The 72,089-nt window shown below is 48.4% G+C and overlaps 3 non-coding genes and 1 pseudogene across 3 annotated transcripts; all 4 read left to right on the top strand.

Annotated features, from left to right (window-relative positions):
* Positions 1–45,978: 45,978 nt before the first annotated feature.
* LOC135035967 (U1 spliceosomal RNA) lies at positions 45,979–46,142 on the top strand. The gene has a single exon (XR_010230834.1). It is a non-coding gene; the product is annotated as a U1 spliceosomal RNA (small nuclear RNA).
* A 152-nt stretch (positions 46,143–46,294) lies between these two features.
* Positions 46,295–46,457, top strand: LOC135035979 (U1 spliceosomal RNA). Its single transcript, XR_010230847.1, has one exon. It is a non-coding gene; the product is annotated as a U1 spliceosomal RNA (small nuclear RNA).
* A 671-nt stretch (positions 46,458–47,128) lies between these two features.
* LOC135035972 (U1 spliceosomal RNA) lies at positions 47,129–47,292 on the top strand. Its single transcript, XR_010230840.1, has one exon. It is a non-coding gene; the product is annotated as a U1 spliceosomal RNA (small nuclear RNA).
* Positions 47,293–47,444: 152 nt separating this feature from the next.
* LOC135035988 (U1 spliceosomal RNA) lies at positions 47,445–47,579 on the top strand (annotated as a pseudogene).
* The last annotated feature ends 24,510 nt before the right edge of the window (positions 47,580–72,089 follow it).

Raw genomic sequence — 72,089 nt, 5'->3', positions numbered from 1 at the left:
CACGGCCCGCCCCCTACAGCCATGCTGGATCACGGTATAGTGTGGGCACAGAAGCCCCTTACCTCCCTTTCATCAGCGGCCTCGTGATCCCGGAGGGCGGTGTGTGTGTGACTGACCTTAGGAAGAAACCGGAGCCTCCGCTGCAGTGACCCAGCAACCAGGGCACGGGAGTATACTGCGCCGCTGGGAGTGACGGAGCTGCAGTAAAGATGTCTATTAGACCTAGCCTGCTGCAGCCCTTGTACATTCTTATAAAAAAAGTTCTTCTTTTCTTGTCAAAATTAATAGCTAAGTATAGGCTGCCTGAGGCAGCCCCCTGTTAAGTGTCCTGCTACTGAAGGCACCAACTACAAACTGAGCTCCCTGTTCATGGAAGCGAGGTTATAGAGCAGGGGGCGCTGAGCATCTTGGGAACAGTCAAAAGCTTTGAGCCTGTTGGTGCCTCAGATCAAGATCCTACTCTACACCACAATGTGAATCCTTGTGGAGTCCAGTGTACCCCACAGAAGAAATGAATGTGTCACACCCATTGGCAGCAACATTAGAATAGCTGCTGATGGGCACAATTGAGAAAGGAAGGGGGGAAAATATTTGAATCCAGCACATATATGTAATTTGAATATGTAATTTGTACCTTCCTACTTTAAAATGTAATGGATGAACCTCACCCTGTGAGAACTATCTTCATGATCAAGAGATCTCATATGCAAGATAAGTATGTGTTGGCAGAGGCGCTCACTGGGCAGAGATGCTGATCGCATCTCTGGCATGTGCCGGTGCACTGCGGCACCAGCACACACACACACACTTCAGACCTGATCTCCTGTTGTGTGAATATGCACAGCAGAGATCAGGTCTGAATACAGCTGTCAGTAAGGCAGGGATCTGCTGCTGCCAGTGAGGCAGGGATGTGCTGCTGTCAGTGAAGCAGTGATCTGCTGCTGCCAGTGAGGCAGGGATCTGCTGCTGCCAGTGAGGCAGGGATGTGCTGCTATAAGTGAGGCAGGTATGTGCTGCTGTCAGTGAAGCAGGGATGTGCTGCTGTCAGCGAGGCAGTGATCTGCTGCCCACTATCTCCCTATCACCCCTGCCTGAGTCACACACTTTCCCTGTCACCCCTGCCCCAGTTACCCACTATCTCCCAGTCACCGCTGCCTCAGTTAACCACTATACCTGCGACCCCTGCCTCAGTCACCCACTATACCAGTCACCCCTGCTTTAGTCACCCACTATCTCTGTCACCCCTGCCTCAGTCAACCACTATCTCCATATCACCCCTGGCCAAGGGGTAGATACGCCCCTGAGGGTCAGGGCCAGCAACAGAAATCTCGGGGCCCAGTACACTGATATCTCTGGGGCGGCTGTAAGAGTGCGGGGTTGTACGGATGTATGAGAGCGGGGTTGTACGGATGTATGAGAGCGGCAGTGTATGGATGTATGAGAGCAACAGTGTACAGTTGTGTGAGAGCGGCAGTGTGCGGATGTATGAGAGTGGCGGTGTACGGATGTATGAGAGCGGCAGTGTATGGATGGCAGCGTCATAGGGAGGGATGTCGGAATGCTGTTATAGGGTTCCTAATACAAAATGCCACGTTGGGCTTGATGGGCAGGTAGTGCGGCAAGCACACCCAAATTGGCATCTGACGTCGCCTGCAGTCCACACTGTTGTGAGGAGTCAGAGTTAATTTTGACTGTGTAGTGTACTCACAGAGGACCTACCGCCCGTCCCCTCCTCGCATCTGAGCAGCAGGTCAGGCTCTTATTTTCTTTTTAATCAGGAGAGGCCGAGTGAACTGTGAGCAGGGGGGCAGAGCTACATGGGACCCAGAGGGGCTGCTGTGCTGTCAGAGAGGGAGAGAAAGAGAGAGATGAAGCTACTGCAGATCCCCAGCTGATTGTGAGGTGCCGGGTTGAAGGGTGATGTGATCACCCTTCTCCCTCGCTGCCGCTGGGGACCGCATCTAGGCTTCCTCCATCGAGGGCATGCGGCGCAGCAGTGGGCAGCGTGTAATGAGTTTGTCTGACTCATTATACTGCTGCCTGTTGTGGACACCTCCGTCCGTACGGACTGGTGTACATGCCCAGCACAGAGGTGACAGTGTTGGTGGAAGTGCTGCCCAGTTCTGACCCTGCAGGCCTCCCTGATCTGACTGCGGCCGCTGCTACTGCTGCGGCCCGAAACCCCTGCCGGTCCCCTCCATAGACTTCTGCCTGTCCAGCGCTGAGGTACTAGGGGTATCCCAGCTGCGGGAAGGGTATGTCTCTGGCTTTCTCTCCGGCAGGGGAAGGTGACAGCGGCGGAGGAAGTGTTGCCCACCTCAGACACTGCAGGCCTCCCCGATCCAGCTGCGGCCACAGCTGATGCTGCCAGAACCCCCTGCTGGTCTCCTTTGTTGACTGCCGCATGGCCAGTGCTGAAGTACTGGGGGTAGGCCAGCTACGGGAAGAGTGTATCTGCCTCGGGCTCTCTCTCTCTGTCAGGGGAAGGAAGGGCTGATTCTCTGGCACAACAGGGAGGGCTAGGCTGCAGGAACACAGCACTGGAAGAAACAGGAGGCCGAACTCATGACCAAAAAGTGAGCAGTGCAGTGATCAGCCCCCTAGTCTTTCCCTCTCTCTGGGTGCAGAGCTGTATTCTACAGAGAGAGCTGGGATGGGAAGAAGGGGAACGGCACCTGACACACACATACACGCGCGGCACCTGACACACACATACACGCGCAACACCTGACACACACACATACACGTGCGGCACCTGACACACACACACGTAGCATCAGACACAATAAAATAAACATGCAGCACCTGACCCACACATACACGCGCAACACCTGACACACACACACATACACGTGCGGCACCTGACACACACACGTACCATTATACACAATAAAATAAACATGCAGCACCTGACACATGCATATACACGCAGCACCTGACACATGCATATACACGCAGCACCTGACACATGCATATACACGCAGCACCTGACACATGCATATACACGCAGCACCTGACACATGCATATACACGCAGCACCTGACACATGCATATACACGCACACCATCAGACACACACATACACACGCAGTGCCTTACTCACACACACATAGACACGTGCAGCACCTGAGGTACACACATGTACACGCGCAGCACCTGACGCACACACATGTACATGCGCAGCACCTGACGCACACTCATGTACACACGCAGCACCTGACGCACACTCATGTACACGCGCAGCACCTAATGCACACTCATGTACACGCGCAGCACCTGACGCACACTCATGTACACGCGCATCACCTGACACAGACATACGTATTCATGCACAGCACCAGACATACACTTGTACACACGCGGAGCACCTGATACTCACACACATATACACCCGCAACACCTGACACACACACACACACACACACACGCACGCGGCAGCTGACGCATACACACGCACCATCAGACACACTCATATATACACGCAGCACCTGACACACACATACACACAGGAGCTGACACACACATACACAGGCAGCACCTGACACACACACACATATACACGCGCAGCACCTGACACCACGCACTCACACGTACAAGCAATGCATTTCACGCCTACCTCCAGCCTCAGTTACAGGCTGCTGCCGCCTACCCCCCTCCCTGCATCAGCTGCAAAGGCAGCAAAATATTTTGACCAAAGTCTAAAGGCCCGTACACATTAAACGATGTCGCTCTGTGAGCTACATCGTCTAATGTTTCCCCTCCCGGGCCGGCCGGCGGCCGACTGTACACACTGAGCGATATGACCGCTCATATCGCTCAGTGACGTCACGCCCCCGCCAGCCCTGCATGAAGGTCGTGGACGACAGTCCACATCCTTCCTGCATGCCCTACCGACAGCGAAGATTGTTGCCGACCCGCGGGGCCGCGCATCGTTTGTCGCTGGCTGCATACACACTTAACGATAAAATGAGCGACGTCGCTCATTAAATCGTTAAGTGTGTACGGACCTTAAACAATTTGGTTTGGTTAATAAAATAATTTTGCACAGAACAGTGATGTTATACGAACATTTTCATTAAACATTTAAAAAATCAAATGTTTATTCTTTAAGTGAAATTTTACATTTCTGAATAAAAAAAATAAATTTAAAAAAAGCGATGAAATTCCATAGACAAAAAACCTTACGGTTTCACATGTCCCATTAAGGCTTCTTAGACATGATCGAAATTTCAGAAACCTGTTGTAACTCTTCCACTCAAACTCCAAAAAGCAATGAAATTCCAATCATTAAGGCTGACGCCTTAATGGACGTGTTCCTTGCGCAATACAGATATGGTATGCCATCACAGCCTGTGGGTAAGTGCAGATTCAGCACTCTCACAGAGTGAGATTGCTGTCACTCACACAATGGTGGAGCTGCTAATTCACAGATTTGTGTGCTCATTGGAATACACACATGCAGTCTATGCAACTGAAGGTCTGAGCGGAAGACAAAGCTGCTCAGATGAGGTAAGAGTGTTGTTGATTGGAGGGAGGAGAGCGGTGTGGATGGGGGAACAGAAGTGTGTGGATAGAGGGAACACTAAGCAGCACTAATGGGGGGGACAGAGAAACACAGGGGGTAATTCAGACCGCAGCAGCAGCAGCGATTGAAGTCTGAATTAGTTTGTGAGGTACGCACGTGCAATGGCCGCACTGCGCGTGCGTACCCCAGGAGCCCAGTGAGATGCTATCACCCTGCCTGATTGATAGGCAGAGGTGGTTGCGGGGAAGGAGGGGGGCGTGCAAACAGCGTTAGAATGCCATTGGCAGGGCATGGTCTGCACAACGGAGGCGTTTCCGGACCACTGGGGGGTGGGCTGTGGCGGTTATCCCCCTGCCAAGAGTGCAGGATCCACTAAATTTACCTTCAGGATGTCAGCTACATGAATAGGGTAAGAGTGGTGTGGATAGGGGGTAGATTAAGCAGCAAGTATGGGAAGGGAGACAGAGCGGTGCAGATGGGGGAAATGGTGCAGATGGGTTGAAAACACTGGCATGGATGGGTAGAAAACTGGTGCAGATGGGAGAGAAGACAGTGTGCCATGTACTGGAGGAGGCGGAGTGACGTTGAAGAAGGAAACACTGAGCAGCACAGAGAGAAGGAAACGGTGGTACAGACAATGCACAGGTGGGGAAAGACAGATGGTACAGATAAGTTAGTACAGACTAGCACAGATGGGAGAACACAGCAGTAGGGATTGGGGAAGACCGGGCAGCATGGTGGTGTATAGGGGAAGTAAGTGTAGATGCATAGACCGTAGATGGGGTATTATAGTTTAGCAATTAACCAAGATGTTTGAGGGAGCTAAATGTGTATACTAAGTGAGATGGATGTATGGAGTTAGAAGGATGTTGTAACAAGGTGGCTTTGTTGTGTTGACTGAATGGGATGGTTGTGGGCACTGTGTGGGATGGGAGCACCACAAAACTGCTCAGACCTTCAGTTGCATAGACTGCATGTGTGTATTCCAATGAGCACACAAATCTGTGAATTAGCAGCTCCACCATTGTGTGAGTGACAGCAATCTCACTCTGTGAGAGTGCTGAATCTGCACTTACCCACAGGCTGTGATGGCATACCATATCTGTATTGCGCAAGGAACACGTCCATTAAGGCGTCAGCCTTAATGATCGGAATTTCATTGCTTTTTGGAGTTTGAGTGGAAGAGTTACAACAGGCTTCTGAAATTTCGATCATGTCTAAGAAGCCTTAATGGGACATGTGAAACCGTAAGGTTTTTTGTCTATGGAATATATATATATATATATATATATATATCACAAACATATATGATTCATACATATATCACACACACATACATGATACATACATGAGAAAGACCTGGGATGGTGATGAGGCCAGGGCCCCCTGCTGATGTTGCGTTGAGGTTCAATCCCACCCAGGGACCTAATTGACCTTGTTATCAGATTTTGGTGATCTTTAAGTAGACAAGTCAAATTTCATACCCCCTGTTATGGTGTAGGGTACCTGGCCTTCTCTGATGTAATCAGAGTTAGATTTGATTCAGTGATTTTATAAAAACATCTAGGAAGCACAATTTAGCAGTGGGTTGCAGAGAAAAAGAAATATGCTGGCAAAAAAATCAAATTGCGTGATTAAACAGCTCTTCATTTTCTGGCTTTATTTTTATGCTAACAAATTTGTTCTCTGAAAAGTGTCCACAAAGCCAAGTCTCTGATTAACACCTTTGTAGGGATGGTTTTTCACCTATTACTAAATTAAACTTGCTTCATTGGAAAGGCAGCAAGATGCATCCTCATTTCAATGTCTACTGAAATAATACAGGTTGACACCAGGAAACATTAACGCCACTGCATCCTTGCTGCTTTCTCATGTGGAAGTCTGTTTAATGTGAAAACAAGGTGATATCTAATTAGCACACAGGTAAGGAATTAAGAAAATCTTTATTTAAGGGTGAAGATGTTTCTCACAAAATCGTTGCCCCAATGCATCATTGAAATTCAAGCTGGAAAGATGATTTTAATATATCACTTGTACATTTTGTATTGCTCTTCTGGTGACAATGTAGTTTGTTTTTGTCAATTACCATTTTAATAATAGGGTAAAGAAAATGAAGTGGATTTTTGAAAGAAAACAATACTGTCAATATACTATTAAAACAAATTAAAATGGTAAAAGTTATTGTACTTTAAGTAAAAATAAAAGAGCCAAAATATCAATCCCAGTTTTGGATTACTTTAATTAACAAAAAAAAAATGCATATAGCAGAGGATAGTTTCAATCTGCCTACCTCTGGGTTATGGGCCTAGCATGCTTCCATTGCAGTACTCTGCTGCACATGTAAGTGCAAGAGATCCTGAAGCACTCACTCATCATGGGAAAGTACCAATGTGTTTCTTCGTTGGTTGATGGAAGAAACATCTTACAAAAACTCTCCAGATTATTGACTTTTTAAAGTTTTTCTAGGAAACGTTTTAGATGAATGCTTATTAGCCTTTGTCAGTATGAACTTTTGCAAAGTGTCTCTGTGGCGCAATCAGTTAGTATGTACGGCTATTAACCAAAAGGTTGGTGGTTCAATCCCACCCAGGGACCTAATTGACCTTGTTATCAGATTTTGGTGATCTTTAAGTAGACAAGTCAAATTTCATACCCCCTGTTATGGTGTAGGGTACCTGGCCTTCTCTGATGTAATCAGAGTTAGATTTGATTCAGTGATTTTATAAAAACATCTAGGAAGCACAATTTAGCAGTGGGTTGCAGAGAAAAAGAAATATGCTGGCAAAAAAATCAAATTGCGTGATTAAACAGCTCTTCATTTTCTGGCTTTATTTTTATGCTAACAAATTTGTTCTCTGAAAAGTGTCCACAAAGCACAGCTCTGGGGGGTTTTCTCCTATATTAACTGCGTGTGTGTCAGGCGCTGCATGTGTGTCAGGCGCTGCGTGTGTGTCAGGCGCTGCGTGTGTGTCAGGCGCTGCGTGTGTGTCAGGCGCTGCGTGTCTGCGTGTGTGTCAGGCGCTGCGTGTCTGCGTGTGTGTCAGGCGCTGCGTGTCTGCGTGTGTGTCAGGCGCTGCGTGTCTGTGTGTCAGGTGCTGCGTGTGTGTGTCAGGTGCTGCGTGTGTGTGTGTCAGATGCTGCGTGTCTGCGTGTGTGTCAGGTGCTGCGTGTGAGTATGTCAGGTGCTGCGTGTGTCAGAAGCATGTGAGTGTCAGGTGCGTGTGTGTGTCAGGTGCTGCGTGTGTCAGGCGCTGCGTGTGTCAGGCGCTGCGTGTGTCAGGCGCGTGTGTGTCAGGCGCTGCCTGTGCGTCAGGCGCTGCGTGTCTGTGTGTGTCAGGCGCTGCGTGTCTGTGTGTGTCAGGCGCTGCGTGTGTGTCAGGCGCTGCCTGTGCGTGTGTGCCAGGCGCTGCCTGTGCGTGTGTGTCAGGCGCCGCGTGTCTGTCAGGCGCCGCGTGTCTGTCAGGCGCCGCGTGTGCGTCAGGCGCCGCGTGTGCGTCAGGCGCCGCGTGTGCGTCAGGCGCCGCGTGTCTATGTGCGTCAGGCACCGCGTGTGAGTGTGTGCGTGTGTGTCAGGTCCGTGTGAGTGTCAGGTGCTGCGTCTGTGTGTGCGTGTGTCAGGTGCTGCGTGTGAGTGTGTGCGCGTGTGTCAGGTCCGTGTGAGTGTCAGGTGCTGTGTGTGTGTGTGTCAGGTGCTGTGTGTGTGCGTGTGTGTCAGGTGCTGTGTGTGTGTGTGTGTCAGGTGCTGTGTGCGTGTGCGTCAGGCGCTGCATATGCGTATGCGTGTCAGGCGTTGCATGTCTGTGTGTCAGGCGCTGCGTGTCTGGGGGGGGTGGCCGGACACACAGCAGAGAGGGGGGGGGGGTGGCTGGACACACAGCAGAGAGGGGAGGGTGACCGGACACACGGCAGGGAGGGGAGGGGGTAGGGGGTGGCCGAACACAGCAGGAAGAGGGGGGAGTTGCCGAACACACAGCAGGGGAGGGGAGGGGATGGTGGCCAGACAAACAGCAGGGGATGGGAGGGGGGGGGGAGGGTAGGCCGGACACACAGCAGGTGAGGGGGGGGTGGCTGGACACACAGCAGGGAGGGGGGGTAGGCAGGACACACAGCAGGGGAGGGGAGGGTGGCCGGACAAAAAGCAGGGAGGGGGGGGTAGGCCGGACACACAGCAGGGGAGGGGGGGTGGCTGGACACACAGCAGGTGAGGGGGGGGCTGGACACACAGCAGGTGAGGGGGGGGGGGGGCTGGACACGCAGCAGGTGAGGGGGGGGGGGGCTGGACACGCAGCAGGGGAGGGGGGGGTAGGCCGGACACACAGCAGGGGAGGGGAGGGTGGCCGGACACACAGCATGGGAGGGGAGGGTGGCCGGACACACAGCAGGGGAGGGGAGGGTGGCCGGACACACAGCAGGGAAGGGGAGGGTGGCCGGACACACAGCAGGGAAGGGGAGGGTGGCCGGACAAACAGCAGGGAGGGGGGGGTAGGCCGGACACACAGCAGGGGAGGAGGGGGGGGCTGGACACACAGCAGGTGAGGGGGGGGGGGCTGGACACACAGCAGGTGAGGGGGGGGTAGGCCGGTCACACAGCAGGGAGGGGGGGGGTAGGCCGCCGGACACACAGCAGGGGAGGGGAGGGTGGCCGGACAAACAGCAGGGATGGGGGGGTAGGCCGGACACACAGCAGGTGAGGGGGGGGTGGCTGGACACACAGCAGGTGAGGGGGGGGGTCTGGACACACAGCAGGGAGGGGGGGGTAGGCCGGACAAACAGCAGGGAGGGGGGGGGGTAGGCCGGACACACAGCAGGGAGGGGGGGGGGGCTGGACACACAGCAGGGGGGGGTAGGCCAGACACACAGCAGGTGAGGGGGGGGTGGCTGGACACACAGCAGGGAGGGGGGGGGGGGGTAGGCCGGACACACAGCAGGTGAGGGGGGGGGGGGCTGGACACACAGCAGGTGAGGGGGGGGGGGGGCTGGACACACAGCAGGTGAGGGGGGGGGGTAGGCCGGACACACAGCAGGTGAGGGGGGGGTGGCTGGACACACAGCAGGGAGGGAAGGGGGTAGCCTTATTATAATAACCGTGTGGGGGAGGAGTCTACGGCGGTGGGTGAATGAGATGTGGGGGCAGGCTGCTAAGGGTGCAGGGGAGGAGGGGAAGGGAGCCGGATGGATCTGAATGTGAGCCGCACGTAAGGGACCATACTGATCCTCCCCACCTCAGCCCGCTGGTGCTGCTGCTGCTGCTGCCTGACTTCTTCCGTGCAGCACAGCTGTCTTCTCCGGCTGCCGCTGCCGCTCCCGCACCCGCTTCAGGTGTGGGGGTAAAACACCGCTCAGTAGGCAAGCGCTGTCAGTCAGGAGTCAGCGCTGCACCGGATGTCTCTTCTGGATGTCCTCTGACTTTCTCCTGCGGCGCAACTCCAGCTATTCCTCCCGCTGCGGCTCCCACTTCGGGTAAGGGGACCATATTGCTCAGTAGTGAGCACTTTCGGTAAGCCTGCGGCTGCTATGCCGCTACCCCTCTCCTCCACAGTCCTAATGGGTCGCTGCAGTCTGTAAGGGACCGCAGGTGCACACACCCAGGAACCGCTGGCTCTCCTCCCGCCGCCAGCAGCTACTTTTATAACCTCAGCCTGCACGAGACCCCTTCCCTCACTCACTCTCGCTCTCCTGGCGGCCACTGCGCAGCCGCAACAAATTGAAAAGCCTTATCTCTATAATGGGGCATATTTCTCTTAATTAAAAAAACCCTATAACTTTCTGAAAAACCACAACCCCAAAAGGCACTACACTGGGGCATACTCTATCTAGTAAAACAAACCCCAAGTCTTAATTCGTCCTCTATCCGGAGTTATGCCTTCCCAAAAAATATCTAATTCACTCTATAGGAAAACGGTGTCAAAAAGCCACAAAGGAAGTCACAGAAAAAAACTGACAGTTGGAACTTTAGGTTACTCCCAATTCCTCATTTTTTATTATTTTGCCCTGAAATTTGGCATGCAGCACCGGGTGACGATTCTACACGCCCATGCCAAATTTCAGCTCAGTACGTCCAATCAGTTTTGAGGTGTAGCCCCTCAAACACCATGCCCCCATCTCAGAAGTTCCCTATGGGAGAATTCCGTTTGTTCGATTCAGCCTTAATATAAGGGCACGACCGTGCCCTTATAATATCTATCTATCTATCTATCTATCTATCGTATGTGTGTGTATATATACATCTATACATACATGCGCTAACACCTGGACATACACTGATGTACCCACACCTAATATCCATACATACACGCCCTGACACCTGGACATACACCAACATTCCCACACCTGCATCTATACATAAACATGCTGACACCTGGACATACACCAACGTACAAGCACCTGCATCTATATATACACGCGCTGACAAATGGACATACACCGACGTACCCACACTTGCATCTATACATACATGCACTGACATCTGGACATACAAGCACCTGCATCTATACATACACGCGCTGACACCTGAACCTACACTGACCTTCCCACACCTGCATCTATACATACACATTCTGACACCTGGACATACACAGACGTACCCACACCTGCATCTATACATACACGCGTTGACACCTGGACGTACACTGACGTACACACACCTACATCTATATATGCATGGATGCAAATGTGGGTACGTCTGTATACGTCCAGGTGTTAGCATGTGTATGTATAGATGTTAGGTGTGGGTACATCAGTGTATGTCCAGGTGTCAGCACATGTATGTATAGATTCACATGTGGGTAAGCCGGTGTACGTCCACGTGTCAGCATGTGTAGGTATAGATGCAGGTGTGGGTACGTTGGTGTACGTTTAGGGGTCAGCGTGTTAATGTATAGATGTTGGTGTGTGTATGTCAGTGTACGTACAGATATAGGTGTGTGTGTGTGTATGTATGTATGTATGTATGTATGTATGTATATGTATAGAGGAAGGTGTGATACATACATATAACACATACATGATAGATACATACATATATCACACACACGATAGATAGATAGATAGATAGATAGATAGATAGATAGATAGATAGATAGAACACATACATACAAGATAGATACATACATACATACATACATACATGATAGATACATATATATACACACACATACGATAGATAGATAGATAGATAGATAGATAGATAGATAGATAGATATATCACAAACATATATGATTCATACATATATCACACACACATACATGATACATACATGAGAAAGATGAGGCCAGGGCCCCCTGCTGATGTTGCGTTGAGGAAGGCAGTGTTCCAGGGCGGATGCCAGTCGGGGAGAGCGCCGCGCAGCCCGGGAAAAATACTGCTGAGGAGCTACATCTGGAAGAGCCCCTGGGAGGGAGAGTGCCACATGCCCCATCCTGCGCGGCAGACTCTGCAGGCCTGCACATGGGAAGGGAGGTCTCTGGCCACACGTACTCACCCTTCTGCTGAAGCCCTCTCCAGCGGGGAGCGGGGCCAGGATGAACCTCAACCTGTGAGAACTATCTTCATGATCAAGAGATCTCATATGCAAGATAAGTATGTGTTGGGATAGGGCTGGGGAGGGTGGCTGCTCGGGCACACCCCCGTCAAGTTAAGGAGATTTAACTGAGGAAGCACAAGGGAACTCTCGTCTGGGGACAACAACTGCAGGGAGACCACAAGTTAGGACATGTGTCGGACATTAAACCATATGCAACAACTATTGCAAGCATTCCTGGGGGAAGGTCTGCAGCAGACGGATTTGCATACGGTGATGTCATCCAAGCAGTGGGCCAAAGTTGGCTGGAACCCTCATCTGTATATGAAAAGAGAAAAGGGGCATGCAGGGCATGGCGGCCTTTTGCGGCGCTTGGATAACCCCAAGTTTGCATTAAACACCCCCACCCTCCTTCGGTGTGGGGCTCATGTTGGCCATGCCCAAGCCCCTGAAGCATTCAAGCTGATTTCTTGCAGCAGCTGGGCACTGTAACAGCTTCAGAGCTGCTCTACAAGACAAGTAAAAGGGTGTGGGCCCTGCAGCACCACCTGTAGTTTGCATACACACATATATAGGACAGCATCTCTTATATGCCCCAGGGTCAATAAAATAGTATCCTTGTCTAGGCTATCCATCCCCTCAGATAAGGTATTTGTCCATGCCGCTACAGCACTACACACCCAGGCCGACGCAATTGCCGGTCTGAGTAAGGTACCTGAATGTGTATAAATGGACTTCAGGGTAATCTCCTGTTTGCGGTCAGCACACTCTTTGAGGGTAGCCGTATCCTGGGACGGGAGGGCTACCTTCTTGGATAAGCGTGTTAATGCTTTGTCCACCCTAGGGGAGGATTCCCATCGTAACCTATCCGTTGATGGGAAAGGATACGCCATAAGAATCCTTTTGGAAATCTGCAGTCTTTTATCTGGAGATTCCCAAGCTTTTTCACATAACTCGTTCAGCTCGTGTGAGGGGGGAAAGGTTACCTCAGGCTTCTTTCCCTTGTACATATGTACCCTCTTGTCAGCGACAGGGGGTTCCTCTGTGATGTGCAAAACATCTTTTATTGCCATAATCATAAATCGAATGGATTTTGCCAATTTTGGCTGTAACTTTGCATCATCGTAATCGACACTGGAGTCAGAATCCGTGTCGGTATCTGTGTCAACAATCTGGGATAGTGGGCGCTTATGAGACCCTGACAGTCCCTGCAACATAGGATCAGGCATGGGTTGAAACCCTGACTGTCCCAAAGCTTCTGCCTTGTCTAATCTTTTGTGCAATGAGTTTACACTAGCATTTAAAACATTCCACATATCCATCCAATCAGCTGTCGGCGGAGACACCACATTCATTTGCTCCCGCTCCTCTCTAATATAGCCTTCTTCCTCAGACATGTCGACACACGTGTACCGACACACTTCACACACAGGGAATGCTTTTTCTGAAGACAGTTTCCCCACAAGGCCCTTTGGAGAGACAGAGAGAGAGTATGCCAGCACACCCCCCAGCGCTATATAACCCAGGAATAAAACAGTAACTTAATGTTTGCCCAGTGGTGCTGCTGTATGTAATTTGCGAATTATGTGCCCCCCCCCCCCCCTCTTTTCAACCCTCTTGTCTAACGTGGTATAAGCAGGGTAGAGTCCGGGGAGCTTCCTCTCAGCGGTGCTGTGGAGAAAAAATGGCGCTGGTGAGTGCTGAGGGAGAAGCCCCGCCCCCTCGGAGGCGGGCTTCTGTCCCGCTTAAACTGTAAAATTGGTGGGGGCTTATACATATATAAAGTGCCCAGCTGTATATATGTTATATTTTTGCGAAAGAGGTTTATATTGCTGCCCAGGGCGCCCCCCCTGCGCCCTGCACCCTTACAGTGACCGGAGTATGTGAGGTGTATGGGAGAAAAGGCGCACAGCTGCAGTGCTGTGCGTTACCTCAGTGAAGATCATGAAGTCTTCTGCCGCCTCTGAAGTCTTCTTTTCTTCTCATACTCACCCGGCTTCTATCTTCCGGCTCTGCGAGGGGGACGGCGGCGCGGCTCTGGGACGGACGGCGAGGGTGAGATCCTGCGTACCAATCCCACTGGAGCTAATGGTGTCCAGTAGCCTAAGAAGCAGGACCTTGCAACTCAGAGAGTAGGGCTGCTTCTCTCCCCTCAGTCCCTCGATGAGGGAGTCTGTTGCCAGCAGTGCTCCCTGAAAATTAAAAACCTAACAAAATACTTTCTGTCAGAAAGCTCAGGAGAGCTCCTGAAAAGCACCCAGTCTCCACTGGGTACAGTATCAAACTGAGGTCTGGAGGAGGGGCATAGAGGGAGGAGCCAGTGCACACCCAGAACTAAAGTCTTTCTTAAAGTGCCCATGTCTCCTGCGGAGCCCGTCTATCCCCATGGTCCTTACGGAGTCCCCAGCATCCTCTAGGACGGTAGAGAAAATAGGATTTTAATACCTACCGGTACATCCTTTTCTCTTAGTCCGTAGAGGATGCTGGGCACCCGTCCCAGTGCGTACTGTGTCTGCAGTTATTAAATGGCCCTTAACTCCAGAACATTTATGTGGAGATGAAAACATCCAAGGAAGACTTGACCATCTTCCTTGGATGTTTTCCCCCTGTGTGACTGCTCTCCAGCCTCAGAGGGTTGCATCCGTGGTCCCTAGGATCCCGTCCTGGATCCCGAACCATCGCCCCTCTAGGTGGTGAGAACTGTGCAGCCACCAATGGAGTGAGATTCTGGTCTTGGAAGACAGGATTATCCTCCGGTGCATGTGTAGGTGGGATCCGGACCACTTGTCCAACAGGTCCCACTGGAACACTCTGGCATGGAACCTGCCAAACTGAATGGCCTCGTAGGCCGCAACCATCTTCCCCAGCAACTGAATGCATTGATGGATTAACACTCTTGCTGGTTTCAGAATTTGTTTGACCAGACTCTGGATCTCCAGAGCCTTTCCACTAGAAGAAAACCTCTTCTGTGTCCAGTATCACTCCCAAAAACAACAACCGCGTCATTGGGACCAACTGCGATTTTGGCAAGTTTAGGAGCCAACCATGTTGTTGAAGAACTGTCAGGGAGAGTAGATGTTTTGCACCAACTGGTCCCTGGATCTCGCCTTTATCAGGAGATCATCCAAGTACGGGATAATTGTGACTCCTTGCTTGCGAAGGAGAACCATCATTTCCGCCATCACCCTGGTGAAAATCCTCGGAGCCGTGGACAGACCAAACGGCAACGTCTGAAATTGGTAATGACAATCCTGAATTGCAAACCTCAGGTAGCTTGATTCAGTGGCTAAATGGGAACATATAAGTAGGCATCCTTTATGTCTACCAAAACCATGAAATCTCCTTTATCCCCCGGACTGGAGATCACTACCCTGAGAGATTCCATCTTGAAATTGAATTTCTTTAGGTAGAAATTAAGGGATTTCAGATTTAAGATTGGTCTGACTGAGCCGTCCGGCTTCGGGACCACGAAGAGGCTTGAATAAAAACCTTCTCCCTGCTGACTAAGGCTGATTTGAACAATCGGTGAGGGGGAACGTCTTGAAACCCCAGTTTGTACCCTTGGGACACTATTTGTAAAGCCCACGAGTCCAGGTCCCAATGAATCCAGAACTGACTGAAGAGTTTTAGACGTGCCCCCCACTGGTGCGGGCTCCTGCAAGAGAGCCCTAGCGTCATGCAGTGGATTTGGTAAAAGCAGAGGACGATCTCTGCTCCTGCGATCTTGAAGAGGCTACAGACCTCTTCCCTCTTTTCCTTCCTCTACCTGCAAAGAAAGGGGAATCTTAACTTCTTGCATATCTATTGGGCCGAAATGACTGCGTCAGATAATGATGCGTCTTCATCCGTTGAGAGGGAACATAGGGCAAGAAGGATGACTTACCTGCGGGAGCTGCCGAGATCAAATTAACTAGGCCGTCGCCAAACAAGGCTTCACCTTCATAGGGAAGAGACTCCCTTTCTTCTTGGAGTCAGCATCAGCATTCCCTTGGTGAATCCACAATGCCCTCCTATCCGAGACTGCCATGAAATTGGCCCGTGAGCACTTGTGCCCGGTGTAGGATTTTTAAATATGTGTAGTTTACTGTATGCAAAGGTTTAAAACCTTTTAGGAACTGAGATCTAAGGTGTATTACATGTAGTTTAAAAAAAACAAAAAAGGTTTATTTTATGGCAGTAGTTTCCAAACTGGGGTTCTTGCACTGGTAGCATAGTTTGGTGGTCCAGGACCAATTAAAATTATTTATACTTTATTAAATTGGCAAAACCATTCCCTCACAACATAACTGAACCTGAGGATGACATGCTATAAACACAATTTACTTAATTTTATATTTTTTTCTGAATTTCTCAATAAAAAAAACTTTGGCCTAGGGGTGCCGTGAAACAAATTGTGATACTCTAGGGCAGGGGTGTCAAACCCATGGGCCGCATGCCGCCCCCAATGCATCCTTTTGTGGCCCACAGGCCGGGGTCCGACAGGGGTCCTTTTGTGGCCCGATCACCTTGCTTAGAGCGAGGGCAGGAGAGTGCAGCCAGAGTCTTTGCTTTCTATGTGCGGCACCATCTTCCCGAAGAGATCACCGGGAAGATAGTGCCCCTTCCACTGGCTACAGCACAGGTATACTGGGGTGGGGTAGCAAACTGGGGGCCCCAATGGGCCCCTCCAGCAGTCCCTCTACCAAAACACGTCTTTTGGTGGTTTTGCGGTGTTGTTATAACTACATGGTGACGATACTGTAGCACAGAGATTTTCAACCATTTACAACTCACGTCACACAGAACAAGATTTAAATATTGACATGGCACACTGAAATATAATGGTGATGCATGGTGCAGTATCGTGTCCTAGGATGTCATGTCGCAGCTTCTCCATAGGTAACGCCTGAACAGGCCCGGTGACAGGGGGGACAAAGGGGACACTTGTTCAGGGCTCCAAGTATTGAGAACAGAAATAATGGGGCCACAGTGCCAATATTGCTTTTTAAAGTGTATCCACCAACTGCTCAATTTAAGCAGGAAAACAATTAACAGGCCAACTAAACCCTCCCCCCTCCTTTTACCCCATCACTTTGTCCAGTCCCTGTGGTCCATACTGTATTGCCATTATTATGCATGTTGCTGTGCTGGCCCTTTTCTGAATGTCCCTGCCACCGCCACCGAAGAGCTGGATAGCCCAGTATGAAAACCACCTGCCGGCCTCACTGACGGTCCGAGTCAAAGGCTCCATTTTTTTTTAAAGATCCCTCTGCCAAGTTAAGGGGGGGTTGAGGGGGCCCCAGAGATATCAGTGTACTGGGCCCCGAGATTTCTGTTGCTGGCCCTGACCCTCAGGGGCGTATCTACCCCTTGGCCAGGATGGCACTTGCCAGGGGCACCATCCAGCTGTGCCAACCGTGGCTAAGGGATAGAGTTCTGCAGTCTCGAAAGGGCGCTATGGCAATCAGCGTGGGACTGACCAATTAGACGGTGAGGGAAGGATACTGAAATTGTCCCAACCCTGTTACAGTTTGAAACGCCCCTCAACTGCTGTCCACTGCTTCACTCCTAGCTCTGCCCCTTTGAAATTATTAATCCCTACCCCCCGGTAGGCAGAGTTCTCCAGGCCCATACTCTGGAGTCACCACTGCTGTACATTATGTGCCGGTTGTAGAGGCAGAGCGGGGAACATCAGAGAACGCCACAAATTACACAGTGGGCAAGGAGATGGCTGGAGACAGCTGCACAGCCATGCCTTGCAAGTTCGAGAGAGCTGTTGAATTTCAGCACTTCAAGTCAGAGCCTGCCCCCTGCTGCCCAAGCAGTCCGTGACAGTTAGTGTCGAGGAGGGGGGGATTTGTGCATGTGTGCTATCAGTGTGTGTGTGGGGGGGTGGAGGATGTGTGTGACTGTGAGGGAGCTGTCAGTGTCAGTGGGGAGAGGAGCAGGAGGGAGTTGTCAGTGTGTGGAAGTGATGAGAGTTGTCAGTACTGGGGAAATGTGTGTGTGTGTACTAGATTTAGGAGTGTGTGTTTGTGAGAGGTTTCAGTTGGGGAATTAGAGTTCATACAGTAATTAAATGTTTTCATATTGAGAACTACATCTCCCAGCATATACAGTGTGCTGGGGATGCTAACAAGCTTTATTTAAAAGTTTAAAAAACATTGCTTTTATGACTGCAATGGTTAAAAAGGGAGAGATATAAATCAATTTATCAGTGAATGATCGCAGTTTGAGCTGTTACATTTTACTGAACCACCTATCCCTCCACACTCACTACCTGTCCTCAGGATACATTTACCATCCCGGCAGACGGTATACCGGCGGTCATTTGACCGATGTTGGAATCCTGACACCACTTGGGAGACTGATGCCGGCACACAGACAGCCAACATCCCGAAGGCGAGTATTGGAGGGAGGGTTAGGACCGGAGGAGGGGGTGTTAGGGAAGGCACTAGGAGGTGGGGGGGGGGGTTAGTCCTAGCTGCCACCCCCTGAGGGTTAGCCCTATCCGCCACCCCCCCCAGAGGGTTAGGATTAGGATTAGGTATCATGTGACTGCTGGAATCCCGAGCGCCGGATGCCATACCCAACCCCCTTTACTTTTTCAGGCATTTCTATCTCTCCTCTCTCTATGGTGTTCCGATTGCTCACTTTCCCTTGTGCTTTTCTCTCTCTCTCTCTCTCCTTTGGTTAGAGCATCAGTTTCTGTAGTCCACTTTATCCTTATTTTCTCTAACGTCCTAAGTGGATGCTGGGGACTCCGTAAGGACCATGGGGAATAGCGGCTCCGCAGGAGACTGGGCACATCTAAAGAAAGCTTTAGGACTAGCTGGTGTGCACTGGCTCCTCCCCCTATGACCCTCCTCCAAGCCTCAGTTAGATTTCTGTGCCCGACGAGAAGGGTGCACACTAGGGGCTCTCCTGAGCTTCTTAGTGAAAGTTTTAGTTTAGGTTTGTTATTTTCAGTGAGACCTGCTGGCAACAGGCTCACTGCATCGAGGGACTAAGGGGAGAAGAAGCGAACTCACCTGCGTGCAGAGTGGATTGGGCTTCTTGGCTACTGGACATTAGCTCCAGAGGGACGATCACAGGTCCAGCCTGGATGGGTCCCGGAGCCGCGCCGCCGGCCCCCTTACAGAGCCAGAAGAGCGAAGAGGTCCGGAAAAATCGGCGGCAGAAGACGTTCCTGTCTTCAATAAGGTAGCGCACAGCACTGCAGCTGTGCGCCATTGCTCTCAGCACACTTCATACTCCGGTCACTGAGGGTGCAGGGCGCTGGGGGGGGCGCCCTGAGACCCAATAAAACACGACAGAAATACCTTACATGGCAAAAAATACATCACATATAGCTCCTGGGCTATATGGATGCATTTAACCCCTGCCAAAATATACAAAAAACCGGGAGATAAGGCCGCCGGAAAGGGGACGGAGCCTATCTCCTCAGCACACTGGCACCATTTTCCCTCACAGCTCAGTTGGAGGGAAGCTCCCCTGGCTCTCCCCTGCAGTCACTACACTACAGAAAGGGTTAAAAAAGAGAGGGGGGCACTAATTAGGCGCAGTATTAAAACATACAGCAGCTATAAGGGGAAAAACACTTATATAAGGTTATCCCTGTATATATATAGCGCTCTGGTGTGTGCTGGCATACTCTCCCTCTGTCTCCCCAAAGGGCTAGTGGGGTCCTGTCCTCTATCAGAGCATTCCCTGTGTGTGTGCTGTGTGTCGGTACGTTTGTGTCGACATATATGAGGAGAAAAATGATGTTGAGACGGAGTGTCTGTAACAGTGATGTCACCCCCTAGGGGGTCGACACCTGAGTGGATGTACTGTTGAAAATTACGTGACAGTGTCAGCTCTATATAAAAACAGTGGTTGACATGAGACAGCCGGCTACTCAGCTTGTGCCTGTCCAGACGTCTCATAGGCCGTCAGGGGCTCTAAAGCGGCCGTTACCTCAGATGGCAGATACAGACGCCGACATGGATACTGACTCCTGTGTCGACGGTGAAGAGACAACCGTGATTTCCAGTAGGGCCACACGTTACATGATTGATACAATGGAAAATGTTTTTATACATTTCTGATAATACGAGTACCACCAAAAAGGGGTATTATGTTCGGTGGGGGAAAAACTACCTGTAGTTTTCCTAAATCTGAAAAATAAAATGAGGTGTGTGATGATGCGTGGGTTTCCCCCCGATAACACTTGATAATTTCTTAAAAAGTATTGGCTGCATACCCTTTCCCGCCAGAGGTTAGGGTGCGTTGGGAAACACCCCCTAGGGGGGATAAGGCGCTCACACGCTTGTAAGAACAAGGGCTCTACCCTCTCATGAGATGGCCGCCCTTAAGGATCCTGCTGATAGAAAGCAGGAGGGTATCCAAAAATGTATTTACACACATACTGGTGTTATACTGCGACCAGCTATCGCCTCAGCCTGGAGGTGCAGTGCTGGGTTGGCATGGTCGGATTCCCTGACTGGAAATATTGATATCCTAGATAAGGATAGTATATTATTGCCTATAGAGCATTTAAAAGATGCATTTCTATATATGCATGATGCACAGCGGAATAATTGCCGACTGGCATCAAGTATAAGTGCGTTGTCCAATTCTACCAGTAAAATGGTCAGGTGATGCGGATTCCAAACGGCATTTGGAAGTATTGCCTTTGAAAGGGGACATTTGGGGTCGGTCCTTTAGACCTGGTGGCCACGGCAACAGCTGGGAAATCCACGTTTGTACCCCAGGTCGCCTCTCAAAATAAGACGCCGTATTATCAGGCGCAGTCCTTTGTTGGCAAGCGGACAAAAGGTTCCTCTTTTCTGCTCGTGACAGACGGAGAGGAAAAAGGCTGCAGAGATCAGCCAGTTCCCAGGAACAGAAACCCTTTCCCGCCTCTGCCAAGCCCTCAGTATGACGCTAGGGCTATACAAGCTCAGGCACGGTGGGGGCCCGTTCTCAATGAATTTCAGTGCGCAGTGGGCTCACTCGCAAGTAGACCCCTGGATCCTTCAGGTAATATCTCAGGGGTACATATTGGAATTCGAGACGTCTCCCCCTCGCCGTTTCCAAAAGTTGGCTTTACCGACGTCTCCCTCTGACAGGGAGGCAGTTTTGGAAGCCATTCACAAGCTGTATTCCCAGCAGGTGATAATCAAGGTACCCCTCCTGCAACAGGGAACGGGGTATTATTCCACACTATTGTGGTACCGAAGCCAGACGGCTCGGTGAGACCGATTCTAAATCTAAAATCTAAAATCTTTGAACACTTACATACAGAGGTTCAAATTCAAGATTGAGTCACTCAGAGTAGTGATTGCGAACCTGGAAGAAGGGGACTACATGATGTCTCGGGACATCAAGGATGCTTACCTTCATGTCAAAATTTACCCTTCTCACCAAGGGTACCTCAGGTTATGGTACAGAACTGTCACTATCAGTTCAGACGCTGCCGTAGGGATGGTCCACGGCACCCCGGGTCTTTACCAAGGTAATGGACGAAATGATATCCCTTCGAAGGAAGGGAATTTTAGTTATCCCTTACTTGGACGATTCCCTGATAAGGGTAAGATCCAGGGAACAGTTGGAGGTCGGTGTAGCACTATCTCAGGTAGTGTTGCGGCAGCACGATTGGATTCTCAATATTCCAAAATCGCAGCTGGTTCCGACGACTTGTCTTCTGTTTCCTAGGGATGATCCTGGACACAGTCCAGAAAAAAGGTGTTTCTCCCGGAAGAGAAAGCCAGGGAGTTATCCGAGCTAATCAGGAACCTCCTAAAACCGAACCAAGTCTCAGTGCATCAATGCACAAGGGTTCTGGGAAAAAATGATGGCTTCATACGAAGCAATCCCATTCGTTAGATTCCACGCAAGAACTTTCCAGTGGAACCTACTGGACAAATGGTCCGGGTCGCATTTTCAGATGCATCAGCGGATAACCCTGTCACCAAGGACAAGGGTATCCATCCTGTGGTGGTTGCAGAGTGCTCATCTTCTAGAGGGCCGCAGATTCGGCATTCAGGACTGGGTCCTGGTGACCACGGATGCCAGCCTGCGAGGCTGGGGAGCAGTCACACAGGGAAGGAATATCCAGGGCTTAGGGTCAAGCCGGGATACATCACTTCACATAAATATCCTGAAGCTAAGGGCCATTTTAACACTTAGCAAGACCTCTGCTTCAAGGTCAGCCGGTGTTGATCCAGTCGGACAACATCATGGCAGTCACCCACGTAAACAGACAGGGTGGCACAAGAAGCAGGAGGGCAATGGCAGAAGCTGCAAGGATTCTTCGCTGGGCGGAAAATCATGTGATAGCACTGTCAATAGTATTCATTCCGGGAGTGGACAACTGCTAATAAGCATACATCTAGAACGTTTCCTAGAAAAACATTAAAAAATCAATAATCTGGAGAGTTTTTGTATGTATAGATGCAAGTGTGGGTACGTCGGTGTATGTCCATTTGTCAGCGCGTGTATATATAGATGCAGGTGCTTGTACGTTGGTGTATGTCCCGGTGTCAGCATGTGTATGTATAGATGCAGGTGTGGGAATGTTGGTGTATGTCCAGGTGTCAGGGCGTGTATGTATGGATATTAGGTGTGGGTACATCAGTGTATGTCCAGGTGTTAGCGCATGTATGTATAGATGTATATATACACACACATACGATAGATAGATAGATAGATATAGAGATAGATAGATAGATAGATAGATAGATAGATAGATACATATTATAAGGGCACGGTCGTGCCCTTATATTAAGGCTGAATCGAACAAACGGAATTCTCCCATAGGGAACTTCTGAGATGGGGGCATGGTGTTTGAGGGGCTACACCTCAAAACTGATTGGACGTACTGAGCTGAAATTTGGCATGGGCGTGTAGAATCGTCACCCGGTGCTGCATGCCAAATTTCAGGGCAAAATAATAAAAAATGAGGAATTGGGAGTAACCTAAAGTTCCAACTGTCAGTTTTTTTCTGTGACTTCCTTTGTGGCTTTTTGACACCGTTTTCCTATAGAGTGAATTAGATATTTTTTGGGAAGGCATAACTCCGGATAGAGGACGAATTAAGACTTGGGGTTTGTTTTACTAGATAGAGTATGCCCCAGTGTAGTGCCTTTTGGGGTTGTGGTTTTTCAGAAAGTTATAGGGTTTTTTTAATTAAGAGAAATATGCCCCATTATAGAGATAGGGCTTTTCAATTTGTTGCGGCTGCGCAGTGGCCGCCAGGAGAGCGAGAGTGAGTGAGGGAAGGGGTCTTGTGCAGGCTGAGGTTATAAAAGTAGCTGCTGGCGGCGGGAGGAGAGCCAGCGGTTCCTGGGTGTGTGCACCTGCGGTCCCTTACAGACTGCAGCGACCCATTAGGACTGTGGAGGAGAGGGGTAGCGGCATAGCAGCCGCAGGCTTACCGAAAGTGCTCACTACTGAGCAATATGGTCCCCTTACCCGAAGTGGGAGCCGCAGCGGGAGGAATAGCTGGAGTTGCGCCGCAGGAGAAAGTCAGAGGACATCCAGAAGAGACATCCGGTGCAGCGCTGACTCCTGACTGACAGCGCTTGCCTACTGAGCGGTGTTTTACCTAGAGATGAGCGCCTGAAATTTTTCGGGTTTTGTGTTTTGGTTTCGGGTTCGGTTCCGCGGCCGTGTTTTGGGTTCGAACGCGTTTTGGCAAATCTCACCAAATTATTTTTGTCGGATTCGGGTGTGTTTTGGATTCGGGTGTTTTTTTCCAAAAACACTAAAAAACAGCTTAAATCATAGAATTTGGGGGTCATTTTGATCCCAAAGTATTATTAACCTCAAAAACCATAATTTACACTCATTTTCAGTCTATTCTGAATACCTCACACCTCACAATATTATTTTTAGTCCTAAAATTTGCACCGAGGTCGCTGTGTGAGTAAGATAAGCGACCCTAGTGGCCGACACAAACACCGGGCCCATCTAGGAGTGGCACTGCAGTGTCACGCAGGATGTCCCTTCCAAAAAACCCTCCCCAAACAGCACATGACGCAAAGAAAAAAAGAGGCACAATGAGGTAGCTGTGTGAGTAAGATTAGCGACCCTAGTGGCCGACACAAACACCGGGCCCATCTAGGAGTGGCACTGCAGTGTCACGCAGGATGGCCCTTCCAAAAAACCCTCCCCAAACAGCACATGACGCAAAGAAAAAAAGAGGCGCAATGAGGTAGCTGTGTGAGTAAGATTAGCGACCCTAGTGGCCGACACAAACACCGGGCCCATCTAGGAGTGGCACTGCAGTGTCACGCAGGATGGCCCTTCCAAAAAACCCTCCCCAAACAGCACATGACGCAAAGAAAAAAAGAGGCGCAATGAGGTAGCTGACTGTGTGAGTAAGATTAGCGACCCTAGTGGCCGACACAAACACCGGGCCCATCTAGGAGTGGCACTGCAGTGTCACGCAGGATGTCCCTTCCAAAAAACCCTCCCCAATCAGCACATGATGCAAAGAAAAAGAAAAGAAAAAAGAGGTGCAAGATGGAATTGTCCTTGGGCCCTCTCACCCACCCTTATGTTGTATAAACAAAACAGAACATGCACACTTTAACCAACCCATCATTTCAGTGACAGGGTCTGCCACACGACTGTGACTGATATGACGGGTTGGTTTGGACCCCCCCAAAAAAAGAAGCAATTAATCTCTCCTTGCACAAACTGGCTCTACAGAGGCAAGATGTCCACCTCATCTTCACCCTCCGATATATCACCGTGTACATCCCCCTCCTCACAGATTATCAATTCGTCCCCACTGGAATCCACCATCTCAGCTCCCTGTGTACTTTGTGGAGGCAATTGCTGCTGGTCAATGTCTCCGCGGAGGAATTGATTATAATTCATTTTAATGAACATCATCTTCTCCACATTTTCTGGATGTAACCTCGTACGCCGATTGCTGACAAGGTGAGCGGCGGCACTAAACACTCTTTCGGAGTACACACTTGTGGGAGGGCAACTTAGGTAGAATAAAGCCAGTTTGTGCAAGGGCCTCCAAATTGCCTCTTTTTCCTGCCAGTATAAGTACGGACTGTGTGACGTGCCTACTTGGATGCGGTCACTCATATAATCCTCCACCATTCTATCAATGTTGAGAGAATCATATGCAGTGACAGTAGACGACATGTCCGTAATCGTTGTCAGGTCCTTCAGTCCGGACCAGATGTCAGCATCAGCAGTCGCTCCAGACTGCCCTGCATCACCGCCAGCGGGTGGGCTTGGAATTCTGAGCCTTTTCCTCGCACCCCCAGTTGCGGGAGAATGTGAAGGAGGAGATGTTGACAGGTCGCGTTCCGCTTGACTTGACAATTTTGTCACCAGCAGGTCTTTCAACCCCAGCAGACCTGTGTCTGCCGGAAAGAGAGATCCAAGGTAGGCTTTAAATCTAGGATCGAGCACGGTGGCCAAAATGTAGTGCTCTGATTTCAACAGATTGACCACCCGTGAATCCTTGTTAAGCGAATTAAGGGCTGCATCCACAAGTCCCACATGCCTAGCGGAATCGCTCCCTTTTAGCTCCTTCTTCAATGCCTCCAGCTTCTTCTGCAAAAGCCTGATGAGGGGAATGACCTGACTCAGGCTGGCAGTGTCTGAACTGACTTCACGTGTGGCAAGTTCAAAGGGCATCAGAACCTTGCACAACGTTGAAATCATTCTCCACTGCACTTGAGACAGGTGCATTCCACCTACTATATCGTGCTCAATTGTATAGGCTTGAATGGCCTTTTGCTGCTCCTCCAACCTCTGAAGCATATAGAGGGTTGAATTCCACCTCGTTACCACTTCTTGCTTCAGATGATGGCAGGGCAGGTTCAGTAGTTTTTGGTGGTGCTCCAGTCTTCTGTACGTGGTGCCTGTACGCCGAAAGTGTCCCGCAATTTTTCTGGCCACCGACAGCATCTCTTGCACGCCCCTGTCGTTTTTTTAAAAATTCTGCACCACCAAATTCAAGGTATGTGCAAAACATGGGACGTGCTGGAATTTGCCCATATTTAATGCACACACAATATTGCTGGCGTTGTCCGATGCCACAAATCCACAGGAGAGTCCAATTGGGGTAAGCCATTCCGCGATGATCTTCCTCAGTTGCCGTAAGAGGTTTTCAGCTGTGTGCGTATTCTGGAAAGCGGTGATACAAAGCGTAGCCTGCCTAGGAAAGAGTTGGCGTTTGCGAGATGCTGCTACTGGTGCCGCCGCTGCTGTTCTTGCGGCGGGAGTCCATACATCTACCCAGTGGGCTGTCACAGTCATATAGTCCTGACCCTGCCCTGCTCCACTTGTCCACATGTCCGTGGTTAAGTGGACATTGGGTACAACTGCATTTTTTAGGAGACTGGTGAGTCTTTTTCTGACGTCCGTGTACATTCTCGGTATCGCCTGCCTAGAGAAGTGGAACCTAGATGGTATTTGGTAACGGGGGCACACTGCCTCAATAAATTGTCTAGTTCCCTGTGAACTAACGGCGGATACCGGACGCACGTCTAACACCAACATAGTTGTCAAGGACTCAGTTATCCGCTTTGCAGTAGGATGACTGCTGTGATATTTCATCTTCCTCGCAAAGGACTGTTGAACAGTCAATTGCTTACTGGAAGTAGTACAAGTGGGCTTACGACTTCCCCTCTGGGATGACCATCGACTCCCAGCGGCAACAACAGCAGCGCCAGCAGCAGTAGGCGTTACACGCAAGGATGCATCGGAGGAATCCCAGGCAGGAGAGGACTCGTCAGACTTGCCAGTGTCATGGCCTGCAGGACTATTGGCATTCCTGGGGAAGGAGGAAATTGACACTGAGGGAGTTGGTGGGGTGGTTTGCGTGAGCTTGGTTACAAGAGGAAGGGATTTACTGGTCAGTGGACTGCTTCCGCTGTCACCCAAAGTTTTTGAACTTGTCACTGACTTATTATGAATGCGCTGCAGGTGACGTATAAGGGAGGATGTTCCGAGGTGGTTAACGTCCTTACCCCTACTTATTACAGCTTGACAAAGGGAACACACGGCTTGACACCTGTTGTCCGCATTTCTGGTGAAATACCTCCACACCGAAGAGCTGATTTTTTTGGTATTTTCACCTGGCATGTCAACGGCCATATTCCTCCCACGGACAACAGGTGTCTCCCCGGGTGCCTGACTTAAACAAACCACCTCACCATCAGAATCCTCCTTGTCAATTTCCTCCCCAGCGCCAGCAACACCCATATCCTCCTCATCCTGGTGTACTTCAACACTGACATCTTCAATCTGACTATCAGGAACTGGACTGCGGGTGCTCCTTCCAGCACTTGCAGGGAGCGTGCAAATGGTGGAAGGCGCATGCTCTTCACGTCCAGTGTTGGGAAGGTCAGGCATCGCAACCGACACAATTGGACTCTCCTTGTGGATTTGGGATTTCAAAGAACGCACAGTTCTTTGCGGTGCTTTTGCCAGCTTGAGTCTTTTCAGTTTTCTAGCGAGAGGCTGAGTGCTTCCATCCTCATGTGAAGCTGAACCACTAGCCATGAACATAGGCCAGGGCCTCAGCCGTTCCTTGCCACTCCGTGTGGTAAATGGCATATTGGCAAGTTTACGCTTCTCCTCCGACAATTTTATTTTAGGTTTTGGAGTCCTTTTTTTACTGATATTTGGTGTTTTGGTTTTGACATGCTCTGTACTATGCCATTGGGCATCGGCCTTGGCAGACGACGTTGCTGGCATTTCATCGTCTCGGCCATGACTAGTGGCAGCAGCTTCAGCACGAGGTGGAAGTGGATCTTGATCTTTCCCTAATTTTGGAACCTCAACATTTTTGTTCTCCATATTTTAATAGGCACAACTAAAAGGCACCTCAGGTAAACAATGGAGATGGATGGATTGGATACTAGTATACAATTATGGACGGGCTGCCGAGTGCCGACACAGAGGTAGCCACAGCCGTGAACTACCGCACTGTACTGTGTCTGCTGCTAATATATAGACTGGTTGATAAAGAGATAGTATACTCGTAACTAGTATGTATGTATAAAGAAAGAAAAAAAACCACGGTTAGGTGGTATATACAATTATGGACGGGCTGCCGAGTGCCGACACAGAGGTAGCCACAGCCGTGAACTACCGCACTGTACTGTGTCTGCTGCTAATATATAGACTGGTTGATAAAGAGATAGTATACTCGTAACTAGTATGTATGTATAAAGAAAGAAAAAAAAACCACGGTTAGGTGGTATATACAATTATGGACGGGCTGCCGAGTGCCGACACAGAGGTAGCCACAGCCGTGAACTACCGCACTGTACTGTGTCTGCTGCTAATATATAGACTGGTTGATAAAGAGATAGTATACTCGTAACTAGTATGTATGTATAAAGAAAGAAAAAAAAACCACGGTTAGGTGGTATATACAATTATGGACGGGCTGCCGAGTGCCGACACAGAGGTAGCCACAGCCGTGAACTACCGCACTGTACTGTGTCTGCTGCTAATATATAGACTGGTTGATAAAGAGATAGTATACTCGTAACTAGTATGTATGTATAAAGAAAGAAAAAAAAACCACGGTTAGGTGGTATATACAATTATGGACGGGCTGCCGAGTGCCGACACAGAGGTAGCCACAGCCGTGAACTACCGCACTGTACTGTGTCTGCTGCTAATATATAGACTGGTTGATAAAGAGATAGTATACTCGTAACTAGTATGTATGTATAAAGAAAGAAAAAAAAACCACGGTTAGGTGGTATATACAATTATGGACGGGCTGCAGAGTGCCGACACAGAGGTAGCCACAGCCGTGAACTACCGCACTGTACTGTGTCTGCTGCTAATATATAGACTGGTTGATAAAGAGATAGTATACTCGTAACTAGTATGTATGTATAAAGAAAGAAAAAAAAAACACGGTTAGGTGGTATATACAATTATGGACGGGCTGCCGAGTGCCGACACAGAGGTAGCCACAGCCGTGAACTACCGCACTGTACTGTGTCTGCTGCTAATATATAGACTGGTTGATAAAGAGATAGTATACTCGTAACTAGTATGTATGTATAAAGAAAGAAAAAAAAACCACGGTTAGGTGGTATATACAATTATGGACGGGCTGCCGAGTGCCGACACAGAGGTAGCCACAGCCGTGAACTACCGCACTGTACTGTGTCTGCTGCTAATATATAGACTGGTTGATAAAGAGATAGTATACTCGTAACTAGTATGTATGTATAAAGAAAGAAAAAAAAACCACGGTTAGGTGGTATATACAATTATGGACGGGCTGCCGAGTGCCGACACAGAGGTAGCCACAGCCGTGAACTACCGCACTGTACTGTGTCTGCTGCTAATATATAGACTGGTTGATAAAGAGATAGTATACTCGTAACTAGTATGTATGTATAAAGAAAGAAAAAAAAACCACGGTTAGGTCACTGGTATATACAATTATGGACGGGCTGCCGAGTGCCGACACAGAGGTAGCCACAGCCGTGAACTACCGCACTGTACTGTGTCTGCTGCTAATATAGACTGGTTGATAAAGAGATAGTATACTACTAATATTATATACTGGTGGTCAGGTCACTGGTCACTAGTCACACTGGCAGTGGCACTCCTGCAGCAAAAGTGTGCACTGTTTAATTTTAATATAATATTATGTACTCCTGGCTCCTGCTATAACCTATAACTGGCACTGCAGTAGTGCTCCCCAGTCTCCCCCACAATTATAAGCTGTGTGAGCTGAGCAGTCAGACAGATATATAATATATATAGATGATGCAGCACACTGGCCTGAGCCTGAGCAGTGCACACAGAAATGGTATGTATGTGACTGAGTCACTGTGTGCTGTGTATCGCTTTTTTCAGGCAGAGAACGGATTATAAATAAAAGTGGTGGTCACTGGTCACTATCAGCAAAACTCTGCACTGTACACTACTGAGTACTCCTAATGCTCCCCAAAATTAGTAAATCAAGTGTCTAAACGGAGAGGACGCCAGCCACGTCCTCTCCCTATCAATCTCAATGCACGTGTGAAAATGGCGGCGACGCGCGGCTCCTTATATAGAATCCGAGTCTCGCGATAGAATCCGAGCCTCGCGAGAATCCGACAGCGTCATGATGACGTTCGGAGCGCGCTCGGGTTAACCGAGCAAGGCGGGAAGATCCGAGTCGCTCGGACCCGTGAAAAAAAACATGAAGTTCTGGCGGGTTCGGATTCAGAGAAACCGAACCCGCTCATCTCTAGTTTTACCCCCACACCTGAAGCGGGTGCGGGAGCTGCAGCGGCAGCCGGAGAAGACAGCTGTGCTGCACGGAAGAAGTCAGGCAGCAGCAGCAGCAGCACCAGCGGGCTGAGGTGGGGAGGATCAGTATGGTCCCTTACGTGCGGCTCACATTCAGATCCATCCGGCTCCCTTCCCCTCCTCCCCTGCACCCTTAGCAGCCTGCCCCCACATCTCATTCACCCACCGCCGCAGACTCCTCCCCCACACGGTTATTATAATAAGGCTACCCCCTTCCCTCCCTGCTGTGTGTCCAGCCACCCCCCCCTCACCTGCTGTGTGTCCGGCCTACCCCCCCCCCTCACCTGCTGTGTGTCCAGCCCCCCCCCTCACCTGCTGTGTGTCCAGCCCCCCCCCCTCACCTGCTGTGTGTCCAGCCTACCCCCCCCCCTCCCTGCTGTGTGTCCAGCCCCCCCCCCTCACCTGCTGTGTGTCTGGCCTACCCCCCCCTGCTGTGTGTCCTGCCCCCCCCCTCCCTGCTGTGTGTCCGGCCTACGGCCTACCCCCTCCCTGCTGTTTGTCCGGCCTACCCCCCCCCCTCCCTGCTGTGTGTCCAGACCCCCCCCCTCACCTGCTGTGTGTCCAGCCACCCCCCCCCCCCTCACCTGCTGTGTGTCCGGCCTACCCCCCCCTCCCTGCTGTTTGTCCGGCCACCCTCCCCTCCCCTGCTGTGTGTCCGGCGGCCTACCCCCCCCCCTCCCTGCTGTGTGTCCGGCCTACCCCCCCTCACCTGCTGTGTGTCCAGCCCCCCCCCCTCACCTGCTGTGTGTCCAGCCCCCCCCCTCCTCCCCTGCTGTGTGTCCGGCCTACCCCCCCCCCCTCCCTGCTGTTTGTCCGGCCACCCTCCCCTTCCCTGCTGTGTGTCCGGCCACCCTCCCCTCCCCCGCTGTGTGTCCGGCCACCCTCCCCTCCCCTGCTGTGTGTCCGGCCACCCTCCCCTCCCCTGCTGTGTGTCCGGCCACCCTCCCCTCCCCTGCTGTGTGTCCGGCCTACCCCCCCTCCCCTGCTGCGTGTCCAGCCCCCCCCCCCCCACCTGCTGCGTGTCCAGCCCCCCCCCTCACCTGCTGTGTGTCCAGCCCCCCCCCTCACCTGCTGTGTGTCCAGCCCCCCCCTCACCTGCTGTGTGTCCAGCCCCCCCCCTCACCTGCTGTGTGTCCAGCCCCCCCCCTCACCTGCTGTGTGTCCAGCCCCCCCCCCTCACCTGCTGTGTGTCCAGCCCCCACCTCACCTGCTGTGTGTCCAGCCACCCCCCCTCCCCTGCTGTGTGTCCGGCCTACCCCCCCCCCTCCCTGCTTTTTGTCCGGCCACCCTCCCCTCCCCTGCTGTGTGTCCTGCCTACCCCCCCTCCCTGCTGTGTGTCCAGCCACCCCCCCCCCCTCACCTGCTGTGTGTCCAGCCCCCCCCCTCACCTGCTGTGTGTCCAGCCCCCCCCCTCACCTGCTGTGTGTCCAGCCCCCCCCCTCACCTGCTGTGTGTCCAGCCCCCCCCCTCACCTGCTGTGTGTCCAGCCCCCCCCCCCTCACCTGCTGTGTGCCCAGCCCCCCCCCCCTCACCTGCTGTGTGTCCAGCCCCCCCCTCACCTGCTGTGTGTCCAGCCCCCCCCCTCACCTGCTGTGTGTCCAGCCCCCCCCCCCTCACCTGCTGTGTGTCCAGCCCCCCCTCACCTGCTGTGTGTCCAGCCACCCCCCCTCCCCTGCTGTGTGTCCGGCCTACCCCCCCCTCCCTGCTTTTTGTCCGGCCACCCTCCCCTCCCCTGCTGTGTGTCCTGCCTACCCCCCCTCCCTGCTGTGTGTCCAGCCACCCCCCCCCCCTCACCTGCTGTGTGTCCAGCCCCCCCCCCTCACCTGCTGTGTGTCCAGCCCCCCCCTCACCTGCTGTGTGTCCAGCCCCCCCCTCACCTGCTGTGTGTCCAGCCCCCCCCCTCACCTGCTGTGTGTCCAGCCCCCCCCCCCCCTCACCTGCTGTGTGTCCAGCCCCCCCCCCTCACCTGCTGTGTGTCCAGCCCCCCCCCTCACCTGCTGTGTGTCCAGCCCCCCCCCTCACCTGCTGTGTGTCCAGCCCCCCCCCCTCACCTGCTGTGTGTCCAGCCCCCCCCTCACCTGCTGTGTGTCCAGCCACCCCCCCTCCCCTGCTGTGTGTCCGGCCTACCCCCCCCTCCCTGCTTTTTGTCCGGCCACCCTCCCCTCCCCTGCTGTGTGTCCTGCCTACCCCCCCTCCCTGCTGTGTGTCCAGCCACCCCCCCCCCTCACCTGCTGTGTGTCCGGCCTACCCTCCCCCCCCCCTCCCCTGCTGTTTGTCTGGCCACCATCCCCTCCCCTCCCCTGCTGTGTGTTCGGCAACTCCCCCCTCTTCCTGCTGTGTTCGGCCACCCCCTACCCCCTCCCCTCCCTGCTGTGTGTCCGGCCACCCTCCCCTCCCCTGCTGTGTGTCCGGCCACCCTCCCCTCCCCTGCTGTGTGTCCGGCCACCCTCCCCTCCCCTGCTGTGTGTCCGGCCACCCTCCCCTCCCCTGCTGTGTGTCCAGCCCACCCCCCCTCACCTGCTGTGTGTCCAGCCCCCCCCCCTCACCTGCTGTGTGTCCAGCCCCCCCCCTCACCTGCTGTGTGTCCAGCCCCCCCCCTCACCTGCTGTGTGTCCAGCCCCCCCCCCTCACCTGCTGTGTGTCCAGCCCCCCCCCCTCACCTGCTGTGTGTCCAGCCCCCCCCCTCACCTGCTGTGTGTCCAGCCCCCCCCCTCACCTGCTGTGTGTCCAGCCCACCCCCCCTCACCTGCTGTGTGTCCAGCCCCCCCCCTCACCTGCTGTGTGTCCAGCCCCCCCCCTCACCTGCTGTGTGTCCAGCCCCCCCCTCACCTGCTGTGTGTCCAGCCCCCCCCCCTCACCTGCTGTGTGTCCAGCCCCCCCCCACCTGCTGTGTGTCCAGCCCCCCCCCTCACCTGCTGTGTGTCCAGCCCCCCCCCTCACCTGCTGTGTGTCCACCCCCCCCCCTCCCCTGCTGTGTGTCCGGCCTACCCCCCCCCCCTCCCTGCTTTTTGTCCGGCCACCCTCCCCTCCCCTGCTGTGTGTCCTGCCTACCCCCCCTCCCTGCTGTGTGTCCAGCCACCCCCCCCTCACCTGCTGTGTGTCCAGCCCCCCCCTCACCTGCTGTGTGTCCAGCCCCCCCCCCCTCACCTGCTGTGTGTCCAGCCCCCCCCCTCACCTGCTGTGTGTCCAGCCCCCCCCCCCCTCACCTGCTGTGTGTCCAGCCCCCCCCCTCACCTGCTGTGTGTCCAGCCCCCCCCCTCACCTGCTGTGTGTCCAGCCCCCCCCCCCTCACCTGCTGTGTGTCCAGCCCCCCCCCTCACCTGCTGTGTGTCCAGCCCCCCCCCCTCACCTGCTGTGTGTCCAGCCCCCCCCCCTCACCTGCTGTGTGTCCAGCCACCCCCCCTCCCCTGCTGTGTGTCCGGCCTACCCCCCCCCTCCCTGCTTTTTGTCCGGCCACCCTCCCCTCCCCTGCTGTGTGTCCTGCCTACCCCCCCTCCCTGCTGTGTGTCCAGCCACCCCCCCCCTCACCTGCTGTGTGTCCAGCCCCCCCCCTCACCTGCTGTGTGTCCAGCCCCCCCCCCTCACCTGCTGTGTGTCCAGCCCCCCCCCCTCACCTGCTGTGTGTCCAGCCCCCCCCCTCACCTGCTGTGCGTCCAGCCCCCCCCCTCACCTGCTGTGTGTCCAGCCCCCCCCCCCCTCACCTGCTGTGTGTCCAGCCCCCCCCTCACCTGCTGTGTGTCCAGCCACCCCCCCTCCCCTGCTGTGTGTCCGGCCTACCCCCCCCCCTCCCTGCTTTTTGTCCGGCCACCCTCCCCTCCCCTGCTGTGTGTCCTGCCTACCCCCCCTCCCTGCTGTGTGTCCAGCCACCCCCCCCCTCACCTGCTGTGTGTCCGGCCTACATATATCGAATGGATTTTGCCAATTTTGGCTGTAACTTTGCATCATCGTAATCGACACTGGAGTCAGAATCCGTGTCTGTATCTGTGTCAACAATCTGGGATAGTGGCTCTGCTTCTGGCTGACAGGACACCATTAGCTCCTGAGGGTGCTGATCGCTGGGTACGCCTAGATGCCCACTCCCGTAGCCTGCCATCACCCCCTTACAGAGCCAGAAGTCAGAAGACAGGCGAGTAGCAGAAGAACAGAAGACTTCTTCTCCAGTGACGGCATTCTGAGGTACCACGCAGCGAGCGGAATGCTGTGCGCCATGCTTCCACACAAACACAGGCACTGCAGGGTGCAGGGCATGTGGGTGGGGGGGGGGGCACCCTGGGCAGCATAAATTCCTCACAAAAGGCTGGCAAAAGTGGACATTAGTGCCTGGGCACTGTCCTTACCCCGCCAGCGTAATTAATTATTTGTTTCTGAGCGGGACAGAAGCGTGCCATTACAGCGGCGGGGCTTCTTCCTCACCTCACCAGCACATCTATAGAGCGTTACAAGTCTATCACTATAGAGTTTATTATTTCCCAGACTGTGTACTTTTGGCGCTGGGTTGTGAGCTGAAAAATCCTCTCTGTCCCTCTGACAGATTTACTGTAGGTCTATCCCCGATAAGCCGATGTGTCTGTGGGTACTTGGTACATGTGTGTCAACATGTCGGTGGCTGAATGTTTTTCCCAAGAGGAAACTATATTAGGAATGCAGACATATGATGGTGGCCCTGTTGGCACCACCAATAACTGACTGGGTGAAAGTTTCAATAATATCAGAGTGAGGTTGGATAAATCTGTGTCCCAGACACAGACGTAGAGAATAGATGTGATGTTCATGGCTATGCTTCTTTTCCCTCAGGCCCGCAAAAATGTTACTACACACTGATACTGACTCGGACACTGATTCCTATGTCGACCATAATATTTCCTGATTAGATCCAATATTGGCAAGGAGCATTCAGTACATGATTGTGGATATTAAGGACATATTAACATCACTGAGGACCCTGCTGTTCCTGACAAAGGGGTCTATATGTATGTATATATAGATATATAATGAAAGCTGATGTAACGTTCCTCCATCTCTGTTTGAGAGAGTCTGGGCCAGCTCGACAAGATGGTTTCAAATCCCCAAAAGGTTTCCGATTGTTTATTAATTTCCTGCTGCGGACAGAATAAAGTGGGAGTCACCCCCTGTTCTGCACGGGGCCCTGTCACAAATCCAGCGGATCATATGCAGGAAGCTACATTATTTCTAGTTATGTAACCATGGGTACATTACTTAGACCTGCCATTACATGCGCATGGGTGAGTAGTAGTATTCAAGAATTGGTCGAATACCTTGTCTTCCGATATAGATATCTTGGAGAGATGGGATACTCCTTACGTTGGATCATATCAAGGACACTGCAGCATACTTACGACTGCAAGGGATATAGGACTCTTGAGTTCACGGGCCAATTTCATGGCAGTCTCGGATAGGAGGGCATTGTGGATTCACCAAGGGAATGCTGATGCTGACTCCAAGAAGAAAGGGAGTCTCTTCCCTTTGAAGGTGAAGCCTTGTTTGGCAACGGCCTAGTTAATTTGATCTCGGCAGCTCCCGCAGGTAAGTCAACCTTCTTGCCCTATGTTCCCTCTCAACGGATAAAGACGCATCATTGTCTAACGCAGTCATTTTGTCCCAATAGATATGCAAGAAGTTAAGATTCCCCTTTCTTTGCAGGTAGAGGAAGGAGAAGAGGGAAGAGGTCTGTAGCCTCTTCAAGATCGCAGGAGCAGAGATCGTCCTCTGCTTCTGCCAAATCCACTGCATGACGCTGGGGCTCTCTTGCAGGAGCCCACACCAGTGGGGGCACGTCTAAAACACTTCAGTCAGTTCTGGATTAATTTGGACCTGGACTCGTGGGTTTTACAAATAGTGTCACAAGGGTACAAACTGGGGTTTCAAGACGTTCCCCCTCACCGATTGTTCAAATCGGCCTTAGTCATCAGGGAGAAGGTTTTTATTCAAGCCTCTTCGTGCTCCCGAAGCCGGACGGCTCAGTCAGACCAATCTTAAATTTGAAATCCCTCAATTTCTACCTGAAGAAATTCAATTTCAAGATGGAATCTCTCAGGGTAGGGATCTCCAGTCCGGAGGAAGGAGATTTCATGGTTTTGGTAGACATAAGGATGCCTAATTACATGTTCCCGTTTAGCCACTGCATCAAGCTACCTAAGGTTTGCAATTCAGGATTGTCATTACCAATTTCAGACGTTGCCGTTTGGTCTGTCCACGGCTCCGAGGATTTTCCCCAGGGTGATGGTGGAAATGATGGTTCTCCTTCGCAAGCAAGGAGTCACAATTATGCAGTACTTGGATGATCTCCTGATAAAGGCGAGATCCAGGGACCAGTTGGTGCAAAACATCTACTCTCCCTGACAGTTCTTCAACAACATGGTTGGCTCCTAAACTTGCCAAAATCGCAGTTGGTCCCAATGACGCGGTTGTTGTTTCTGGGAGTCATACTGGACACAGAAGAGGCTTTCTTCCAGTGGAAAGGCTATGGAGTTCCAGAGTCTGGTCAAACAAATTCTGAAACCAGCAAGAGTGTTAATCCATCAATGCATTCTGTTGCTGGGGAAGATGGTTGCGGCCTACGAGGCCATTCAGTTTGGCAGGTTCCATGCCAGAGTGTTCCAGTGGGACCTGTTGGACAAGTGGTCCGGATCCCACCTACACATGCACCGGAGGATAATCCTGTCTTCCAAGACCAGAATCTTACTCCATTGGTGGCTGCACAGTTCTCACCTCCTAGAGGGGCGATGGTTCGGGATCCAGGACTGGATCCTAGGGACCATGGATGCAACCCTCCGAGGCTGGGGAGCAGTCACACAGGGGGAAAACATCCAAGGAAGATGGTCAAGTCAGGAAAGTTTTCTCCACATAAATGTTCTGGAGTTAAGGGCCATTTAATAACTGCAGACACAGTACGCACTGGGACGGGTGCCCAGCATCCTCTACGGACTAAGAGAAAAGGATTTACCGGTAGGTATTAAAATCCTATTTTCTCTAACGTCCTAGAGGATGCTGGGGACTCCGTAAGGACCATGGGGATAGATAGGCTCCGCAGGAGACATGGGTACTTTAAGAAAGACTTTAGTTCTGGGTGTGCACTGGCTCCTCCCTCTATGCCCCTCCTCCAGACCTCAGTTTGATACTGTGCCCAGTGGAGACTGGGTGCTTTTCAGGAGCTCTCCTGAGCTTTCTGACAGAAAGTATTTTGTTAGGTTTTTAATTTTCAGGGAGCACTGCTGGCAACAGACTCCCTCATCGAGGGACTGAGGGGAGAGAAGCAGCCCTACTCTCTGAGTTGCAAGGTCCTGCTTCTTAGGCTACTGGACACCATTAGCTCCAGAGGGATTGGTACGCAGGATCTCACCCTCGCCGTCCGTCCCAGAGCCGCGCCTCCGTCCCCCTTGCAGAGCCGGAAGATAGAAGCCGGGTGAGTATGAGAAGAAAAGAAGACTTCAGAGGCGGCAGAAGACTTCATGATCTTCACTGAAGTAACGCACAGCACTGCAGCTGTGCGCCATTGCTCCCATACACCTCACACACTCCGGTCACTGTAAGGGTGCAGGGCGCAGGGGGGGGGGGGGGGGGGCACCCTGGGCAGCAATATAAACCTCTTTTTGGCAAAAATATAACACATATACAGCGGGGCACTGTATATATGTATGAGCCCCCGCCAATTTTACAGTTTAAGCGGGACAGAAGCCTGCCGCCGAGGGTGCGGGGCTTCTCCCTCAGCACTCACCAGCGCCATTTTTTCTTCACAGCACCGCTGAGAGGAAGCTCCCCGGACTCTCCCCTGCTTATACCACGGTAGACAAGAGAGTTGAAAAGAGGGGGGGGGGGGGCACATAATTTGGCGCAAATTACATGCTGCAGTACTACTGGGCAAACATTAAGTTACTGTGTATTCCTGGGTTATATAGCGCTGGGGTGTGTGCTGGCATACTCTCTCTCTGTCTCTCCAAAGGGCCTTGTGGGGAAACTGTCTTCAGAAAAAGCATTCCCTGTGTGTGTGGTGTGTCGGTACACATGTGTCGACATGTCTGAGGAAGAAGGCTATATTAGAGAGGAGCAGGAGCAAATGAATGTGGTGTCTCCGCCGACAGCTGATTGGATGGATATGTGGAATGTTTTAAATGCTAGTGTAAACTCATTGCACAAAAGATTAGACAAGGCTGAAGCTTTGGGACAGTCAGGGTCTCAACCCATGCCTGATCCTATGTTGCAGGGACTGTCAGGGTCTCATAAGCGCCCACTATCCCAGATTGTTGACACAGATACAGACACGGATTCTGACTCCAGTGTCGATTACGATGATGCAAAGTTACAGCCAAAATTGGCAAAATCCATTCGATATATGATTATGGCAATAAAAGATGTTTTGCACATCAGGGAGGAACCCCCTGTCCCTGACAAGAGGGTACATATGTACAAGGTGAAAAAGCCTGAGGTAACCTTTGAGGGGGTCACACGAGCTGAACGAGTTATGTGAAAAAGCTTGGGAATCTCCAGATAAAAGACTGCAGATTTCCAAAAGGATTCTTATGGCGTATCCTTTCCCATCAATGGATAGGTTACGATGGGAATCCTCCCCTAGGGTGGACAAAGCATTAACACGCTTATCCAAGAAGGTAGCCCTCCCGTCCCAGTATACGGCTACCCTCAAAGAGTCTGCTGACCGCAAACAGGAGATTACCCTGAAGTCCATTTATACACATTCAGGTACCTTACTCAGACCGGCAATTGCGTCGGCCTGGGTGTGTAGTGCTGTAGCGGCATGGACGGATACCTTATCTGTGGGGATGGATACCCTAGATAAGGATACTATTTTATTGACCCTGGGGCATATAAGAGATGCTGTCCTATATATGTGTGTATGCAAACTACAGGTGGTGCTGCAGGGCTCACACCCTTTTACTTGTCTTGTAGAGCAACTCTGGAGCTGTTTCTGGGTCCAGCTGCTGCAAGAAATCAGCTTGAATGCTTCAGGGGCTTGGGCATGGCCAACATGAGCCCACACTGATGGGGGGTGGGGGTGTATAAAGCGATTTAGGGGTCATCCAAGCGCAACCCCACAAAGGCCGCCATGCCCTGCGTGACCCTTTTCTCTTTTCATATGCAGACGAGGGTTGCAGCCAACTATGCCCACTGCTTGGATGACATCACTATATGCAAATCCATCTGCTGCAGGCCTTCCCCCAGGAATGCTTGCAGTAGTTGTTGCATTTGGTTTGTTGTTTGGGGGTGCTTCAGTATTAGGCAGCCTTCTGCCCTCCCACATTCGTCTGAAAATGTGTTCTCCCTGCAGTTGTTGTTCCCAGATGAGAGTTCCCTTGTGCTTCCTCAGTTGAATCTCCTTAACTTGACAGGGGTGTGCCCGAGCAGCCGCCCTCCACAGCCCTATCCCAACACATACTTATCTTGCATATGAGATCTCTTGATCATGAAGATAGTTCTCACAGGGTGAGGTTCATCCATTACATTTTAAAGTAGGAAGGTACAAATTACATATTCAAATTACATATATGTGCTGGATTCAAATGTTTTCCCCCCTTCCTTTCTCAATTGTGCCCATCAGCAGCTATTCTAATGTTGCTGCCAATGGGTGTGACGCATTCATTTCTTCTGTGGGGTACACTGGACTCCACAAGGATTCACATTGTATATGTACACCAGAGTAGGATCTTGATCTGAGGCACCAACAGGCTCAAAGCTTTTGACTGTTCCCAAGATGCTCCTCTATAACCTCGCTTCCATGAACAGGGAGCTCAGTTTGTAGTTGGTGCCTTCAGTAGCAGGCCACTTAACAGGGGGCTGCCTCAGGCAGCCTATTCTTAGCTATTAATTTTGGCAAGAAAAGAAGAACTTTTTTTATAAGAATCTACAAGGGCTGCAGCAGGCTAGGTCTAATAGACCTCTTTACTGCAGCTCCATCACTCCCAGTGGCGCAGTATACTCCCGTGCCCCGGTTGCTGGGTCACTGCAGCGGAGGCTCCGGTTTCTTCCTAAGGTCAGTCACACACACACCGCCCTCCGGGATCACGAGGCCGCTGATGGGGGCGGGCCGTGTGCGCACTGGCGTGGACACTGATTACTGGGCAGCCGCTCCACTAGCCACCAGGGACAATTAAGGAGCACAGCTCTGGGGTTTTTTCTCCTATATTAACCCCATTTTGTACTACCCGCAGTGCATTGTGATAGGTAATAGGGCCTGATTCAGGTTGGATCGCAATCCAACTGCAAAAACTGCTAAGAGCATACGCATCCGCCTGCATTTTCTGCGGCACCCCGCAGATAATGCGATCACCTCTGCCTGTGAATCGGTGAAGGGGGGGGGGGGAGGGGGGTCAACAACACTCCATTTCCAAGTCGGAGATGGAGCGGTGCGGGGGCACGGTTTCAAAATGGGGTCGGCAACGGAGAAACAGGAGGCGTGGTCAGAGCAGCTGCATGACATCACATGGGCCGGACTCTGCCAGTGGAGCCCCAGCGTCATGAGGTAGATTTTGTAGAGGCCGGGGAGGACTTCTGTTCCTGGGAACTAGCTGTGTTGTGCAGCTTTATTCCTCTGCCCCTACCTCTGGCAAGAAAGGACGCACCTCGCACTTTCTTGTTTCTTTGTGACCGAAAGGACTGCATTTGATAATGCGGAGCTTTCTTATGCTGTGAGGGAACATAAGGTAAAAAATTTGATTTTCCAACTGTAGCTGTGCGTGTTAATGCTTTGTCCATCCTATGGGAGGATTTCCATCGTAACCTATCCGTTGATGGAAAAGGATACGCCATAAGAATCCTTTTGGAAATCTGCAGTCTTTTATCTGGAGATTCCCAAGCTTTTTCACATAACTCGTTCAGCTCGTGTGACCCCCTCAAAGGTTACCTCAGGCTTCTTTCCCTTGTACATATGTTCCCTCTTGTCAGGGACAGGGGGTTCCTCTGTGATGTGCAAAACATCTTTTATTGCCATAATCATATATCGAATGGATTTTGCCAATTTTGGCTGTAACTTTGCATCATCGTAATCGACACTGGAGTCAGAATCCGTGTCGGTATCTGTGTCAACAATCTGGGATAGTGGGCGCTTATGAGACCCTGACAGTCCCTGCAACATAGGATCAGGCATGGGTTGAGTCCCTGACTGTCCCAAAGCTTCAGCCTTGTCTAATCTTTTGTACAATGAGTTTACACTAGCATTTAAAACATTCCACATATCCATCCAATCAGGTGTCAGCGGAGACACCACATTCATTTGCTCCCGCTCCTCTCTAATATAGCCTTCTTCCTCAGACATGTCGACACACGTGTACCGACACACCACACACACAGGGAATACTTTTTCTGAAGATAGTTTCCCCACAAGGCCCTTTGGAGAGACAGAGAGAGAGTATGCCAGCACACTCCCCAGCGCTATATAACCCAGGAATAACACAGTAACTTAATGTTTCACAAAAGGCTGGAAAAAGTGGACATTAGTGCCTGGGCACTGTCCTTACCCCAATAGCGTAATTAATTATTTCTGAGCGGGACAGATACGCGCCATTACAGCGGCGGGGCTTCTTCCTCACCTCACCAGAACATCTTTAGAGCATTACAAGTCTATCACTATAGAGTTTATTATTTCCCAGACTGTGTACTTTTGGCGCTGGATTGTGAGCTGAAAAATCCTCTGTGTCCCTCTGACAGATTTACTGACGGTCTGTCCCCCATAAGCCGGTGTGTCTGTGGGTACTTGGTATATGTGTGTCAACATGTCGGTGGCTGAATGTTTTTCCCAAGAGGAAACTATATTAGGAATGCAGACATATGATGGTGGCCCTGTTGGCACCACCAATAACTGACTGGGTAAATGTTTCAGTAATATCAGAGTAAGGTTGGATAAATCTGTGTCCCAGACACAGACGTAGAGAATAGATGTGATATTCATGGCTATGTTTCTTTTCCCTCAGGCCCCGCTGGGTCGCAAAAATGTTATTTTGCCCAGTTACTACACACTGATACTGACACGGATACTGATACTTATGTCGACCATAATGTTTCCTGATTAGATCCAATATTGGCAAGGAGCATTCAGTACATGATTGTGGATATTAAGGACATATTAAAATCACTGAAGACCCTGCTGTTCCTGACAAAGGGGTCTATATGTATGTATATATAGATATATAATGAAAGCTGATGTAACGTTCCTCCATCTCTGTTTGAGAAAGTCTGGGCCAGCTCGACAAGATGGTTTCAAATCCCCAAAAGGATTCTGGTTGTTTATTCATTTCCCGCCGCGGACAGAATAAAGTGGGAGTCACCCCCTGTTCTGCACGGGGCCCTGTCACAAATCCAGCGGATCGTATGCAGGAAGCTACATTATTTCTAGTTATGTAACCACGGGTACATTACTTAGACCTGCCATTACATGTGCATGGGTGAGTAGTAGTATTCAAGAATTGGTCGAATACCTTGTCATCCGATATAGATACCCTGGAGAGATGGGATACTCCTTACGTTGTATCATATCAAGGACACTGCAGCATACTTACGTGAGACTGCAAGGGATATAGGACTCTTGAGTTCACGGGCCAATTTCATGGCAGTGTCGGATAGGAGGGCATTGTGGATTCACCAAGAGAATGCTGATGCTGACTCCAAGAAGAAAGGGAGTCTCTTCCCTATGAAGGTGAAGCCTTGTTTGGTGACTGCCTAGTTAATTTGATCTCGGCAGCTCCCGCAGGTAAGTCAACCTTCTTGCCCTATGTTCCCTCCCAACGGATGAAGACGCATCATTCTCTGATGCAGTCATTTCGGCCCAATAGATATGCAAAAAGTTAAGATTCCCCTTTCTTTGCAGGTAGAGGAAGGAGAAGAGAGAAGAGGTCTGCATCCTCTTCAAGATCGCAGGAGCAGAGATCATCCTCTGCTTCTGCCAAATCCACTGCATGACGCTGGGGCTCTCTTGCAGGAGCCCGCACCAGTGGGGGCACGTCTAAAACTCTTCAGTCAGTTCTGGATTCATTCGGACATGGACTCGTGTGTTTTACAAATAGTGTCCCAAGGGTACAAACTGGGGTTTCAAGATGTTCCCCCTCACCGATTGTTCAAACATTAAGTTACTGTGCTATTCCTGGGTTATATAGCGCTGGGGTATGTGCTGGCATACTCTCTCTCTGTCTCTCCAAAGGGCCTTGTGGGGAAAATGTCTTCAGTATTGGCAAGGAAAAGCTGTCTTGTACCTTTGCATTTTTCTCCCAAACGAAGGACACTAGAAAGAAAATTTTAAAGCCTCCTGTTAGGCCATCATCTACACGACATAGCCCTGAATTTTCCAATGCGTAGCTCTTTGCAAAAGAGAGATATTGGCAAGGAAAAGCTGTCTTGTACCTTTGCATTTTTCTCCCAAACGAAGGACACTAGAAAGAAAATTTTAAAGCCTCCTGTTAGGCCATCATCTACACGACATAGCCCTGAATTTTCCAATGCGCAGCTCTTTGCAAAAGAGAGATATTGGCAAGGAAAAGCTGTCTTGTACCATTGCATTTTTCTCCCAAACGAAGGCACTAGAAAGAAAATTTTAAAGCCTCCTGTTAGGCCATCATCTACACGACATAGCCCTGAATTTTCCAATGCGCAGCTCTTTGCAAAAGAGAGATATTGGCAAGGAAAAGCTGTCTTGTACCTTTGCATTTTTCTCCCAAACGAAGGACACTAGAAAGAAAATGTTAAAGCCTCCTGTTAGGCCATCATCTACACGACATAGCCCTGAATTTTCCAATGCGCAGCTCTTTGCAAAAGAGAGATATTGGCAAGGAAAAGCTGTCTTGTACCATTGCATTTTTCTCCCAAACGAAGGACACTAGAAAGAAAATTTTAAAGCCTCCTGTTAGGCCATCATCTACACGACATAGCCCTAAATTTTCCAATGCATAGCTCTTTGCAAAAGAGAGATATTGGCAAGGAAAAGCTGTCTTGTACCTTTGCATTTTTCTCCCAAACGAAGGACACTAGAAAGAAAATTTTAAAGCCTCCTGTTAGGCCATCATCTACACGACATAGCCCTGAATTTTCCAATGCGCAGCTCTTTGCAAAAGAGAGATATTGGCAAGGAAAAGCTGTCTTGTACCTTTGCATTTTTCTCCCAAACGAAGGTCACTAGAAAGAAAATTTTAAAGCCTCCTGTTAGGCCATCATCTACACGACATAGCCCTGAATTTTCCAATGCGTAGCTCTTTGCAAAAGAGAGATATTGGCAAGGAAAAGCTGTCTTGTACCTTTGCATTTTTCTCCCAAACGAAGGACACTAGAAAGAAAATTTTAAAGCCTCCTGTTAGGCCATCATCTACACGACATAGCCCTGAATTTTCCAATGCGCAGCTCTTTGCAAAAGAGAGATATTGGCAAGGAAAAGCTGTCTTGTACCTTTGCATTTTTCTCCCAAACGAAGGTCACTAGAAAGAAAATTTTAAAGCCTCCTGTTAGGCCATCATCTACACGACATAGCCCTGAATTTTCCAATGCGTAGCTCTTTGCAAAAGAGAGATATTGGCAAGGAAAAGCTGTCTTGTACCTTTGCATTTTTCTCCCAAACGAAGGACACTAGAAAGAAAATTTTAAAGCCTCCTGTTAGGCCATCATCTACACGACATAGCCCTGAATTTTCCAATGCGCAGCTCTTTGCAAAAGAGAGATATTGGCAAGGAAAAGCTGTCTTGTACCTTTGCATTTTTCTCCCAAACGAAGGTCACTAGAAAGAAAATTTTAAAGCCTCCTGTTAGGCCATCATCTACACGACATAGCCCTGAATTTTCCAATGCGTAGCTCTTTGCAAAAGAGAGATATTGGCAAGGAAAAGCTGTCTTGTACCTTTGCATTTTTCTCCCAAACGAAGGACACTAGAAAGAAAATTTTAAAGCCTCCTGTTAGGCCATCATCTACACGACATAGCCCTGAATTTTCCAATACTTGACTGCATAATTTGTGTTTCCCCTGGTCGGCTCTCATATAATTCAGATCTCTTTGTCTCAGGTCTCTCTCCAGCCTAGTTTGCTGTCTGTTTCCACTTCCCTTTTCTTGAGCCGCTCCCTTCTATGCCCTTGCGCACTATCCTGACTTCTCCCGTCTGCTTACTTTGTGCCTTCCAACGCACAATGCGAACTACAGGTAGTGCTGCAGGGCCCACACCCTTTTATTTGCCTTACAGAGCAGCTCTGGAGCTGTTACAGTGCCCAGCTGCTGCAAGAAATCAGCTTGAATGCTTCAGGGGCTGGGGCATAGCCAACATGAGCCCCACACCGAATGAGGGTGCAGGTGTTTAATGCGAACTAGGGGTCATCCAAGCGCCGCAAAAGGCCGCCATGCCCTGCACGCCCCTTTTCTCTTTTCATATGCAGATGAGGGTTGAAGCCAACTTTGACCCACTGCTTGGATGACATCACCATATGCAAATCCATCTGCTGCAGGCCTTCCCCCAGGAATGCTTGTACTAGTTGTTGCATTTGGTTTGTTGTTTGGGGGTGCTTCAGTATTAGGCAGCCTTCTGCCCTCCCATGTTCATCTGAAAATATGTGTTCTCCCTGCAGTTGTTGTCCCCAGATGAGAGTTCCCTTGTGCTGCCTCAGTTGAATCTCCTTTACTTGACAGAGATGTGCCTGAGCAGCGGCCCTCCCCAGCCCTATCCCAAATCATACTTATTTTGCATAGGAGATACCATGGTCATGAAGATTGTTCTCCCAGGGTGAGGTTCATTCATTGCATTCTGGGTATGCTGACCCCTGTGATTTCCCCAAATGTGGGAAACTCGACTGCATTATTTGTGGTAGAGGGGGACTGTGTTTGTGCTTTCCTCTGGTCAGCTCTGGTAAAAGTCAGATTTCTTTGTCTCAGATCTTCCTCTAGCCTTGTTCCTCTTTCAAGAGTTCCCTTGTGCTGCCTCAGTTGGATCTCCTTCACTTGACAGGGGGGTGCCCGAGCAGCGACCCTCCCCAGCTCTAGCCCAACTCCTACTTACCTGCCAGGTGAGATACTATGATCATGAAGGTGCTTCTCCCAGGGCAAGGCTCACCCATTGCACTCTGGGTGTGCTGCTCCTGCAATTTCCCCAAATGTGGGACACTTGACTGCATAATTTGTGTTTCCCCTGGTCGGCTCTCGTATAATTCAGATCTCTTTGTCTCAGGTCTCTCTCCAGCCTAGTTTGCTGTCTGTTTCCACTTCTCTTTTCTTGAGCCGCTCCCTTCTATGCCCTTGCGCACTATCCTGACTTCTCCCGTCTGCTTACTTTGTGCCTTCCAATGCACAATGCAAACTACAGGTAGTGCTGCAGGGCCCACACCCTTTTACTTGCCTTACAGAGCAGCTCTGGAGCTGTTACAGTGCCCAGCTGCTGTAAGAAATCAGCGTGAATGCTTCAGGGGCTGGGGCATAGCCAACATGAGACCCACACCGAAGGAGGGTGGAGATGTTTAATGTGAATTAGGGGTCATCCAAGCGCCACAAAAGGACGCCATGCCCTGCACATCCCTTTTTTCTTTTCATATGCAGACGAGGGTTGAAGCCAACTTTGACCCACTGCTTGGATGACATCACCATATGCAAATCCATCTGCTGTAGGCCTTCCCCCAGGAATGCTTGTACTAGTTGTTGCATTTGGTTTGTTGTTTGGGGGTGCTTCAGTATTAGGCAGCCTTCTGCCCTCCCATGTTCATCTGAAAATATGTGTTCTCCCAGCAGTTGTTGTCCCCAGATGAGAGTTCCCTTGTGCTGCCTCAGTTGAATCTCCTTTACTTGACAGAGATGTGCCTGAGCAGCGGCCCTCCCCAGCTCTATCCCAAATCATACTTATTTTGCATAGGAGATACCATGGTCATGAAGATTGTTCTCCCAGGGTGAGGTTCATTCATTGCATTCTGGGTATGCTGACTCCTATGATTTCCCCAAATGTGGGAAACTCGACTGCATTATTTGTGGTAGTGGGGGACTGTGTTTGTGCTTTCCTCTGGTCAGCTCTGGTAAAAGCCAGATTTCTGTGTCTCAGATCTTCCTCTAGCCTTGTTCTTCTTTCGAGAGTTCTCTTGTGCTGCCTCAGTTGGATCTCCTTCACTTGACAGGGGGTTGCCCGAGCAGCGACCCTCCTCAGCTCTTGCCCAACTCCTACTTACCTGCCAGGTGAGATACTATGATCATGAAGGTGCTTCTCCCAGGGCAAGGCTCACCCATTGCACTCTGTGTGTGCTGCTCCAGCTATTTCCCCAAATGTGGGAAACTCGACTGCATAATTTGTTTCCCCTGGTCGGCTCTCGTATAATTCAGATCTCTTTGTCTCAGGTCTCTCTCCAGCCTAGTTTGCTGTCTGTTTCCACTTCTCTTTTCTTGAGCCGCTCCCTTCTATGCCCTTGCGCACTATCCTGACTTCTCCCGTCTGCTTACTTTGTGCCTTCCAACGCACAATGCGAACTACAGGTAGTGCTGCAGGGCCCACACCCTTTTAGTTGCCTTACAGAGCAGCTCTGGAGCTGTTACAGTGCCCAGCTGCTGCAAGAAATCAGCTTGAATGTTCTTCGTTGATTGATGGAAGAAACATCTTACAAAAACTCTCCAGATTATTGACTTTTTAAAGTTTTTCTAGGAAACGTTCTAGATGAATGCTTATTAGCGTTTGTCAGAATGTACGTTTGCAAAGTGTCTCTGTGGCGCAATCAGTTAGCGTGCTCGGTTATTATCCAAAAGGTTGGTGGTTCAATCCCACCCAGGGACGTAATTTACCTTGTTATCAGATTTTGGTGATCTTTAAGTAGACAAGTCAAAATTTCAAACCCCCTCTTGTGGTGTAGGGTACCTGGCCTTCTCTGATGTAATCAGAGTTAGATTTGATTAAGTGATTTTATAAAAAAAACAGCTAGGAAGCACAATTTAGCAGTGGGTTGCAGAGAAAAAGAAATATGCTGGCAAAAAATCCAATTGAGTGATTAAACAGCTCTTCATTTTCTGGCTTTATTTTTATGCTAACAAATTTGTTCTCTGAAAAGTGTCCACAAAGCCAAGTATCTGATTAACACCTTTGTAGGGATGGTTTTTCACCTATTACTAAATTAAACTTGCTTCATTGGAAAGGCAGCAAGATGCATCGTCATTTCAATATCTACTGAAATAATACAGGTTGACACCAGGAAACATTAACGCCACTGCATCCTTGCTGCTTTCTCATGTGGAAGTCTGTTTAATGTGAAAACAAGGTGATATCTAATTAGCACACAGGTAAGGAATTAAGAAAATCTTTATTTAAGGGTGAAGATGTTTCTAACAAAATCGTTGCCCCAATGCATCATTGAAATTCAAGCTGGAAAGATGATTTTAATATATCACTTGTACATTTTGTATTGCTCTTCTGGTGACAATGTAGTTTGTTTTTGTCAATTACCATTTTAATAATAGGGTAAAGAAAATTAAGTGGATTTTTGAAAGAAAACAATACTGTCAATATACTATTAAACAAATTAAAATGGTAAAAGTTATTGTACTTTAAGTAAAAATAAAAGAGCCAAAATATCAATCCCAATTTTGGATTACTTTAATTAAAAAAAAATGCATATAGCAGAGGATAGTTTCAATCTGCCTACCTCTGGGTTATCGGCCCAGCATGCTTCCATTGCAGTACTCTGCTGCACATGTAAGTGCAAGAGATCCTGAAGCACTCACTCATCGTGGGAAAGTACCAATGTGTTTCTTCGTTGGTTGATGGAAGAAACATCTTACAAAAACTCTCCAGATTATTGACTTTTTAAAGTTTTTCTAGGAAACGTTCTAGATGAATGCTTATTAGCCTTTGTCAGTATGTACTTTTTGCAAAGTGTCTCAGTGGCGCAATCGGTTAGTGTGTTCGGCTATTAACCAAAAGGTTGGTGGTTCAATCCCACCCAGGGATGTAATTGACCTTGTGATCAGATTTTGGTGATATTTAAGTAGACAAGTCAAAATTTCAAACCCCCTGTTATGGTGTGGGTACCTGGCCTTCCCTGATGTAATCAGAGTTAGATTTGATTCAGTGATTTTATAAAAACAGCTAGGAAGCACAATTTAGCAGTAGGTTGCAGAGAAAAAAAATATGCTGGCAAAAAAATCCAATTGAGTGATTAAACAGCTCTTCATTTTCTGGTTTATTTTTATGATAACAAATTTGTTCTCTGAAAAGTGTCCACAAAGCCAAGTCTCTGATTAACACCTTTGTAGGGATGGTTTTTCACCTATTACTAAATTAAACTTGCTTCATTGGAAAGGCAGCAAGATGCATCCTCATTTCAATGTCTACTGAAATAATACAGGTTGACACCAGGAAACATTAACGCCACTGCATCCTTGCTGCTTTCTCATGTGGAAGTCTGTTTAATGTGAAAACAAGGTGATATCTAATTAGCACACAGGTAAGGAATTAAGAAAATCTTTATTTAAGGGTGAAGATGTTTCTCACAAAATCGTTGCCCCAATGCATCATTGAAATTCAAGCTGGAAAGATGATTTTAATATATCACTTGTACATTTTGTATTGCTCTTCTGGTGACAATGTAGTTTGTTTTTGTCAATTACCATTTTAATAATAGGGTAAAGAAAATTAAGTGGATTTTTGAAAGAAAACAATACTGTCAATATACTATCAAAACAAATTAAAATGGTAAAAGTTATTGTACTTTAAGTAAAAATAAAAGAGCCAAAATATCAATCCCAGTTTTGGATTACTTTAATTAACAAAAAAAATGCATATAGCAAAGGATAGTTTCAATCTGCCTACCTCTGGGTTATGGGCCCAGCATGCTTCCATTGCAGTACTCTGCTGCACATGTAAGTGCAAAAGATCCTGAAGCACTCACTCATCATGGGAAAGTACCAATGTGTTTCTTCATTGGTTGATGGAAGAAACATCTTACAAAAACTCTCCAGATTATTGACTTTTTAAAGTTTTTCTAGGAAACGTTCTAGATGAATGCTTATTAGATTTTGTCAGTATGTACTTTTGCAAAGTGTCTCTGTGGCGCAATTGGTTAGTGTGTAAGGCTATTAACCAAAAGGTTGGTGGTTCAATCCCACCCAGGGACGTAATTGACCTTGTGTTCAGATTTTGGTGATCTTTAAGTAGACAAGTCAAAATTTCAAACCCCCTCTTATTGTGTAGGGTACCTGGCCTTCTCTGATGTAATCAGAGTTAGATTTGATTCAGTGATTTTATAAAAAACAGCTAGGAAGCACAATTTAGCAGTAGGTTGCAGAGAAAAAAAATATGCTGGCAAAAAAATCCAATTGAGTGATTAAACAGCTCTTCATTTTCTGGTTTATTTTTATGATAACAAATTTGTTCTCTGAAAAGTGTCCACAAAGCCAAGTCTCTGATTAACACCTTTGTAGGGATGGTTTTTCACCTATTACTAAATTAAACTTGCTTCATTGGAAAGGCAGCAAGATGCATCCTCATTTCAATGTCTACTGAAATAATACAGGTTGACACCAGGAAACATTAACGCCACTGCATCCTTGCTGCTTTCTCATGTGGAAGTCTGTTTAATGTGAAAACAAGGTGATATCTAATTAGCACACAGGTAAGGAATTAAGAAAATCTTTATTTAAGGGTGAAGATGTTTCTCACAAAATCGTTGCCCAAATGCATCATTGAAATTCAAGCTGGAAAGATGATTTTAATATATCACTTGTACATTTTGTATTGCTCTTCTGGTGACAATGTAGTTTGTTTTTGTCAATTACCATTTTAATAATAGGGTAAAGAAAATTAAGTGGATTTTTGAAAGAAAACAATACTGTCAATATACTATTAAAACAAATTAAAATGGTAAAAGTTATTGTACTTTAAGTAAAAATAAAAGAGCCAAAATATCAATCCCAATTTTGGATTACTTTAATTAAAAAAAAATGCATATAGCAGAGGATAGTTTCAATCTGCCTACCTCTGGGTTATCGGCCCAGCATGCTTCCATTGCAGTACTCTGCTGCACATGTAAGTGCAAGAGATCCTGAAGCACTCACTCATCGTGGGAAAGTACCAATGTGTTTCTTCGTTGGTTGATGGAAGAAACATCTTACAAAAACTCTCCAGATTATTGACTTTTTAAAGTTTTTCTAGGAAACGTTCTAGATGAATGCTTATTAGCCTTTGTCAGTATGTACTTTTTGCAAAGTGTCTCAGTGGCGCAATCGGTTAGTGTGTTCGGCTATTAACCAAAAGGTTGGTGGTTCAATCCCACCCAGGGATGTAATTGACCTTGTGATCAGATTTTGGTGATATTTAAGTAGACAAGTCAAAATTTCAAAACCCCTGTTATGGTGTGGGTACCTGGCCTTCCCTGATGTAATCAGAGTTAGATTTGATTCAGTGATTTTATAAAAACAGCTAGGAAGCACAATTTAGCAGTAGGTTGCAGAGAAAAAAAATATGCTGGCAGAAAAATCCAATTGAGTGAATAAACAGCTCTTCATTTTCTGGCTTTATTTTTATGCTAACAAATTTGTTCTCTGAAAAGTGTCCACAAAGCCAAGTCTCTGATTAACACCTTTGTAAGGATGGTTTTTCACCTATTACTAAATTAAACTTGCTTCATTGGAAAGGCAGCAAGATGCATCCTCATTTCAATGTCTACTGAAATAATACAGGTTGACACCAGGAAACATTAACGCCACTGCATCCTTGCTGCTTTCTCATGTGGAAGTCTGTTTAATGTGAAAACAAGGTGATATCTAATTAGCACACAGGTAAGGAATTAAGAAAATCTTTATTTAAGGGTGAAGATGTTTCTCACAAAATCGTTGCCCCAATGCATCATTGAAATTCAACCTGGAAAGATGATTTTAATATATCACTTGTACATTTTGTATTGCTCTTCTGGTGACAATGTAGTTTGTTTTTGTCAATTACCATTTTAATAATTGGGTAAAGAAAATTAAGTGGATTTTTGAAAGAAAACAATACTGTCAATATACTATTAAAACAAATTAAAATGGTAAAAGTTATTGTACTTTAAGTAAAAATAAAAGAGCAAAAATATCCATCCCAGTTTTGGATTACTTTAATTAACAAAAAAAATGCATATAACAAAGGATAGTTTCAATCTGCCTACCTCTGGGTTATGGGCCCAGCATGCTTCCATTGGAGTACTCTGCTGCACATGTAAGTGCAAGAGATCCTGAAGCACTCACTCATCATGGGAAAGTACCAATGTGTTTCTTTGTTGGTTGATGGAAGAAACATCTTTCAAAAACTCTCCAGATTATTGACTTTTTAAAGTTTTTCTAGGATATGTTCTAGATGAATGCTTATTAGCCTTTGTCAGTATGTACTTTTTGCAAAGTGTCTCTGTGGCGCAATTGGTTAGTGTGTACGGCTATTAACCAAAAGGTTGGTGGTTACATCCTACCCAGGGACGTAATTGACCTTGTGATCAGATTTTGGTGATATTTAAGTAGACAAGTCAAAATTTCAAACCCCCTCTTATTGTGTAGGGTACCTAGCCTTCTCTGATGTAATCAGAGTTAGATTTGATTCAGTGATTTTATAAAAACAGCTAGGAAGCACAATTTAGCAGTGGGTTGCAGAGAAAAAGAAATATGCTGGCAAAAAAATCCAATTGAGTGATTAAACAGCTCTTCATTTCTGGCTTTATTTTTATGCTAACAAATTTGTTCTCTGAAAAGTGTCCACAAAGCCAAGTCTCTGATTAACACCTTTGTAGGGATGGTTTTTCACCTATTACTAAATTAAACTTGCTTCATTGGAAAGGCAGCAAGATGCATCCTCATTTCAATGTCTACTGAAATAATACAGGTTGACACCAGGAAACATTAACGCCACTGCATCCTTGCTGCTTTCTCATGTGGAAGTCTGTTTAATGTGAAAACAAGGTGATATCTAATTAGCACACAGGTAAGGAATTAAGAAAATCTTTATTTAAGGGTGAAGATGTTTCTCACAAAATCGTTGCCCCAATGCATCATTGAAATTCAAGCTGGAAAGATGATTTTAATATATCACTTGTACATTTTGTATTGCTCTTCTGGTGACAATGTAGTTTGTTTTTGTCAATTACCATTTTAATAATAGGGTAAAGAAAATTAAGTGGATTTTTGAAAGAAAACAATACTGTCAATATACTATTAAAACAAATTAAAATGGTAAAAGTTATTGTACTTTAAGTAAAAATAAAAGAGCAAAAATATCAATCCCAGTTTTGAATTACTTTAATTAACAAAAAAATGCATATAGCAAAGGATAATTTCAATCTGCCTACCTCTGGGTTATGGGCCCAGCATGCTTCCATTGCAGTACTCTGCTGCACATGTAAGTGCAAGAGATCCTGAAGCACTCACTCATCATGGGAAAGTACCAATGTGTTTCTTCGTTGGTTGATGGAAGAAACATCTTACAAAAACTCTCCAGATTATTGACTTTTTAAAGTTTTTCTAGGAAACGTTCTAGATGAATGTATTAGCCTTTGTCAGTATGTTCTTTTGCAAAGTGTCTCTGTGGCGCAATTGGTTAGTGTGTAAGGCTATTAACAAAAGGTTGGTGGTTCAATCCCACCCAGGAATGTAATTGACCTTGTGATCAGATTTTGGTGATATTTAAGTAGACAAGTCAAAATTTCAAACCCCCTCTTATTGTGTAGGGTACCTGGCCTTCTCTGATGTAACCAGAGTTAGATTTGATTCAGTGATTTTATAAAAAACAGCTAGGAAGCACAATTTAGCAGTGGGTTGCAGATAAAAAAAATATGCTGGCAAAAAAATCCAATTGAGTGATTAAACAGCTCTTCATTTTCTGGCTTTATTTTTATGCTAACAAATTTGTTCTCTGAAAAGTGTCCACAAAGCCAAGTCTCTGATTAACACCTTTGTAGGGATGGTTTTTCACCTATTACTAAATTAAACTTGCTTCATTGGAAAGGCAGCAAGATGCATCCTCATTTCAATGTCTACTGAAATAATACAGGTTGACACCAGGAAACATTAACGCCACTGCATCCTTGCTGCTTTCTCATGTGGAAGTCTGTTTAATGTGAAAACAAGGTGATATCTAATTAGCACACAGGTAAGGAATTAAGAAAATCTTTATTTAAGGGTGAAGATGTTTCTCACAAAATCGTTGCCCCAATGCATCATTGAAATTCAAGCTGGAAAGATGATTTTAATATATCACTTGTACATTTTGTATTGCTCTTCTGGTGACAATGTAGTTTGTTTTTGTCAATTACCATTTTAATAATAGGGTAAAGAAAATTAAGTGGATTTTTGAAAGAAAACAATACTGTCAATATACTATCAAAACAAATTAAAATGGTAAAAGTTATTGTACTTTAAGTAAAAATAAAAGAGCCAAAATATCAATCCCAGTTTTGGATTACTTTAATTAACAAAAAAAATGCATATAGCAAAGGATAGTTTCAATCTGCCTACCTCTGGGTTATGGGCCCAGCATGCTTCCATTGCAGTACTCTGCTGCACATGTAAGTGCAAGAGATCCTGAAGCACTCACTCATCATGGGAAAGTACCAATGTGTTTCTTCATTGGTTGATGGAAGAAACATCTTACAAAAACTCTCCAGATTATTGACTTTTTAAAGTTTTTCTAGGAAACGTTCTAGATGAATGCTTATTAGCCTTTGTCAGTATGTACTTTCGCAAAGTGTCTCTGTGGCGCAATTGGTTAGTGTGTAAGGCTATTAACCAAAAGGTTGGTGGTTCAATCCCACCCAGGGACGTAATTGACCTTGTGTTCAGATTTTGGTGATCTTTAAGTAGATAAGTCAAAATTTCAAACCCCCTCTTATTGTGTAGGGTACCTGGCCTTCTCTGATGTTATCAGAGTTAGATTTGATTCAGTGATTTTATAAAAAACAGCTAGGAAGCACAATTTAGCAGTAGGTTGCAGAGAAAAAAAATATGCTGGCAAAAAAATCCAATTGAGTGATTAAACAGCTCTTCATTTTCTGGTTTATTTTTATGATAACAAATTTGTTCTCTGAAAAGTGTCCACAAAGCCAAGTCTCTGATTAACACCTTTGTAGGGATGGTTTTTCACCTATTACTAAATTAAACTTGCTTCATTGGAAAGGCAGCAAGATGCATCCTCATTTCAATGTCTACTGAAATAATACAGGTTGACACCAGGAAACATTAACGCCACTGCATCCTTGCTGCTTTCTCATGTGGAAGTCTGTTTAATGTGAAAACAAGGTGATATCTAATTAGCACACAGGTAAGGAATTAAGAAAATCTTTATTTAAGGGTGAAGATGTTTCTCACAAAATCGTTGCCCAAATGCATCATTGAAATTCAAGCTGGAAAGATGATTTTAATATATCACTTGTACATTTTGTATTGCTCTTCTGGTGACAATGTAGTTTGTTTTTGTCAATTACCATTTTAATAATAGGGTAAAGAAAATTAAGTGGATTTTTGAAAGAAAACAATACTGTCAATATACTATTAAAACAAATTAAAATGGTAAAAGTTATTGTACTTTAAGTAAAAATAAAAGAGCAAAAATATCAATCCCAGTTTTGGATTACTTTAATTAACAAAAAAAATGCATATAGCAAAGGATAGTTTCAATCTGCCTATCTCTGGGTTATGGGCCCAGCATGCTTCCATTGCAGTACTCTGCTGCACATGTAAGTGCATGAGATCCTGAAGCACTCACTCATCATGGGAAAGTACCAATGTGTTTCTTCATTGGTTGATGGAAGAAACATCTTACAAAAACTCTCCAGATTATTGACTTTTTAAAGTTTTTCTAGGAAACGTTCTTGATGAATGCTTATTAGCCTTTGTCAGTATGTACTTTTTGCAAAGTGTCTCTGTGGTGCAATTGGTTAGTGTGTAAGGCTATTAACCAAAAGGTTGGTGGTTCAATCCCACCCAGGAATGTAATTGACCTTGTGATCAGATTTTGGTGATATTTAAGTAGACAAGTCAAAATTTCAAACCCCCTCTTATTGTGTAGGGTACCTGGCCTTCTCTGATGTAATCAGAGTTAGATTTGATTCAGTGATTTTATAAAAAACAGCTAGGAAGCACAATTTAGTAGTGGGTTGCAGAGAAAAAAAATATGCTGGCAAAAAAAAAATGCTGGGGGGGGGGGGTCAGCAACACTCCATTTCAAAGTCGGAGATGGAGCGGTGCGGGGGCAGGGCTTCAACGGAGAAACAGGATGCGTGGTCAGAGCGGCTGCATGACATCACATGCAGCCGTTGCGATCACAAAAATGGTGGCGGCTTCCTGCGCACACGTACAGTCTGCACCAACAGGAGGCTAACCCATTTTTTATGATCACGCTGAACTGCACTGAGACTGCAATTTCAGCGTGGTCAAGAAGGGAGGCGGCATGCTGGGAGGCCATGCCCTGTGATGGGTGGCCCCAGCATGCGAACCAAAGGATTGCAAATTCTGTTACTTAGCAGAATTTGCAATCCTTACTGAATTAGGCCATTGATTACAAAATTGTAAACAATATTTGAAGTTTTTCTTCAGGGACTAACACAAAAGATGCTTGGGGCTACTAACACATGGGTAAGCCACGTAAAGCTTCCCATGGGTCAGTGGCATCACAACGGGGTTGCGGCACACACCCGAGTGTCACCCGCCAAGTGGGGTGACACAAAAGTGCCGGCTCTTCTTCAGTGACAGAATATGGGTGTTTCACTGTGACATTACGTGCAATACCCAGTTTCTGTCACTGTGCAGGAGCCAGCACCACTCACACACTAGTCCCCGGGTACAGCCCCCAACCCCCGGGATACCCGCAGCAACAAAATGGTGATTCAGGCCACGCCCCTACCTATGAGACCATGCCTCCTTTTTACCATTGCGCTGCTTATCTGCGCGCACTGCATTACAATCTCCCTCGCCGCCTCTCTGGGTGTCACCAGTGATAGTGACACCTCTGCCATGCTTGTAGCAGCTGGTCCTAAGATCTACGCCTCCAGCCCTGAGTGTTTTCCCTTGTGACTTGTTGATCATCATAGCGAAGCAGATGCTTACAGAAAACTGCAGGGGTTTAGATTGAAAAGAAAAACATTGACGAACCCATCATTTCAGCGACAGGGTCTGCCACACGACTGACTGAAATGACTGGTTGGTTTGGGCCCCCACCAAAAAAGAATCAATCAATCTCTCCTTGCACAAACTGGCTCTACAGAGGCAAGATGTCCACCTCATCATCCTCCGATTCCTCACCCCTTTCACTGTGTACATCCCCCTCCTCACAGATTATTAATTCGTCCCCACTGGAATCCACCATCTCAGATCCCTGTGTACTTTCTGGAGGCAATTGCTGGTGAATGTCTCCACGGAGGAATTGATTATAATTAATTTTGATGATCATCATCTTCTCCACATTTTCTGGAAGTAACCTTGTACGCCGATTGCTGACAAGGTGAGCGGCCGCACTAAACACTCTTTCGGAGTACACACTGGAGGGAGGGCAACTTAGGTAGAATAAAGCCAGTTTGTGCAAGGGCCTCCAAATTGCCTCTTTTTCTCCACCATTCTTTCAAAGGTGACAGAATCATATGCAGTGACAGTAGACGACATGTCAGTAATCGTTGCCAGGTCCTTCAGTCTGGACCAGATGTCAGCACTCACTCCAGACTGCCCTGCATCACCGCCAGCGGGTGGGCTCAGAATTCTTAGCCTTTTCCTCGCACCCCCAGTTGCGGGAGAATGTGAAGGAGGAGCTGTTGACGGGTCACGTTCCGCTTGACTTGACAATTTTCTCACCAGCAGGTCTTTGAACCTCTGCAGACTTGTGTCTGCCGGAAAGAGAGATTCAATGTAGGTTTTAAATCTAGGATCGAGCACGGCGGCCAAAATGTAGTGCTCTGATTTCAACAGATTGAATCCTGGTTAAGCAAATTAAGGGCTCCATCCACAAGTCCCACATGCCTAGTTGAATCGCTCTGTTTTAGCTCCTCCTTCAATGTCTCCAGCTTCTTCTGCAAAAGCCTGATGAGGGGAATGACCTGACTCAGGCTGGCAGTGTCTGAACTGACTTCACGTGTGGAAAGTTCAAAGGGTTGCAGAACCTTGCACAACGTTGAAATCATTCTCCACTGCGCTTGAGTCAGGTGCATTCCCCCTCCTTTGCCTATATCGTGGGCAGATGTATAGGCTTGAATGGCCTTTTGCTGCTCCTCCATCCTCTGAAGCATATAGAGGGTTGAATTCCACCTCGTTACCACCTCTTGCTTCAGATGATGGCAGGGCAGGTTCAGGAATGTTTGGTGGTGCTCCAGTCTTCGGCATGCGGTGGCTGAAGGCAGAAAGTGGCCCGCAATTCTTCGGGCCACCGACAGCATCTCTTGCACGCCCCTGTCGTTTTTTAAATAATTCTGCACCACCAAGTTCAATGTATGTGCAAAACATGGGACGTGCTGGAATTTGCCCAGATGTAATGCACGCACAATATTGGTGGCGTTGTCCGATGTCACAAATCCCCAGGAGAGTTCAATTGGGGTAAGCCATTCTGCGATGATGTTCCTCAGTTTCCGTAAGAGGTTGTCAGCTGTGTGCCTCTTATGGAAAGCGGTGATACAAAGCGTAGCCTGCCTAGGAACGAGTTGGCAATTGCGAGATGCTGCTACTGGTGCCGCCGCTGCTGTTCTTGCTGCGGGAGGCAATACATCTACCCAGTGGGCTGTCACAGTCATATAGTCCTGAGTCTGCCCTGCTCCACTTAACCACAGACAAGTGGACATTGGGTACAACTGCATTTTTTAGGACACTGGTGACTCTTTTTCTGAGGTCTGTGTACATTTTCGGTATCGCCTGCCTAGAGAAATGGAACCTAGAGGGTATTTGGTACCGTGGACACAGTACCTCAATCAAGTCTCTAGTTGCCTCTAAATTAACGATGGATACCGGAACCACGTTTTTCACCACCCAGACCTGAGTTATCCGCTTTGCAGCAGGATGACTGCTGTGATATTTCATCTTCCTCGCAAAGGACTGTTGGACAGTCAATTGCTTACTGGAAGAAGTACAAGTGGTCTTCCGACTTCCCCTCTGGGATGACGATCGACTCCCAGCAGCAACAACAGCAGCGCCAGCAGCAGTAGGCGTTACACTCAAGGATGCATCGGAGGAATCCCAGGCAGGAGAGGACTCGTCAGACTTGCCAGTGACATGGCCTGCAGGACTATTGGCTCTCCTGTCTAAGGAGGAAATTGACACTGAGGGAGTTGGTGGTGTGGTTTGCAGGAGCTTGGTTACAAGAGGAAGGGATTTAGTGGTTAGTGGACTGCTTCCGCTGTCATCCAAAGTTTTTGAACTTGTCACTGACTTATGATGAATGCGCTGCAGGTGACGTATAAGGGAGGATGTTCCGAGGTGGTTAACGTCCTTATCCCTACTTATTACAGCTTGACAAAGGCAACACACGGCTTGACACCTGTTGTCCGCATTTGTGTACAGGATGCATACCTTCATGTCCCCATTTATCCACCTCATCAGGCGTAACTCAGATTTGCGGTACAGGACTGTCATTGCCAATTTCAGACGTTGCTGTTTGGTCTCTCCATGGCCCTGAGAATTTTCACCAAGGTAATGGCGGAAATGATGGTGCTCCTGTGCAAGCAAGGTGTCACAATTATCCCGTACTTGGGCGATCTCATAAAAGCGAGATCAAGAGAGCAGTTGCTGAACAGCGTATCACTTTCACTGAAAGTGTTACAGCAACACGGCTGGATTCTCAATATCCCGAAGTCGCAGTTGATTCCTACTACTCGTCTGTCTTTCTTGGGCATGATTCTGGACACAGACCAGAAGAAGGTTTATCTCCTGATAGAAAAGGCCCAGGAACTCATGACTCTTGTCAGGAACCTATTGAAACCAAAACAGGTGTCAGTGCATCACTGCACTCGAGTCCTGGGAAAGATGGTGGCATCATACGAGGCCATTCCATTCGGCAGGTTCCATGCGAGGACTTTCCAATGGGACCTACTGGACAAGTGGTCCGGGTCACATTTACAGATGCATTGGTTGATCACCCTGTCCCCCAGGGTCAGGGTATCACTCTTGTGGTGGCTGCAGAGTGCTCACCTTCTCGAGGGATGCAGATTCAGCATTCAGGGCTGGATCCTGGTGACCACAGACGCAAGCCTCCAAGGTTGGGGAGCAGTCACACAGGGAAGAAATTTCCAAGGTCTTTGGTCAAGTCAAGAGACTTGTCTTCACATCAACATCCTGGAACTAAGGGCCATATACAACGCCCTACGTCAAGCGGAGACCTTACTTTGCGACCAACCGGTTCTGATCCAGTCAGACAACGTCACCGCAGTGGCTCATGTAAACCGCCAAGGCGGCACAAGAAGCAGAGTGGCGATGGCACAAGCCACCAGAATTCTTCGCTGGGTGGAGAATCACGCAAGCGCACTGTCAGCAGTGTTCATTCCGGGAGTGGACAACTGGGAAGCAGACATCCTCAGCAGACACGACCTACATCCGGGAGAGTGGGGACTTCATCAGGAAGTCTTTGCACAGATTACAAGTCGGTGGGAACTGCCACAGATAGACATGATGCCGTCCCGGCTCAACAAAAAGCTACAGAGGTATTGCGCAAGGTCAAGAGACCCTCAGGCAGTAGCTGTAGACGCCCTAGTGACACTGTGGGTGTTCCGGTCGGTATTTCCTCCTCTTCCTCTCGTACCCAAGGTGTTGAGGATAATAAGACAAAGAGGAGTGAGAACAATCCTCATTGTTCCAGATTGGCCACGGAGGACCTGGTATCCGGATCTGCAGGAAATGCTCACAGAAGATCTGTGGCCTCTCCCTCTAAGACAGGACCTGTTGCATCAGGGGCCCTGTCTGTTCCAAGACTTACCGCGGCTGCGTTTGACGGCATGGCGGTTGAATGCCGGATCCTAGCATTCCGGTTGAGGTCATCCCTACGCTGATAAAGGCTAGGAAGGATGTAACGTTAAAACATTACACCGTATATGGCGAAATTATGTTTCTTGGTGTGAGGCCAGGAATGCTCCTACGGAAGAATTCCATCTGGGCCGTTTCCTTCACTTCCTACAAACTGGAGTGAATTTGGGCCTAAAATTAGGCTCTATTAAGGTCCAGATTTCGGCCTTATCCATTTTCTTTCAAAAAGAATTGGCTTCTCTTCCAGAAGTTCAGACTTTTGTAAAAGGAGTGCTGCATATTCAGCCTCCTTTTGTGCCTCCGGTGGCACCTTGGGACCTTAACGTGGTGTTAAGTTTTCTAAAATTACACTGGTTTGAACCACTTAAAACAGTGGAGTTAAAATATCTCACATGGAAGGTGGTCATGTTATTAGCCTTGGCTTCGGCTAGGCGAGTGTCGGAATTAGCGGCTTTGTCACATAAAAGCCCATATTTGGTATTCCATGTGGATAGAGCGGAAATGCAGACCCGTCCTCAATTCCTACTAAAAGTGGTCTCATCTTTTCATATGAACCAACCTATTGTGGTGCCTGTGGCTACGCGTGACTTGGAGGATTCCGAGTTACTTGATGTGGTTAGGGCTTTGAAAATTTACGTGGCCAGGACGGCTAGAGTCAGGAAAACTGAAGCGCTGTTTGTCCTGTATGCAACCAACAAGATTGGTGCCCCTGCTTCAAAGCAGGCTATTGCTCGCCGGATTTGTAACACGATTCAGCAAGCGCATTCTATGGCTGGATTGCAGTTACTGAAATCGGTCAAGGCCCATTCCACGAGGAAAGTGGGCTCTTCTTGGGCGGCTGCCCGAGGGGTCTCGGCACTACAGCTGTGTCAAGCTGCTACTTGGTCGGGTTCACACACCTTTGCAAAATACTATAAGTTTGATACCCTGGCTGAGGAGGAACTCATGTTTGCTCAATCGGTGCTGCAGAGTCATCCGCACTCTCCCGCCCGTTTTGGTATAATCCCCATGGTCCTTACGGAGTCCCCAGCATCCTCTAGGACGTTAGAGAAAATAAGATTTTAAACCTACTGGTAAATCTTTTTCTCGTAGTCCGTAGAGGATGCTGGGCGCCCGTCCCAAGTGCGGACTACTTCTGCAATACTTGTATATAGTTATTGCTTCAATAAGGGTTATGTTATAGTTGCATCGGTCCTGCACTGATGCTATGTTGTTTTTTCATACTGATAACTGGGTAGTTTATCACAAGTTATACGGTGTGATTGGTGTGGCTGGTATGAATCTTGCCCTGGATTAACAAAATCCTTTCCTCATACTGTCCGTCTCCTCTGGGCACAGTTTCTCTAACTGTGGCATAGAGGGAGGAGCCAGTGCACACCCAGAACTAAAGTCTTTCTTAAAGTGCCCATGTCTCCTGTGGAGCCCGTCTATCCCCATGGTCCTTACGGAGTCCCCAGCATCCTCTACGGACTACGAGAAAAAGATTTACCGGTAGGTTTAAAATCTTATTTTCTACTTTATTCTTTTCTATCCTAGTTTATTACGACCAACTCTCATCCAAGGAGTTTGATATTCTACTACCTGCATGCAATTTAAATTGCTTAAATTGTTTATATGGTTGATTTGTCCTTCACAATCCATAATCTGCAACTTGGATGTACTTCTGTCATTGAAAATCTTATAATAAAAATGTATATACAGATACTCAACCTGTATATTGAAAAAAAAAAAGTTATAAGACATATGCATTCAATATTTGAAGAAACAAAATAAAATAAAGCTATCTATTGGGTTTCACTAACAAGCACATTGGAAGACTTGACTACTGTTAAAAGACATGCATTACATGGTATAGAGCCACAAACCACAATGTAGTAAAATAAAAACAAACTTACATGTGTATCAAACCTATGTGAGGCTTACATTGATAGTGCAAGATCAACACTCTATCAACTGTGCAAACTAGACTGCACATAAATGCCATAAAATTTATCTGAGATTTTAGTAAATAAGGCCCGTTGCTGTCCGGGTCACGCAGCCGTCACAGCCCGCCCCCATACGGTCCGGTCATGTCTGCGTTGTCCTGACTGTGCCCCCAAAATGGCGGCACAACGCCGCTGGCCCGACTCCTCCTGCCCAGTGACCGCCTCTGCCTGTCAAGGTGGCTAGTGGAGCGGCTGCCCAGTAATCAGTGTCCACGCCAGTGCGCACACGGCCCGCCCCCATCAGCGGCCTCGTGATCCCGGAGGGCGGTGTGTGTGTGACTGACCTTAGGAAGAAACCGGAGCCTCCGCTGCAGTGACCCAGCAACCGGGGCACGGGAGTATACTGCGCCACTGGGAGTGATGGAGCTGCAGTAAAGAGGTCTATTAGACCTAGCCTGCTGCAGCCCTTGTAGATTCTTATAAAAAAAGTTCTTCTTTTCTTGCCAAAATTAATAGCTAAGAATAGGCTGCCTGAGGCAGCCCCCTGTTAAGTGGCCTGCTACTGAAGGCACCAACTACAAACTGAGCTCCCTGTTCATGGAAGCGAGGTTATAGAGGAGGGGGCGCTGAGCATCTTGGGAACAGTCAAAAGCTTTGAGCCTGTTGGTGCCTCAGATCAAGATCCTACTCTGGTGTACATATACAATGTGAATCCTTGTGGAGTCCAGTGTACCCCACAGAAGAAATGAATGCGTCACACCCATTGGCAGCAACATTAGAATAGCTGCTGATGGGCACAATTGAGAAAGGAAGGGGGGAAAACATTTGAATCCAGCACATATATGTAATTTGAATATGTAATTTGTACCTTCCTACTTTAAAATGTAATGGATGAACCTCACCCTGTGAGAACTATCTTCATGATCAAGAGATCTCATATGCAAGATAAGTATGTGTTGGGATAGGGCTGTGGAGGGCGGCTGCTCGGGCACACCCCTGTCAAGTTAAGGAGATTCAACTGAGGAAGCACAAGGGAACTCTCATCTGGGAACAACAACTGCAGGGAGAACACATTTTCAGACGAATGTGGGAGGGCAGAAGGCTGCCTAATACTGAAGCACCCCCAAACAACAAACCAAATGCAACAACTACTGCAAGCATTCCTGGGGGAAGGCCTGCAGCAGATGGATTTGCATATAGTGATGTCATCCAAGCAGTGGGCATAGTTGGCTGCAACCCTCGTCTGCATATGAAAAGAGAAAAGGGTCACGCAGGGCATGGCGGCCTTTGTGGGGTTGCGCTTGGATGACCCCTAAATCGCTTTATACACCCCCACCCCCCATCAGTGTGGGCTCATGTTGGCCATGCCCCAGCCCCTGAAGCATTCAAGCTGATTTCTTGCAGCAGCTGGACCCAGAAACAGCTCCAGAGTTGCTCTACAAGACAAGTAAAAGGGTGTGAGCCCTGCAGCACCACCTGTAGTTTGCATACACACATATATAGGACAGCATCTCTTATATGCCCCAGGGTCAATAAAATAGTATCCTTATCTAGGGTATCCATCCCCTCAGATAAGGTATCCGTCCATGCCGCTACAGCACTACACACCCAGGCCGACGCAATTGCCGGTCTGAGTAAGGTACCTGAATGTGTATAAATGGACTTCAGGGTAATCTCCTGTTTGCGGTCAGCAGACTCTTTGAGGGTAGCCGTATACTGGGACGGGAGGGCTACCTTCTTGGATAAGCGTGTTAATGCTTTGTCCACCCTAGGGGAGGATTCCCATCGTAACCTATCCATTGATGGGAAAGGATACGCCATAAGAATCCTTTTGGAAATCTGCAGTCTTTTATCTGGAGATTCCCAAGCTTTTTCACATAACTCGTTCAGCTCGTGTGACCCCCTCAAAGGTTACCTCAGGCTTTTTCACCTTGTACATATGTAACCTCTTGTCAGGGACAGGGGGTTCCTCTCTGATGTGCAAAACATCTTTTATTGCCATAATCATATATCGAATGGATTTTGCCAATTTTGGCTGTAACTTTGCATCATCGTAATCGACACTGGAGTCAGAATCCGTGTCTGTATCTGTGTCAACAATCTGGGATAGTGGGCGCTTATGAGACCCTGACAGTCCCTGCAACATAGGATCAGGCATGGGTTGAGACCCTGACTGTCCCAAAGCTTCAGCCTTGTCTAATCTTTTGTGCAATGAGTTTACACTAGCATTTAAAACATTCCACATATCCATCCAATCAGCTGTCGGCGGAGACACCACATTCATTTGCTCCTGCTCCTCTCTAATATAGCCTTCTTCCTCAGACATGTCGACACATGTGTACCGACACACCACACACACAGGGAATGCTTTTTCTGAAGACAGTTTCCCCACAAGGCCCTTTGGAGAGACAGAGAGAGAGTATGCCAGCACACACCCCAGCGCTATATAACCCAGGAATACACAGTAACTTAATGTTTGCCCAGTAGTACTGCAGCATGTAATTTGCGCCAAATTATGTGCCCCCCCCCCCCTCTTTTCAACTCTCTTGTCTACCGTGGTATAAGCAGGGGAGAGTCCGGGGAGCTTCCTCTCAGCGGTGCTGTGAAGAAAAAATGGCGCTGGTGAGTGCTGAGGGAGAAGCCCCGCACCCTCGGCGGCAGGCTTCTGTCCCGCTTAAACTGTAAAATTGGCGGGGGCTCATACATATATACAGTGCCCCGCTGTATATGTGTTATATTTTTGCCAAAAAGAGGTTTATATTGCTGCCCAGGGTGCCCCCCCCCCCCTGCGCCCTGCACCCTTACAGTGACCGGAGTGTGTGAGGTGTATGGGAGCAATGGCGCACAGCTGCAGTGCTGTGCGTTACTTCAGTGAAGATCATGAAGTCTTCTGCCGCCTCTGAAGTCTTCTTTCCTTCTCATACTCACCCGGCTTCTATCTTCCGGCTCTGCAAGGGGGACGGAGGCGCGACTCTGGGACGGACGGCGAGGGTGAGATCCTGCGTACCAATCCCTCTGGAGCTAATGGTGTCCAGTAGCCTAAGAAGCAGGACCTTGCAACTCAGAGAGTAGGGCTGCTTCTCTCCCCTCAGTCCCTCGATGAGGGAGTCTGTTGCCAGCAGTGCTCCCTGAAAATTAAAAACCTAACAAAATACTTTCTGTCAGAAAGCTCAGGAGAGCTCCTGAAAAGCACCCAGTCTCCACTGGGCACAGTATCAAACTGAGGTCTGGAGGAGGGGCATAGAGGGAGGAGCCAGTGCACACCCAGAACTAAAGTCTTTCTTAAAGTACCCATGTCTCCTGCGGAGCCTATCTATCCCCATGGTCCTTACGGAGTCCCCAGCATCCTCTAGGACGTTAGAGAAAATAGGATTTTAATACCTACCGGTAAATCCTTTTCTCTTAGTCCGTAGAGGATGCTGGGCACCCGTCCCAGTGCGTACTGTGTCTGCAGTTATTAAATGGCCCTTAACTCCAGAACATTTATGTGGAGAAAACTTTCCTGACTTGACCATCTTCCTTGGATGTTTTCCCCCTGTGTGACTGCTCCCCAGCCTCGGAGGGTTGCATCCTTGGTCCCTAGGATCCAGTCCTGGATCCCGAACCATCGCCCCTCTAGGAGGTGAGAACTGTGCAGCCACCAATGGAGTAAGATTCTGGTCTTGGAAGACTGGATTATCCTCCGGTGCATGTGTAGGTGGGATCCGGACCACTTGTCCAACAGGTCCCACTGGAACACTCTGGCATGGAACCTGCCAAACTGAATGGCCTCGTAGGCCGCAACCATCTTCCCCAGCAACAGAATGCATTGATGGATTAACACTCTTGCTGGTTTCAGAATTTGTTTGACCAGACTCTGGAACTCCATAGCCTTTCCACTGGAAGAAAGCCTCTTCTGTGTCCAGTATGACTCCCAGAAACAACAACCGCGTCATTGGGACCAACTGCGATTTTGGCAAGTTTAGGAGCCAACCATGTTGTTGAAGAACTGTCAGGGAGAGTAGATGTTTTGCACCAACTGGTCCCTGGATCTCGCCTTTATCAGGAGATCATCCAAGTACGGCATAATTGTGACTCCTTGCTTGCGGAGGAGAACCATCATTTCCACCATCACCCTGGTGAAAATCCTCGGAGCCGTGGACAGACCAAACGGCAACGTCTGAAATTGGTAATGACAATCCTGAATTGCAAACCTCAGGTAGCTTGATGCAGTGGCTAAACGGGAACATGTAATTAGGCATCCTTATGTCTACCAAAACCATGAAATCTCCTTCCTCCGGACTGGAGATACCTACCCTGAGAGATTCCATCTTGAAATTGAATTTCTTCAGGTAGAAATTGAGGGATTTCAGATTTAAGATTGGTCTGACTGAGCCGTCCGGCTTCGGGAGCACGAAGAGGCTTGAATAAAAACCTTCTCCCTGCTGACTAAGGCCGATTTGAACAATCGGTGAGGGGGAACGTCTTGAAACCCCAGTTTGTACCCTTGTGACACTATTTGTAAAACCCACGAGTCCAGGTCCAAATTAATCCAGAACTGACTGAAGTGTTTTAGACGTGCCCCCACTGGTGTGGGCTCCTGCAAGAGAGCCCCAGCGTCATGCAGTGGATTTGGCAGAAGCAGAGGACGATCTCTGCTCCTGCGATCTTGAAGAGGCTACAGACCTCTTCCCTCTTCTCCTTCCTCTACCTGCAAAGAAAGGGGAATCTTAACTTCTTGCATATCTATTGGGACAAAATGACTGCGTTAGACAATGATGCGTCTTCATCCGTTGAGAGGGAACATAGGGCAAGAAGGTTGACTTACCTGCGGGAGCTGCCGAGATCAAATTAACTAGGCCGTTGCCAAACAAGGCTTCACCTTCATAGGGAAGAGACTCCCTTTCTTCTTGGAGTCAGCATCAGCATTCCCTTGGTGAATCCACAATGCCCTCCTATCCGAGACTGCCATGAAATTGGCCCGTGAACTCAAGAGTCCTATATCCCTTGCAGTCGTAAGTATGCTGCAGTGTCCTTGATATGATCCAACGTAAGGAGTATCCCATCTCTCCAAGATATCTATATCGGAAGACAAGGTATTCGACCAATTCTTGAATACTACTACTCACCCATGCGCATGTAATGGCAGGTCTAAGTAATGTACCCGTGGTTACATAACTAGAAATAATGTAGCTTCCTGCATATGATCCGCTGGATTTGTGACAGGGCCCCGTGCAGAACAGGGGGTGACTCCCACTTTATTCTGTCCGCAGCAGGAAATGAATAAACAATCGGAAACCTTTTGGGGATTTGAAACCATCTTGTCGAGCTGGCCCAGACTTTCTCAAACAGAGATGGAGGAACGTTACATCAGCTTTCATTATATATCTCTATATACATACATATAGACCCCTTTGTCAGGAACAGCAGGGTCCTCAGTGATGTTAATATGTTCTTAATATCCACAATCATGTACTGAATGCTCCTTGCCAATATTGGATCTAATCAGGAAATATTATGGTCGACATAGGAATCAGTATCCGAGTCAGTATCAGTGTGTAGTAACATTTTTGCGGGCCTGAGGGAAAAGAAGCATAGCCATGAACATCACATCTATTCTCTACGTCTGTGTCTGGGACACAGATTTATCCAACCTCACTCTGATATTATTGAAACTTTCACCCAGTCAGTTATTGGTGGTGCCAACAGGGCCACCATCATATGTCTGCATTCCTAATATAGTTTCCTCTTGGGAAAAACATTCAGCCACCGACATGTTGACACACATGTACCAAGTACCCACAGACACATCGGCTTATCGGGGATAGACCTACAGTAAATCTGTCAGAGGGACAGAGAGGATTTTTCAGCTCACAACCCAGCGCCAAAAGTACACAGTCTGGGAAATAATAAACTCTATAGTGATAGACTTGTAACGCTCTATAGATGTGCTGGTGAGGTGAGGAAGAAGCCCCGCCGCTGTAATGGCACGCTTCTGTCCCGCTCAGAAACAAAAAATTAATTACGCTGGCGGGGTAAGGACAGTGCCCAGGCACTAATGTCCACTTTTGCCAGCCTTTTGTGAGGAATTTATGCTGCCCAGGGTGCCCCCCCCCACCCACCCACATGCCCTGCACCCTGCAGTGCCTGTGTTTGTGTGGAAGCATGGCGCACAGCATTCCGCTCGCTGCGTGGTACCTCAGAATGCCGTCACTGGAGAAGAAGTCTTCTGTTCTTCTGCTACTCGCCTGTCTTCTGACTTCTGGCTCTGTAAGGGGGTGATGGCAGGCTACGGGAGTGGGCATCTAGGCGTACCCAGCGATCAGCACCCTCAGGAGCTAATGGTGTCCTGTCAGCCAGAAGCAGAGCCATTGAACTCACTAGAAGTTGGTCATACTTCTCTCCCCTAAGTTCCACGAAGCAGGGAGACTGTTGCCAGCAGCCTCCCTGAAAATAAGAAAAACTAACATAAGTCTTTTCAGAGAAACTCAGTAGAGCTCCCCTGTAGTGCATCCAGTCTCACTGGGCACAATTCTAAAACTGGAGTCTGGAGGAGGGGCATAGAGGGAGGAGACAGTTCACACCCTTTGAAAGTCTTAAAGTGCCCATGTCTCCTGCGGATCCCGTCTATACCCCATGGTTCTTAATGTGATCCCAGCATCCTCTAGGACGTATGAGAAAACAAATAACGCACACACGAGGAGGAGAGAACAAAGGAAGCTATAAGGAGGGGAGGGGAGGGGAGGGGGGGGGGGAGGTAATGTAGTAAAGGGATATTGGATAAACTACAACCTTATACATATTCATTAATGTACCAGTAGTTAGAAGTAGAAGAGCTCTAACAGAAACCACAAAGCTTATCTAAAGCCACACCACACTGGATATGCCCAATCTCATTTGATCTTTGAAGCAAAGCAGTATTGGACTTTGTTACTACCAAGCAGTCTCCCATCCATGTATTATCAGATTCTTTAGGTGTTTTTAAACTACCAACACCCTTTTCTTGGTACTGTACATTTAATTTTTACACATATTCTTTTATGTACCAGAAGTTAGAAGTAGAAGAGCTCTAACAGAAACCACAAGCTCATCTACAGCCACAGCACACTGGATTTGCCCAATCTCTCCTGATCATGGAAGCTGAGCAGTGTTGGTCCTGGTTTTAGTACTTGGATGGGAGACCACCAGGAAATACCAGGAGCTGTGTGTATTTTTACAATACCAACACCGTTCTCTTGATGCATTCCATTTTGAAACATTGGGGCAGATCTATTAAGCCTGGTGAACTGATAAAGTGCAAGGTGATAAAGTACCAGCCAGTCAGCTCCTAACTGTCATTTTTCAAACCCAGCCTGTGACATGGCAATTAGGAGCTGATTGGCTGGTACTTTATCACCATGCAAATTATCATTTCACCAGGTTTAATAAATCGTCCGCTTATTCATTTATGTACGAGTAGTTAGAAGTAGAAGAACTCTAACAGAAACCACTAAGCTCATCTACAGCCACACCACACTGTATATGCCCAATATCACCTGATCTTAGGCCTGGTTTGTTCTTGGATGTGAGACCACCTGGGAATACCAGGTGCTGTAGGTAGTTTTATACTACCAACACCGTTCTCTTGATGCATTCTATTTTGAAACTTATTCATTGATGTAGAAGTTAGAAACAGCAAAAATCATCTACAGCCGCATCACACTGGATATGTCCAATCCAGTGGCGTAACTAGAAATTTTTCTCCCCCAAGCCAAAAAATTCTTCGGCGCCCCCCCCCCCCCTTCATGCTCCATAATTGGGAGCAAGAAAGGGATAAATATGCGCGCGCCTAAGGTGCGCGCGTCAAAAAAGGGGCGTGGTTTTGTTGGAGTGGGCGTGGTTTCGCATAAAGGGGCGTGGCATTGCAGGAAAAGACTACCTTATACCCCAGTTTTGCAACCTGCACGCCCATACGTTGGCCACCACAGGAAAGAAAAATAATCCTGATTCATGCCCCTTACATTATTTGTCATTTTTCCTCCTTATAGTAATGCCCAGTATACATTATGCCACATACTGCAATGGCCCTTAGACATTATGCCGCACACAATAATGCACGACACAATATGCACACACTGTAATGCCCCCGACACATTATGCCACACACCGTAATGTCTGTGACACATTATGCCACACACCGTAATGCCTGTGACACTTTATGACAGGAATCGCAATGCCCGTTATACATTATGCTACACACTGCAATGCCCCTGATACATTATAGCACATACAATGTCTGTGACACATTATGACACACACCGCAATGTCCGTGATACATTATGCCACACACTGCAATGCCCGATACATTATAGCACATACAATGCCTGTGACACATTATGCCACACACTGCACTGACCTTGAGACATTATACCACAATGCCCGTGATATAGTATACCATACACCGTAATGCCTGTGACACATACCGCAATGCCCTGCCCGTTATACCCTATGCCACACATCGCAATGCCCGTTATGTATTATGCCACACTGCAATGACCCTGAGACATTATACCACATACCACAATGCCCGTGATATAGTATACCACACACCGTAATGCCTGACACATTATGACACACACCGCAATGTCCGTGATACATTATGCCACACACTGCAATGACCCTGAGACATTATACCACATATCACAATGCCTGCGATATAGTATACCATACACCGTAATGCCTGCGACACATTATGACACACACCGCAATGTCCGTGATACATTATGCCACACACTGTAATGCCCATTACACATTAAGTCCTACAGTAAGGCTTCTAATTACTTTTCAATTACCTGCTCGTTGTCAGGGGTTTCATGCACTGGGTGTCATGCTCGTTGCCAGGGGTTTCATGCTCTTGGTTCCATGCACGGTGCCAGCGGTTTTCATGCTCAGGGTGTCATGCTCGTTGCCAGGGGTTTCATGCACTGGGTGTCAT

The sequence above is a fragment of the Pseudophryne corroboree genome, unplaced genomic scaffold (genome assembly GCF_028390025.1).
Source record: "Pseudophryne corroboree isolate aPseCor3 unplaced genomic scaffold, aPseCor3.hap2 scaffold_623, whole genome shotgun sequence".
Classification (NCBI taxonomy): domain Eukaryota; kingdom Metazoa; phylum Chordata; class Amphibia; order Anura; family Myobatrachidae; genus Pseudophryne; species Pseudophryne corroboree.
Note: the sequence above shows the minus strand (reverse complement) of the source record. Positions and strands in the feature narration are given on the sequence as shown.